Raw genomic sequence first — 71,135 nt, 5'->3', positions numbered from 1 at the left:
AGTCCATTGAACTGATGCTGTAGCTGTGCCAGAGCTGTCTGAGCGTTCTGCGGCTCGGAGAACTCAACTATAGCGTACACACCCTACACAGAACAACAACTCTTACATTAACATCTCAAATTAAAGGATTAGTTCGCTTCAGAATTAAAATTCGGATAATTTACTCATCCACTTGTCATCCAAGATGTTTAGGTCTTTCTATCTTCAGTCGAAAAGAAATTAAGTTTTTTGAGGAAAACATTCCAGGATTTTTCTCCATATAGTGGACTTCAACAGCTACCAATGGGTTGAAGGTACAAATTACAGTTTCAGTGCAGCTTCAAAGGACTCTACACAATCCCAGACGAGGAATAAGGGTCTTATCTAGTGAAACGATCGGTCATTTTCAAAAAAAATTATATACTTTTTGTATCAGATGAGATCAGGCAAAAATTCCACTCACAAAACTGTAATAATTAGTCTCCTCAATTCCCAAATGATTAAAAAATTGTAATTAAAAGTAAAAGTGATGTGACGGTCGTAAACATGCCTCCGTCCCAACTTTTTCAGAGTGTGTTGCGAGCATCAAAATCAAAATCTGTTTGTTGGTCAGTGAAAACATTGGAAATCTTTTCTTTGTACTTTTGTCAGTTAAATAAAGGATTAAGAGAATTAACAAATCACAGCATTTTACTGCATTTTACAAATGTCCCAACTTTTCTGGAAATGTGGTTGTAAATTGGGAATGAATTGCCAGGATGCGTAACGTAAGCAAGACGTAAGCAAGACAAAGACCAGATGATAATCACAAGAGAATTATACCACAGGGTAAAGACAGTGTGTATATTAACCTTGTCCTTGTCCATGATCACATCTGACACAGGCCCAAACTGTGCGAAATACTCCTTCAGATCGGTCTGAGAGGTGTCTGGTTTAAAGCCGCTCACAAACACGCTGTTTTCCTCCTGAGCTTTACGCTGAGCTCGGAGCCGCTGGAGATGCTGGTGCTTCTTCCCTTTGACATGATCTTCCAGGCTCGGCCCTGCACAAAAAACACTTCAGTTAAATGTGAAAGCAACATGGATGTGAATCCAAACCATCAAATGATTGTGAAGATTTTCTTCATTCACATTTTCTTATATATTATTAATTTATGACTTTTTCTCTTTTATTAATTCTATCTTTGAATTGAATATTCACACATTTACACTTAACCTTCTTCATATTGGAGTATTTAGTTATTTCCTTTATTCCACTTGTTTTATATACCTCTTGTATTTACAAGAAATAGAGTTCGTAATACGTATTATGGTATTTAAAATAACTGCTTTACTGTCTTTATTCTGAAGGTTTCAAAACCACACCACGTCTTTCTATTTTTGTGGCTGTATCATTTTGACATGATACTTTGGTGCGTATAATGTTCCTCTATGACTACCATATTCATAATCACAGTACTGACAAAACTCAAAGATGCTGCAAGAAATACCGTAGTATTACCATAGAATATGTTAAAACGTACGTTTGGCTAACAGTGCCCTAAATATAGTGGCAACTCCTGCACCTACATCAAGTTTTGTATAATTATTGTATTATAACAAGTTTGCAACGTCTAGAAACGTGTCTCAATCGTGTTAGCGCTACTGTTTTTAGTTTATGACCGCTTACTGTTGGGTATATTAACATTGCAGAGGCCGCAGTGAAACCCTCTTTGCGTTGTCTGGATGTCTTTATCGAGCTCCATTGAGAGGCTGTGCTGGTAATCTCGAAGAAAAGCGTTCGAGTTCCTACATAAAACAACTCAAATCTCCCTCCATGATGTTCCGCTGCGTCCGTCCCCGCAATTCTTCCAACAGAAACGCTGAGCGGGACATTTCAGTTCCGCCCTTCAGGAGGAGGGCTGCCAGATAATTCCTGCTATTTCTTGTAACTTTAAAGTTGAAGTTATTCCTTTTGAATTAATGCATATTCATTTAGTATATATAATTAAACGTGCAATGAAAATACTGAACACAAATAGAATTTCAAATTAAAGTGTGCTACATTGTATTCTGTTGTGTTGTATGACTTCATTACAGTAATGATCATTTAGGAAATAAATACAGGTTTTACATTTTTAATCCAAACGGAAAAGATTTATATATCAATATTTCCGATATTTAGCTGTGCTGTCAAAAGCGAAGTACACTCATTTTATTTGACAAATTTAATAAATATTGGCTCTACAAAATATGGGAGATTTACTAAAAATGACTCGCAAAACAGGGTTTGATATCAAAATTTTCAGAGGCAGCCCTTCATAATCCTTTGTTACTTCCCAATCTTTACCAGTGGTGAGCTGGGTGAGGGAAACAATAGTTTCAAGGGTCAAAGGTTACCTCTTTCAGAAATGCAACATCTAAGGTGAAAGAGCTCACTTTTCAGCACAAAGCTGCCAGTTTAAATTTAGCTAAAGAACAGATTAATGAATATTGGGGGCACAATCTTTTGTCAGATGAGACTAGGATAAATTTGTTTTGCTCAAATGTGATCCAGGACAATCACTGTAAAAGTGTTGGGAAGATGACATTTATAGATGGCACCATGAATGCATGTGGATATCCCAACATACTGGCTGACACGATGGGTGTGTCTCAATCAGCTCCCTGGTTCAGTAGTCAGGGCACTGATCAGGGAATCAGCCACATTTATTTACATGATATACTGATTCACGACCTAGGGAGCCGATTAAGACGCAGGGATTGACACTCAGTCTCCAGAAGCTTGGAATAAGTGGAATGTTCCAACAACATGATACAATAAGTGACATTTTATTGATATTGTGCTCACTTTTGTTTTATACTGTATGCAGCACAGCCCTGGAAATGTAAAATATGAAAAATATACTTTTAATTCATGTTCTTCGGTTGTGTTCGCTTTATGTCATTTTTAATACATAGGATATTCCAGTTTTCAAAACATTCCATGTTTTATTTTTTTTATGCCTGATTAGTTTTTATTTAGTGACTAGCCTCAACTTCTCGTCTTGAAAATAAACTATATTTTGCATTTTTAATTAAATTTTGTATAAAAATGTCTTAACCTTCACAAATATGTTAAAAATCACAGTTGGTATTACCTCTGGTCCACATGGAACAGTAAGATCAAGCTAAATGCATTGTATTGTGGCATATGGTATCCAACTAACACGCTGCAGCAGTAATTTCCGAGGAGAAATCAAAATGATTCACCATACAATTACACTCTAGAGAATGTACAACAAATGTGAAATTTCTCAAGGACAATTACATTTGATTTTGGTTTGATATATAGTGACTAACAAAGTACTAACATAACATCTGATCTAAATCCTATATAAACCAGACAATTTTTCCAGTCAAATGTTTTATTTAGACAGAGGAAGTCTAACTAAAAATGGCATTTGAAAATGGTACGGTACTCTAAGAACTCATGCAAGCCGTATAAAACTAGCACAATAAACATCACGTTTTGAGATACAACTTTCCAAAACATATTTATTTATTAGTAAACAAACATGTAAATACAGGATAAATACACAAAGTATGATTCTGTCTCCAAAGACAATGCATTTACTCCAACATTACTCCATGGTGCCAGAATCAAACAACATCAGTGAAAAAAAAAATCTAACAGTAAAATTATTTACAAATCAGAACTATTAGACATTACAAGCTGTTTGCTTTCTTTATGAAGTTTTCCACTAGATCCGTCAGCTGTTTCATGTCAGCCTCGTCCTCACGGATGACTTCCTTCATCTTATCAAACCTTTTGAGCTGCTCGTTGCAGTGTTTCTAAAGAGACAAAAAAAAACAAAAAAAAAAAAAAACACATTTTTTTTTTTTTTGGCTTACAGGAAGAAATCTACACGAACCTGGTAGATTGAAGTACAGACATAAAGAATGGTATAGTAGTGTATGAAAGGAATAGTACAGGTTGTGAATTAAACAATTTTAATCCATGACATGGCAGCAAAGAATCTTCCAATAAAATCAAGTAATGCACAGCAGTCATAGATTATCCTGCTTATACCATGACCACTTGCCAGCACTGACAAGTTAAAGCTGTCATTAGTGTTTACAACACAAAATTTGACTGGAAAAGCACCAAAATGGTATTTTGGCTATAGGTCATTTGCTTTAGCAATCTGCCAGATTTAAATCAGAGATAAAGTAGTGCTGCAAGATTGGAAAATGAAGCGTTGACAAATTTCTGTGTGTGTGCTAATGTATCTGTGTACAAGTGCTTTAAGGAAGACAACATAAATAAAGGATTAGTTTACTTCAGAATTAAAATTTCCTGATAATTTACTCACCCCCATGTCATCCAAGATGTTTATGTTTTTCTTCAGTCAAAAAGAAATTAAGGTTTTTGAGGAAAACATTCCAGGATTTTTCTTCATATAGTGGACTTCAACGGCTACCAACGGGTTGAAGGCCCAAATTGCAGTTTCAGTGCAGCTTCAAAGGGCTCTACATGATCCCAGACGAGGAATAAGGGTCTTGTCTAGTCAAACGATTGGTCATTTTGTAAAAAAAATAAATAAATAAAATTTTTATACTTTTTTAGCCACAAATGCTCATCTGGCACTGCTCTGTGATGTGGCGCGCGTTACGTAATCACGTTGGAAAGGTCACGCGTGGCGTAGGTGTAAATTATTGCAGCAGGGCGAAAAGCTCCATCTCATTTTCTCTTCCAACTTCAAAATCGTCCAACATCGTTGTTTTACCTTTTTTTTGGTAAAGGGCGTTTGACTTAGTCTTTGCACGTTCCCAGTAAACACTTGCTCGGTACCTCCACCTATGCCACATGTGACCACGTAATGCGTGCCACATCACAGAGCAGTGCAAGATGAGCATTTGTGGCTAAAAAAAGTATAAAATTTTTATTTATATATATATTTATATATATATATATATATATATATATATATATATATATATATATTTTTTTTTTTTTTTTTATAAGAAAATTACATTGTTTCACTATTCCTCGGCTGGGATTATGTAGAGAGCTTCGAAGCTGCACTGAAACTGCACTTTGGACCTTCAACCCGTTGAACCCTGTTGAAGTCCACTATATGAAGAAAAATCTTGGAATGTTTTCCTCAAAAACCTTAATTTCTTTTTGACTGAAGAAATAAAGACATTAACATCTTGGATGACATGGGGGTGAGTAAATTATCACGAAATTTGAATTCTGCAGTGAACTAATCCTTTAAGGGTTGTTCACACCCAAGGATGTTAACTATAAGAATAGGGAAGTCCAAAGAACAACTGTAACGATCATTGGAATCACTTTTAGAATTATTTTTTCCAGCTGATGAATGATAAAATCATCAACAGCCAATCAGAATCCACCTGACTTTACAGAGCTTGAGCATTTAAAGCAGCAGAACTGCAGCATTGCCCTTCTAATAAACAGATAATTGTGCGTTGATGTGGATGCTAATATAGTTATTCTTAGTGTGAACGGAACTTTAACGAACACCTTCCAGCCAATCAGAATAGAGTATTCAGACAAACCATGGTATAATTCAAATCTAGAAGAAATGTATCTGGATTTCCTTTTAAGTTTCAAAATGTTCCACCTCATGAAGCACATATCAAATCAAGATGTGACTGGTAATTGTAGGAAAAATCATGACATACTTCAACTGCACACAAGTGGTTTACTGCAGAAGTGAAGACATCAGTAAGATTCTTGCACACCATGCGGTTCTCCTCATTAGTCTCCTGCACGACCACGTGATACCTGACGGAGAAGTTTAGAGCACATGTAAAGTGAGATGAACAGGTGACATATATTGAAAAGAATGAAGTGGAAAACAGATGCTCACTGTTGTTGGGCAGCTTTAAGTTCCTCCTCAGCTTCCTCGCATCCCTGCGTCACGTTCTTTTCCAAGCGCTTCTTGTGGGTTTCAGCAGAGTCCACCTCAGCTGCCCACTTCTCCTCCTCTTGCGCCATTTCCTAAACACACCATGACTAGTTCAATAACATGCACTTTAAAGGTGCCCTTGAATGAAAAATTGAATTTATCTTGGCATAGTTAAATAACAAGAGTTCAGTACATGGAAATGACATACAGTGAGATTCAAACTCCATTGTTTCCTCCTTCTTATATAAATCTCATTTGTTTAAAAGACCTCCGAAGAACAGGCGAATCTCAACATAACACCGACTGTTACGTAACAGTCGGGGTGTACGCCCCCAATATTTGCATATGCCAGCCCATGTTCCCAACATTATGAAAGGCATTAGACAAGGGCAGCCAGTAACGTCTGGATATGCACTGGTGAATCAACAGACTAGGTAAGCAAGCAAGAACAATAGCGAAAAATGGCAGATGGAGCAATAATAACTGACATGATCCATGATATTTTTAGTGATATTTGTAAATTGTCTTTCTAAATGTTTCGTTAGCATGTTGCTAATGTACTGTTAAATGTGGTTAAAGTTACCATCGTTTCTTACTGTATTCACGGAGACAAGAGCCGTCGCTATTTTCATTTTTAAACACTTGCAGTCTGTATAATGCATAAACACAACTTCATTCTTTATAAATCTCTCCAACAGTGTAGCATTAGCCCATTAGCCACGGAGCACAGCCTCAAATTCATTCAGAATCAAATGTAAACAATATAACAGTATACAATACTCACATAATCCGACGCATGCATGCTGCATGCATGCCGAACACTTTGTAAAGATCCATTTGAGGGTTATATTAGCTGTGTAAACTTTGTTTATGCACTGTTCAAGGCAAGCGCGAGCTCCGTGGGCGTGGAGCATGAGAATTAAAGGGCCAGTAGCCCTGAATCGGCTCATTTATAATGATGCCCCAAAATAGGCAGTTAAAAAAATGAATTAAAAAAAAATCTATGGGGTATTTTGAGCTGAAACTTCACAGACACATTCAGGGGACACCTTAGACTTACATTACATCTTTTTAAAAAAAGTTCTAGGGCACCTTTAAAATGTGTCACTTCTGAAAATCAATTAAAAAGCCCATGAAATCAATTAACATACTGTATATTAGACTATATTTAGCGGGTTTAAAATCAGAAATCCCCATACTGATGCATTTTACCTGCATGTCATGCTCCAGCTGTTGGTCGACTCTGCGAATCTGTTCCTTTAGCTGCTTGATGTCATTCTCTTTATCAAAGATGTTGGACTTCACCTAACAAACAGAAGGAGTGGTACATACATGAATGACCTCGCTTCAGGCATTGTAAGCACATGCTTTATTCCAAAACCTAGTAAGCTGTCTCACTGTCTAACTTCTATATAGGCAGTTGCCTTTTAAAGGCCAGGGTATACGTCGATTTCCGCATTCTGCTCCATCTCGCGCACGAGCCTATCAAATTATACTCCTTTGGCCTCGAGCGTGGAAAGACGTGTTTGGTGTGCGCACTATGTAGTGGATTTTGTTTCAAGTGCTCAAGTCACTCGCACATACGCTGCTGTGCGCGCGGTCTAAAAAATTGGGCTCTACACGGACGGGGTGTGCAGATGACCACGGACCCCCCAATGACAAAAAGTACATCATGCGGACGGTGCGTGGACAGCCAAAGTATACTTTGGGCTTAAGGCACGATAAATGAAACAGAAACTCATAAATCTGCTTTACATTGGCAGCAACTGCAACAGAGGTATCTGCAGAGTTTTTAAATCAAATTTAAACCTCCACAAATAAAATTAATACTGTATGTTCATATAGAACAAACCCATGCAATCATTAATCTCAGATTCAGGCTGGGGCTCACATTCAACTCCAAGTTTAAAACACTCAAGACAGGTTTTGTACAATATAAACAGTATATATTGCAATTGGTTTATGTACTAATATATCAATCAATACATATGAAGTCAGTCGATACAGGATTTTGCTGATATAATAATGTGTTTACGCAAAGGCAATAAAAAGATTTTTGTGCAGATATAAGTAAAATGTATTAATAAATTAAATTAATATATTGAATGTGTCAAGTTAATGCTCTTGGTCTTGTTCTTAGAGAGAAGCTACTAGCATTTACGTTGAATTAAATGTCAGATTTTTTATTACTACCAGTTTCTCATTCAAAAAGATCAGAGAGATAAAATATGAATTCTTACGACCATCTGCAACATTTTACAAATGTAAACACCATAAAGTAACCATTGTCATAATCCATCAAGAGTAGATCATTAACAATACTCTAAGCAAAAATAATAATAAATTAAAGCTGCAAGCAGCAATGAAAGGGCCCTCGCACCCGGGCTCACCACCACCCGTTGGCCTCAGGAAAACAGCAAACAGTGGGCGACATGCATGTGAGCGAGTAAATACAGGAGAATTATGGCAAAAATCATGTAAAAGTGCCACTCTTCCTGTTGCCAACAGGTGGCGCTATAGCTAACTGAATATTGTCATATAGATGTCTTTAGGCCAGGACTCTTATCACTCATGTGAAGTTTGGGGCAGATCAGACATAGTATGCCTGAGTTACAACAGCTTTCTCTTTCATGGCGAAACATCAGACTTTGTCAGTCCGCCACGGACACGCCCTTCAACGAAAACTCAAGATCTTTGATATTTAACATCTCAAAGGCCTTAAGATTAGACTGGCCATATAAGATGTTGATCTGATTAAAGCTCTAGGAGGAGTTTGTTAAAGTACAACATGTGGAAATGGCAAAAACTGCCAAAATTTTGTAGAGAAATTTCAAAATATCTCACTTCCTGTTGGGTTTACAAACTTTGCACCCAGGGGCTTTTTTGTAGGTATTGGGCTGTTAAATCGGTCTACCGAATTTCATAACTGTACGTGAAACGTAGCATGAAGGGCGCTTAATTGAAATTTTGTAGGTGGCGCTATCGAGCCATTTTGCCACACCTAATTCTGAAACCCATATCAGATGTAAATTTTCACCACTTCTGACGCGTGTGCAAAGTTTCATGAGATTTTGAGAACGTTTAGGCCCTCAAAAATGCAATTCATTTTGGAGAAGAAGAATAATTGGCTGAGCAATTACAATAAGGTCCTCACACCATCGGTGCTCGGGCCCTAAATACATACAAGCAATCACAAATATTTGGTAAAATAATGTTACAATGCAAGTCTTAATTGTACTAAAATAGGCTCTATATTCTTTATGCAAGATAAAATTTCATAACTTTTATCTGTTGATTTGGGAGTAAAATATAAACTGGGCATTTCTTGACAGATTTTGTGAGATAATTACAATCACATGAGTAATGTGATATATTTACCAAGATGGAAAGGTGTTCTTATGCAAGGCATAAAGAGCAAATGAAAAAAAAAGGGTAGAATAAAAGCCTCGTACCTGTTCAACAGTCTCTTCCAAACTCAGCTTCACATTAGTAAGTCTGCTGCATTCATCCTCCACGTCAACCATCATATTCTTCAGAGGGTTCTACCAGAGTTAAGACAAGACCAAAAAAAAAAAAAAAAAAAGTGTAAGTGTAAGAAAAATCTTTAAATAAAAAATAAAAGAAAAAAAAGAAGCCTCTGATGATGGCACCTGTATCTGTGTCTTGTACTGCATGATGGTAGTGGCACTATAATCTGTTCTGATTTCAAAGTCATGACCGCAGGCGTTCTCTGCTGACTGCGGGATGAGCTTCAGCTTACGGCCCAGTTTATTATACTCAGCAACCTTCAACTCCGCCTGCAACAAAAAGTGAAAACTTTCAATCAGTACATACATAAATATGTGTTAATATGGAAGCTAGTTAAGCATGAAGCAACTGATAAATTCATATGATGAATCAAACTGATGGACTGATGGATATATAATATTGCACAGAACACAAACCAATCTCTAATTTGATTGGCTGGCTTCACTTAGTTAAGCATTCCATCACATAATGAGCCAGGCAGATACAATACACATTTGAGGAAGCACTGGATTTACAAGGTTAGTGACATCAAACCTTTGAAAGACATTCATACTATCTGATACTATAAGAAATTCTGCTTTATTTTCTTGAGTCAGAGTTTGGAGTAATGTCAGTGAAATAATTAGTACACTACTTTTGAACAGACAAATATTTTTCCAGTTTATTAATGGGGTATCATCATTTACAGATAAAAATTAACTGTGGTTGGTCACTTTAAATGTCAGTCACATTTAGGGGTGTAACAATACATCGATCTAATGTCTAACGATCCGATGCATCGATGCAATGCGTAACAAATCGATACCTGTGGGCTAATTATAGAGGCACCTTTGTTTTAACACTCTCCACATTTTCACACAATATCAGTCTATGCATTATCGCCAACGCGTGCATTCTCATTTAAACTACCTTTCAGAACTTGTGAAAGACACTTGGGACAGTTGATGGAACTGTCACTGAAAGAATATGGTCAATAAACTGCCACATAGGAGCGTCGCGCGCTGTTACTCTGTGTTGCTTCAAGCGCATCATTCTGCACACGGGATGCGCGCAAGTGCTTTGTGCCGCTCTGTATTAGAGCCTTTATAATAAATTTGCACAATGAAAGAATATTAATAGCCTGTCTTGATTTGTAATATATACCTATAATATGTTGTTGCTTCATTAAAAAACTGCGCTATACATTTAAAAGAAATGTCTTTTAATTATGTGTGTGTGTGTGTGTGTGTGTGTGTATTATTTATTTATCAGTTTTTTGACGTTACACATTTTAGCACAGAACTAAAATACTTTCTTGACTGTTGTCATGTCATAAGCTGCCATTAGATTACTGTGTGAATTTTTTATTTGTAGATGTCCCAATCAGGGTTCAGGATGTGAAATTTTGAAATAAATGTTTGTTATATATTTTGGTTGCAGTTGTGAGTTAATAAAAATTTAACTGGTTGTGTAAAATAGGCTCAAAATATTGAAATATTGATCGAATCGAATCGTATCACAGAACTTTCTGAGGTATCAGAAAATATCGAATCGCTGGCTATGAGAATCGATATTGTATAGAATCGTGATGAACTGTCCGATTTACACCCCTAGTCACATGGCCTCTTCCTCTTTAAAAGGAAGGTTGTTGGTCAAAATAGAATTCAAAGTGGACAAGAGTATGTAATACATTTGATGAGGAACTATTAACATTTAAAATGCCTGTATGTAGTATGCATGTGTGTGGTACAAATACAATCCAGACATACGACATTCACCATGTTGGCACTGTCATGTGACCTACAGTGTCAGGCTCATCACTTTCCTGTCATTTACGAATCCTCTTCTGTCCTGTGGCCTGACGTAGTATGACATCCACAGATTTTCATATAATATATAGTAGGTATAGGGATTCAGGAGGCATATTCAGAAGTTTTGACAGTCTTGCCTACTTCCCTTCTATATTCAGGTAAAAAGTATATGAAAAAAGTAGTATGTCCGAATTCATAGTATTTATAAAGTTTTTATAAATTTCTTCCTGCAAGATTTCAAAGAGCGCATCTGATGGACACTTTACCATCTCATGAGGCCACAGGAGAGGAGTTGTGAATGGCAGTAAAGTGACAAATGACACTGTAAGGCCACATGTCCACCAAAGCATTTTTAGCCAGCGTAAAATGCTAGACGCTCTGCTGAAAACACATATCTGTGTTTTTGCGATTGAGAACGTTTTGGCATCGCAGTTTTTTTTTTTTTCAGATGAGACGCACTGTTGCTATGATACAGAATATCTGTGGCACTGTTTCTTGGAACTGATTCCACAGATAATTTGTTTCAGACTAAAAATGTCAACACAATGTAGAGTACTTGCTATGTATGTTTGGAGACCAGCAATATTAATTTCTCATCCATTTTGTTCTGTCTCTGATTGTTGATGTCCTTGTACAGCAAGAATATTGTGAAAGTTGATCAGTGCTGTATTTGTCCCGAGCAGTAAAAAATGCAGAGCGCTCGGCATTTGAGTGTGAAAAAGACGCTCAGCACCTCGTGTTTAAAAAACGTGGCGCTTCCATTGAAAACAACTGGAAAAGTGTGCTAGCTGCTGGAAAATCCGCTTTGGTGGACACACAACCTAAGTCACATTACAATGGCAGATGTAGTTTGTCCGAATTTCATTCATACTACACACATTAGAACATACTATTTTTACGGTCACAGAGTACTTCTTCAAATGTAGTACCTATTCAGACAGTATGCGATTTTTGGATGCAGCTTTTCAGGTCCGTTCACACAGAATGCATTTTTTCAGTCCAATGCACTACTTTTCGATTGTTTTTCTATGTAAAGATGTTTGACCGCTGTGCTTGCATCTTTTACAATGTCTCATGCATGACAAAGCATTCTAAAAACGTGGCACTCCAGTTCAAAGAAGTTCAGCTTTTATAAAACACATCTCTAGACCTTATGGTTTTACTCGCTCCACTGACCTGCGTCTTGCCTTTTTAACCGCAAAAAACGTGTTCTGTGTGAACTGGACCTTGGTCTGTGAAACAACTCTTAATAGACAGGCTGGGATGTTTGATTGTGGGTAAAATCCTGACCTTCTCTTTGGTTTTGGACAGATTGACCTCCTCATTCCAAACCAGCTGCTCAGCCTCCTCTAGACTCTGGTTTAGGCTGTGAACGGTCTGCTGCAGTTCATTCCTCTCTCGGTTAATACGCTCAATATCAGCTGGAGTGAACTTCTGATGCTCCAGGATGTGCTGCAGCCTCGTCCTCTCCTGCTTCAGACCCTCTAACTGCATCTCTGCACAAAGAACAGGGACATTTACCAATTGAATTCATGTAGAGTGTACAAAGTACAATGAGATTCTTATCGCAGTGCTAAGACAACATACGATGTGTGAAGTGAACAAGGCATGTGTGGCTGCATCTTGTAATCTCTCTTACCAGCAGCCTCGAGTTCCTCAGCCAGTCCAGCAGCTTTATTCTCCAGTCCAGTTTTATGGGCCTCCAGAGTACAACGATAGTTCTGCAGCTTCTGCAGATCAGCCTGTAATCTGAGCTTCTCTGTCCTCTTCCCTGCTAAACGATCCTGTCAATACACGCATACACAAAGCCCCAAAATTGATGAGAACTCTTTTATTTGTATATTTAAGACCTTAATGTCTAGTGTCACATCTACCCTAGTTTTCACAATCCATCTTTTTTTCTGTAATATCAGGAGTCACACATTTTTGGCATTTCATGAGAAAAATGTGTGAAAAGCTGTAAATCAAGTCAAAGGGTGGCAACTTTGTAGAAGCTCAAATACTTTATATATACATTTATGTTATTTCACAGTTTGACTGACTTGACTATTATTTTATGCTATTATTCTAAAATTAGTAGATTCTAGTAAGTAGTAATTCTCATCTGAATTAACCTGATAACTGACAAGTGAAGGAAACACATGCACAGACTCACAGTTTGACTCTCCCTTTCAAGTCTCTCCACGTGCTCCATCAGCATCGCATGTTTTTCTTGCTGGGTGTGTAAAAGTGCCTCATCCACATTGTACAGCTTCTCTGAGAGAATTCAGAAAATTTAGTGACCATAAATATTTTTTTATCAGCCATGAAACCGTATTTTGCATTAGTTTTATTAAAAATATTCAAATAAAATAGATTTTTGTCATTGAAAGACATTTTTCATTTTTCTTATTATTATTTTCATTTTGGTGGCTTAATGTGAGGGATATCCCACATAAACACGGGGTGGCATCAGCAAGGGTTCGACTCTATTAAACGTATTATGTAGTAGTGAATTGTACATTTTGTTGCGGCTGTAATGGTCATCCAAAAGTTTTTAACGGGTTTTCAAAAAGAAATAATGCAATGGATTTTTGATTGGATGTTGCGATGTGGCTGTTGCGCTCAAAAGCGGAAGCAGGTGAACACAAGCTTACAGATGGAGGTTAAGAGGGTAAATGATTGGAGAATTCATGCATACATCACCAGAGGCCCAGGTATGACATTGATTAAACATTACAATGCGAAACCTCTCCCCCAAAAAACAGAAGGTCATATAGAATTTGCCTCCATCAGAATCTTCTCCATTACATCTGCCCACATCCAAATACATCTAATGTACACTTTTCATCATAACACTGTGGTGTAACTTACTTAGTTTATTAAGATAGTCGTCTTCCTCATCCTCAAACGTATCCGCTCCCTGCATGAACTTGTTGTAGGTGTCAGAGCAGTATTCCATAAAGAGCTACAGAGATAACACAACACACATATACACATTTGGCAAATATGTGATGTCTACTCTACAATGCGGTAGAGTGAAATATACAAAATGGCTCCTAACTGCTGAAACTGTCAAAGCAGACGTTTTGTCTGATACGGTACCTTGTTGTACTCGGTCCCTTCCTCTAGATCACACAGCTCATCTGAGAAGTCAGAGAACAGCAGGCCCTGCTCTCTCAGACCACTGAAGAGCTGCGGGGACAAAATCTACATGTCAGGCAAAGCTGCAATAATGTGTCCTTCTACTTTTTAACATGCATGAAAGTCTGTGATAAGGAAAGCTAGATTTTCACATTTTCAAATGAAAATGGTCCTTGCCTGTGCAAAACTCAATGCCACAATGTTTTTAAAAGAAATTAACACTTTTATTCAGCAAGGACACATTAAGGGCGCGTTCACACAGAACGTGTCTAAAAACGCGAGACGCAGCGCTCAGTAATGGTTTTGAAAATTTGTTTTTGGTTTTGAATTCTTTTAACTTGACACGTCGTCTTAAAAACACAGCGCTCATGTGCGAGGCACTGTAACAGTCATACGCATCCTTCTAGCGTGTTTACACAGAAAAACAATGGAAAAGTAGCGCATTGGAATAGAAAAACGCATTCTGTGTGAACGGCCCCTAAGGGTGCGTTTACACTTGTAGTTCAGTTCTCTTGGTTCTTTAGTCCTGGTTCGCTTAGTGTTCACACTGTCATTTTTAAGACCGAACTTAAAAAAAACAAAACAAAACAAAAAACAACGTATTTTGCAACAGAACTTACACACCTTGTTTGGTGCACACCAGGGGCCTGTACCATGAAGCCAGATAGCTGGCTAGCCAGGTAAGTCTCAGATTAGTTTGCGCCAATCCTGGGTTTTAGGTACCATGAAAGTGACTTGGCTTTTAGCAGTGTTCATCACCATAGTAACTTACGCTCCACGGCTAACCTGTTCCGGGGCAGGATATGTTCTGGTTCAGAGATCTCAAACCGAATTTGGGCCAATCAGATGTGAGCAAAGTGACACAGACACATCAAGTCACTCCCCCAGTTTCACTTCCTCCAAATTAAAGGTCACTATAGTAAAAATTAACAATGAAATTGTCTGTCTTTAATGATAATTACTTAGAATGATTGTATGATTTATATATGATTTATACAATAGCCTAATTAAATATTATATATTATTATTAATCCATTACACAAGCGATTTTAGTTTAACAGTTATTATTAATTACTTAGTTTCAATGAATATTAATATATACAGATCATATGCAATATAAATAAGCTGTAAATAAACTTTAAATATGACTACATGTGACCTTACGTGTCTCTATCACCATATATTATCAACTAAATAAACTAACTTCACAAGTTTCACTTGCACTGATAGAGCAAGATAATTTATTTTATTTTCTTCAGCGTAAATGAGTTTAAATTCTTAATATTCTTCAATCTCTTAATCTTCAGCAAAAGAGTTTTAAATCGCGCTGGCTCTCTCGCGAGAAGTGAATCATTGTTTCTCTCTGTTGCAAGGCATGTGATTGGCTGAAAAATGTGCAAAAATGTGCACGCGCTCCACAAACTCAGGATCAAAGCCTGAGTTGACAGAGAAAGTTGATGATCAACATCATGGTACCAACAAAGCCGGATTTTGAGTGGTTTGATTTTGTCAACTCGAAACTAATCCTATACCCCCTGAGTTTGTTCAACTACCATCATGGTACAGGCCCCAGGGTTCAGATGGCTGCGTTCACACTTATTCAAATGAACCGCACTAACAGAGCAATCGCACCAGAGTTCGCTTTAAATTGATCAAGAGTGACAGCAAACTTTACATGTTACAATAGGTTTCTAATAACGCTGTTTCTTTTTTTTGTTTTTTTAAATCTATTCATCATATAATCCTGAAAATAATTTATCACAGATTCCATAAAAATATTAAGCAGCGCAACTGTTTTCAACATTGACAATAATAAATGTTTCTTGAGCAGTAAATCAGCATATTAGAATGATTTCTGAAGGATAATGTGACACTCAAGAATGGACTAATGGCTAAAAATTCAGCTTTGCCATCAAATGATTTAATTACATTTAATTCAAATAGAAAGTAATCCTTTAAAATTGTAATAATATTTCACAATATTACTGTTGCTGTACTTTTTGATCAAAGAAATGCAGCCTTAATGGTGAACATAAGAGACTACTTTTAAAAAAAAACAATAAAAACAATCTTGACTTTTGAATGGTAGCGTACATATATTTATGAAATGTTTGCTTTGTTATGAGCAATAGTCAAAGTAACACTAGCCATAACTGATTAAGAGGTCTCCCTTATATCATAGCTCAAAATGGAAACCAGTAATAGTTTATATCTCTATAGTACAGATTATATCTCACATAAACGTGTTAAAGGTCTGGAGAAAAGTCACCTTGACTGTGTCGATGAGCCAGATAAGAGCTCCGAGAGCCTGAGGCCATGTGTGAGGAGCACCAATGGAGTACATGGAACTTTTTGAGAGCGCAAACGGGTATCTGAAACGAAACGATAATCATCTCTTTGTGATTAGGGCAAAATACAGGGTGGTTAACACAGAGCAAAGTGTTTTTGACATCAGATTACATTTGAAGTGTTTCATACATGGCGTAGTAATAAAGTAATATTGTCATCCTTTGTTTTTTAGATATTGTGATTACCCCAGATCTTTGAGCATTCTTGGGATCTCCTCCTCCACTTTGGCGGTGGGCATCTGAAAGGATGGTTCCAGCAAAGCGTAGATGAATTCGTATATCTTTAAAAACTCTTTTGTGGATGGAGACTGGAGAGCCTTCACTGAGACGCTGCCTGGAAAGCCTCGCTCCCCCAGGAACTAGAAATAATGGGAAAATAAATGAATTGTAAACAGACTTTTGGCCCAATTACTTTCTGACTTTTTAAGTTGCTTATAATTGCAAGAGAAAGCTTTTTAAAAATCATTTTGTAACTGATGAAATATATTTAAAGGGTTGAAATTTTGACTTTATTCAACAAATTCATCTCTCCCCTGTCATTCTCATATGCTATTTATGTCCAGCGTTTCTGTGTTCTACGTCAGAATGCCGGATCAGTATTGGTTGGCTCCTGCATCAGCATCACACACATATCGTGCATGTCGTGCTGCTCACGTGAACAGCTTCGGCCAATAATGAACCAGAGTATGGACGTAAACACAGAAGCACTACAAAGTAAACAGCGCAGGAGAATGACAGGGGAGAGATGAATTTGTTGAATAAAGTCGTTATTTTTGTTTTGTTTTTGCGCACGAAAAGTATTCTCATCGCTTCATAACATTAAGGTTGAAGCACTGCAGTCATGCTGAGTTTTTAGTATTTTTCTTGACTTTGAAAGTGGTAATTCCTTTGTTTTCTATGGAGAATAAAAAAAACTCTCGGTTTTCATCAAAAATATCTTAAATTGTGTTGCGAAGATGAACGAAGGTTTTACAGATGTGGAACGACATGAGGGTGAGTAATTACTGACAGAATTTCATGTTTGGGTGAACTAACCCTTTAAAGCTGACCAGAACTAGAAAAATCTATGTTCACTATAGAAAACCCATGGATGGTGAAAACATCCATGAATCTTCTAATGAAATGTTGTTTTCCACAAGGAATCTGACACATGGAGGCTTGCCCACAGCTTACAATATCTCTATTAGAACCTATAAATTATGGTTAAAGAAATATTTCAGGATTTGCTCAATTGAAGCTCTTGTGGCCTAAAGTTGCTTACCACAAAAAATAATTTCACCAAGTTCTTTCAACAATTTCACTGCTCCAAAAGCATAGCCACAAGACATAAACAATATGTGTTAAAATGATTTTAGTGTGGACAAATATGCTAAAAGTAAATTTATTTTAAATTTTATAGCTTAAAACAGTCACAATTACAAGAAAAACAGAAGTTCCAACCGAAGAAATGCTTTCATAAAATTTCAAGATTCAGATTTTTACTTTTACATTTTCAAAAAAACATTTTTTGTCCAATTCACGTAACCTTTTTTTTAAATAGAGGGATGAGTCTAAATTATTTTTTGTGCTTATTAACATTATGGCTTAAAGAGTTCACCCAAAAATCTAAATTCTGTCATCATTTACTGCCCCCCTCAAGTTGTTCTAAACCTGTATGAGTTTCTTTGTTCTGTTGAACACAAAAGAAGATATCTTTAAAGGTGCCATAGAACATCTTTTTAAAAGATGTAATATAAGTCTAAGGTGTCCCCTGAATGTGTCTGTGAAGTTTCAGCAGTTTAACTGCCTATTTTGGGGCATCATTAAATATGCGCCAATTCAAGCTGCGCGGCCCCTTTAAATTCTCATGCTCCCCGCCCCCGGAGCTTGCGCTTGCCTTAACCAGCATAAACAAAGTTCACACAGCTAATATAACCCTCAAAATGGATCTTTACAAAGTGTTCGTCATGCAGCATGTCTAATCACGTAAGTATGGTATTTATTTGGATGTTTACATTTGATTCTGAATGAGTTTGATGGTGCTCCGTGGCTAAAGCTAACATTACACACTGTTGGAGAGATTTATAAAGAATGAGCTACGCAATATCGCGTTCATTATCGAAGGCGATTCATCTGCGATAATGAACGCGATATTGCGTAGCTTATCAGTGAACTACGGCTCTGTCTATTAAATGCCGCTCCATTTGAAAGCAGGTGATGGTGATTTAGCGGTAATCAGGGAACCGGCTTTACTGACGAAATGCGCGTGAGAATCGCATGCGATATATCGCCCAGCCCTAGTTGTGTTTATGAACAGACTGCAAGTGTTTAAAAAATGAAAATAACGACAGTCTTGTCTCCGTGAATACAGTAAGAAATGATGGTAACTTTAACCACGTTTAACAGTACATTAGCAACATGCTAACGAAACATTTAGAAAGGCAATCTACAAATATCACTAAAAATATCATATCATCATGGATCATGTCAGTTATTATTGCTCCATCTGCCATTTTTCGCTATTGTCCTTGCTTGCTTACCTAGTCTGATGATTCAGCTGTACACAGATTCAGACATCCTGCCCTTGTCTAATGCCTTGAACATGAGCTGGTATATGCAAATATTGGGGTCATACATATTAATGATCCCGACTGTTACTTAACAGTCGAAGTTATGTTGAGATTTGCCTGTTCTTCGGAGGTCTTTTAAATATATGAGATTTATATAAGAAGGAGGAAACAACGGTGTTTGAGACTCACTGTATGTAATTTCCATGTACTGAACTCTTGTTATTTAACTATGCCAAGGTAAATTCAATTTTTAATTCTAGGGCACCTTTAAGAACGTTGGTAACCAGACAGTTGCTGGTCTCCATTGATTTCCATAGTATAAAAAGAAATTACAGCAAATGTCTGATTACCAACATTCTTCAAAATATTTTCTTTTGTGTTCAACAGAACAAAGAAACTCATACAGGTTTTGAACAACTTGAGCGTGAGTAAATGATGACAGAATTATTATTTTTTGTGTGAACTATCCCTTCAACTTTTCATCAACGCTTACTATTCCTTTCACGTAGAGATGACATCAAAACTAATCATACTTCACAAAGCTGTTTGATACACTGTTGGACAAAAGCTTTGTCATGTAGCGGTCTGGGGTCCTTCATCTTCTCAGGGCCCCCATATGCCCCAAACATGCTGTTCCTCTGGCCACCTGCCCCGATGCCTCTGTGGAGAAAGGTGAGGACACTGTTATACATTGTTGTACTATAGTATATGATTAATTAAAACTGGGGTTTAATAAATCTTTGTATGGCATGATCAAGGATTACAATACACAATCACAAGTTACAAAATTATAATTTACAACAACATTTGCTTATCACCACTGATTCACTGCCAGACTCACTTTCCAAAAAAGCTTGTTCGTCTCTCAGATGTGGTAGACTGAGGTTTAGGTATGTTCAGCTTGCCAAAGACATTGTCCTTGCTGTAATGAAATTCAAGTTAACATATCATATCATATATATTGAAGTAACTCATGTAACTGGCCAATAAAACCACTTAAAAGTGTACTCAGATACATCTGCAGTAATATAATATAAAAGAAGAGACAGATGGGTTGTACTTTTGAGGGGTGGCATTGATCAGACTCATCCTGCTGTCTGTCACACGCATGGGCATCTCAGAATATCTGCTGCTGGGTCGCCGACTCATCTTGACCTTTATAAACACACCCTTCACATGTAGGACAGATAAAAGATGCAGTTATTACCATAGTAAAAGTAGAGATCAAGTCCAGCATAAAACAGCTTGGATTAGATTAATGTTTTCAGGCACTGTTTTAATGACTGTAAATACTACTAATAAAGAATGCGTTGGTGTAGTAGGTGTGTAATGTAAATAAACCAGAGGTATTGTACTGTAGTATGAATGCGTAAAAACAAAGTACGCAGATTTATTCAGTACTTTGAATCGTACAACTATGCAACGCTTTAGTTAAATATTATCAATATGAACGTGTCGCTTGTTTTGACGTGAAGAACATACGCTTTAAAAACACCGAAACACATGAACCAAAAGTATTGAGAAATAAACTATTTCTTACGAAACTGCACTACATTAAATGGCGCTAACTGAATAACGAATAAAATACATATGTTAGTAACGTAATAAATGAGAATTATGCACAGAACAATACCTCCGATATAAACTTCAGCTGGAGGACGATTCTCAGTTAATAAGCACTATACTCCAGATATGTATATCAGCATACCAGATATATTAGGTATACTCGAAAAAATATATTTATACTTCACTATGCTCAAGTATATTCTTCCGTCGATACTTCGGTTGAATTTCAAAAATTTCCGCGAATGCTGTTCAACGGATCACTCTGATGACGTCAACGTCTCTGTTTGAGCTGCTGTGCGCCGTACTGCCACCTGCTGGTGTGGCGGAGAATGCGCTGCGCATTAAAGGGATAGTTTAACCAAAAATGAAAATTCTGTTATCATTTACTCACCCTCAAGGTGTTCTAAACCTGTATGGATTTCTTTTTTTCTGCTGAACACAAACGAAGTTATTTTGAAGAATGTCAGTAACCAAACAGTTGATGGATCCCATTGACTTCCATAGTACTTCCCCCCACACTATCTATCAACTGTTTATTCTTCAAAATATCTTCTTTTGTTCAGCAGAAGAAATAAATTCATAATGGTTTGGAACAACTTGAGTTTGAGTAGATGACAGAATTTTCCATTTTTTGGGTGAACTATCCCTTTAAGGCAGGGGTCTTTAAACTCAGTCCTGGAGGGCCACTGTCCTGCTTTAAGTTCTGTAAAATGATTTATTAATTAATAATATATTACTAATTTTACACTACAGTACCTCACTACTGAATTATTAAATAACTCAATGATAATAATGATTAAATTAAACAATAAAAACATCAGTAGCTACATGCCTTTGGGACCTTCTGTGTCTTTAACTTTCCACTTTAATAAAAAATTTGTTACCATACAAATCTAAATGAATTACTGTGTCCACAAACCACCATTAACAAATAGCCCTAAAACTTTTAATATTCAACATAAATGCACAAGTCACTATTATCAAATGATAAAAATTATATTAAGTGGTCTGATAAAAAAAACTCATATTTATTTAGATGAAAACTCAAGATTAATAAAAGCAGAGCCAAACAGTAAATAAGTTGTGATGAAATTTATTCACCACAATTCTATAGTTCACCCAAAAATGAAAATTTGATGTTTATCTGCTTACCCCCAGGGCATCCAAGATGTAGGTGACTTTTTCTTCAGTAGAACACAAATGATGATTTTTAACTCCAACCATTGCAGTCAGTCAGTCGCATAATGCACGTCAATGGGAACACAATCTATAAGAGTCAAGAAAACATGCACAGACCAATCCAAATTAAACCCCGCGGCTTGTGACGACACATTGATGTCCTAAGACATGAAACGATCGGTTTGTGCAAGAAACCGAACAGTATTTATATAATTTTTTTTTACCTCTAATACACCACTATGTCCAACTGCCTTGCGCACGGCATCCGGTGCGTGAGGTGTGTACGCACTCTGGCGTAGTTTAAACCAAGGTAAAAAAATGATATACTGTTCGGTTTCTCGCACAAACCGTGTCTTAGGACATCAGTGTGTCGTCATGAGCCGCAGGGTTTCATTTGGATTTATCTGTGCGTGTTTTTTTGACTCTTATAGATGGAGTTCCCATTGCCATGCATTATACGACTGACAGACGGCAACGGTTGGAGTTAAAAATCATCATTTGTGTTCTACTGAAGAATCAAAGTCACCTACATCTTGGATGCCCTTGGGGTAAGCAGATAAACATCAGATTTTCATTTTTGGGTGAACTATCCCTTTAACAGAATGTACAGAATATTTCACTAATTTTTTTCTTCCTCTATTCTTTTCCATAGACGTCTTTGAGTTTTTATAGGTGTCAATATGGACCTCATTTAAGCTAGTGGTGCTGCCCTGCTGTCCAGAGAAGAATGAAGTTAAAGTGTCAGATTTTCAAACTGCTTGGGCCACCTCAGAAATGACACTTTACATTTCCTGTATCAATCTGGACATTAACCATGATAACACCAAGTATATGGCGTACCATGTAAAAACACAATTAGCTAATTATCTAACTGTATTTCTATCGAAGGACCATGTTATTAACATTTTATACAATCATCAAACCATCATAATATACTTGTTGTAAAAGTAGTACATTGGATATACACCATTGACCTTTTTTTTTTTGGTTGCACTGAAGGCTGTTCTCTGGCACACCTACATTAACATACAATGAATAGATGAATAGACAAAACATCTGCAGGCGGAACTGATTTTTTAATTAGAAAAACCTTACTTAAAAAAAACAAAACAAACAAGAATCAAACATGAGGTTACAAACATCTTTTTAATGAAAACTTTCAAGCATGTCACACCACTAAGCCACATTACACGCAAATTGTAACCGCTTAAGCCTGGTTTTGTACCCTCACTTATTTTATTCTTTTAATACATTTCTAAAAAAAATAAAAATAAAAGCATGAAGGGAATATGGAAGATAAATGTTTCTGAGGGATGTTTAAATGTAGAAAATGGTCTTAACTTTTTGTTGAATTAAAACATTTGATAAGTGTACACAAACAGTTTTACCTAAAGATAAAAGCTAAAATTACACTGGGCATGTTATAGAAAAATGTCATAATGAAATAGTACAGACATATAAAACTAAAACTTTTTTTTTCCCAGAGATTACACAGATTTGAAGATTAAGACCACTCTGTAAGATCAGTGCTTTACTTCCTCCTGGTTCGCCTGACGGGAGCTGCCTCAGTAGAGATGTCCACTTCCTCTACTTTTTTCACACCTCTTCCTCTTCGAGTGGTGGTCCCTGTGCGAATACATAAAAGTGTTACCTTTTCACTCTCAACAGGTGAATAAATTATACAGCACAATCTTTGTTTATTACAGAGGTGGGGAGTGTGCGTTTTCTAGATGTGGGCATTACAGAAAGTCATTTGCTGTGCTTGCATGCATCACGTATGACATATATGATTAATGAATTATTAAATGAAAGATATCAATAAAACCCAATTTAAATAAACTTCGAGTTTAAAGAAGTAGCTGTTTATAATAAACCCACATAAGTGAGCAGAGACAAGTATCTTCTTCTAGACAAGTATCTTACGGACACTGAAATTAAAATGGACAGTCTTTGCAATTTCTACAATTTGGCTTTATTTATTCAGTTATAATTGTATTGTTTGTTTGAAAACCATCCATATTTGAAATTAAATGAAAGCAAAGCATGCCAAAAATTGGGGTGTACACGGTAGCTCAAATAACACATGAGAAGCATTAGAATAATACAAAAGTATTCAAAACAAAAACATTCGGAGGGGATTAGATTTCTCAGAGGACAGTTGGGTTTGCTGAAAAACAGTAGGTAATTTGCCCTGGAATTTTTACTGAGGTTGTGAGAGAAAAACAGAAACATGGCAGATTCGGACAGGATCAAAATCACAAAGTATGCCTGTGAAACACAAATTTCTCTAACGTCCTCCATTAAGACTAGTCCCATCCGAATAGGGCTGAGTACTGATGTGACAAATAGAATTCATTGAAAAATAAGGCTACATCTAAAAAGACCCTTACCCACCAGCCTACATAAAACATTTTATAGTCACAAGTTGCACAACCAGGTTAATTTAACACCCATGTATTACTAAACCCAAATGTAAAGTTGTCTTGTACTCTGAAATACACTGAGGACAGCATTTACAGTATGCTTACCTGAAACGGACTCCTGAGCAGGTGCTGGATCTGGTTCCTGGGCTGTCTTTTTCTGTCCTCTTACAGCTCTATTACTAGCCTTCTTGGGAGTAGCCTCAGCCTTCTCTGGTTCAGCATCAGGTGTTTTCTCTTTGCTGGAGACCTCAGTTGCAGCTTTAGTGCTGATGGCTACTCTGCCCCTTTTCTTTGGCAAAGGTTCCTTATTTGATGACTCGTCAGTTACCTCCAATACATCATTCCTTTTCCTTTTGAGGGGAGTTGATGCCTTACCATCACTGGGGTCTGATTTAGGTGCAGCAGAGCCCACTGCCTTTCCTCTCCTTAATGGCTTGACTTTTATCTGAACTTCTTCAACAGGATGTTCCTCTTCTTTTTTGGCTCCTCTGCGGCCTCTGGGTGGCAAATCAGTTGACTGATTTGATGTGGAGGACGTCTCAGCTGGTATTTTGCCTAACCTTTTAGATTTCTTCAGCTGTTGTTCTTCTACATCAGTAGAAGGTTCAACCTCTTCAATGTTTTTAGAGATGACCACATTTTTTGAGGGTTTAATTTCACTAGCTTCCTCATCTTTAGAAATTTCTTTGATTGGTTTGGAAGGGATGGCCTTAGTTGAATCCTTCAGTTTTCTGCCACGGCTTCCTCTTTCCACCTTCTCCAGTGCCACAATTGCTGCATTCTCAGCAGCAACTGATTCAGAATCTGCCTGTGTCATAGGATTTTCTTCTTTCTTTGATTCAGGTGCTTTTGCTGTTCGCCTGGTGTGTTTAACAGGCTTAGCTGGCTCTTCTGATGAAGCTACATCCTCAGTAACCTCCAACTCTACCTTGGCAACTGCTTTACGTCCACGGCTGGACACCACAGCAACTGGTGGTGCAGGTTCTGCAACAGCACGGCGACCTCTTTTGACAGAAACTTCTGCCTCGACTTCTGCTGTTTCTTTTGCAATAACAGCCCTTTTTCGACCAGATTTCACAACAGGAGTCTCTGCTTGTTCAACAAGGTTGACAATGTTCTCCTCAGTCTCAACTGAAAAAGTCACCTTTGACTGCTTTGTCTTCCTACTACCCCTCACAGATTTCACCTCTGTTTCAGTGTGTTCCTCAGTCACAGGTACATGTGTGCTGGCATCTACAGCTGGTTGATGGTCAACCTCTTCAGCCATCTGTGGAACCTCTTCAGCCATCTGTGGAACCTCTTCAGCCATCTGTGGAACCTCTTCAGCCATCTGTGGAACCTCTTCAGCCATCTGTGGTTTCTGCTGTTTGGCCTTCCGCCCTCTGCCGGACTTGACCACAGGTGCTTCAGGTTCATCTTTATGGTCAACATTCACCTCTGCCACGGTTTGGGAAACCACCATGGCATCATCATCCAAGAGTTGCTCTTTGACAATTTCTTTTTTAGCCTTCCTTCCTCGCCCTGACTTTGCTGCAGGTGTCATAGGCTTCTCAGCCACTACAACAGCATGAGTGCTGGTAATTTCACTTTCCAAAGTAGGGGTTGGCTCAGTTTTCACGAGTTCCTTCTTTGCTGGCCTTCCCCTCCTAGCTCTAGTTGCAGAAACAGTCTCCGTAACTAGTGAAGTCACCAATTTGACACTTTCTGGTACAACAGCGTTTTCCTCACAAACAATTTCAGGTGTTTTCTGTTCAAGTTCTTCTGAAGGATGGCTAGCTGTTTTATCCAATTTCTTTCTCCTCCCAGGCTTTACAACAGGGGCTTGGACCAGCTCTTCATTTGCAGGTGCGTCAGGACACTGTGGGTCACCAGCATTTATATCATCAACGGGCTCAATTGCAGCTTCATCATCTTGTTTAGGTTTTCTTCCTCTCCTGGTTTTGGTAACTACAGGAAGGCATTCTGATATTTTAGTTTTCATGGAGTCTACAGAAACTTGGGAAGCCTCAGTGTTCTTTGCCTCTTCATCCACAAAGCGGTGCTTGGGAATTCTTCCACGAGCAGATTTTCTGACTGGGCTGGCAGCGACTTCTGGAACTTCGAGAAGTTTCTTGCCTCTCCTTGCCCTGGGTGTGCTAGAGGGAAGCGAACCATTCAAATTTTCCTCTTCAGTTACCGATAACACAGCAGGGACTTTGGCCTTGTCATTATTAGCATTTTTGGATTTCTGTGCTGCTTTTCCTCGAATGCCCCGCTGAATTTTTTTGGGAAGTGAAGGCTTGATCATCTCACTCTCATCTTCCTCAGCAGTGGATGAAGTTGGGGTAGTTTCAACTGTTGCATTGCTATTATCAGAGGTACACACAGTTTCTTCAGAATGCTCTTCGGATTTCTCATCTGTTCCAGAAAAACAGACATCAATAGCTTCAACTGAAACAGACTCCTCTTCAATCTTGTCAGGGTGTTTTTCCTGGGGGATTACAGCATCAGTCTCTACATCACTGTGCGTAGAATCAATGACTTCAGTGGTGCACTGAGAATCCACTTCAGTCTCCATGGTTTCAACAGGACAGACATTTTCTTTGTCACATTCCTCATCAAAACCTACAAGATAAGTCAAGACAGCATGAGTTTAGCTCAATCTAAGTAGTCAACAGTTATGCCCCTCCTGTTCAAGATTAAACAAAACATACTTAATTTCCCAAATTTTAGGACAGAGAAAAACAAAATAGAGAATGTGCACTTCCCAATTTTAACTCACCTTTAGCTGGCATGAATGCAGAACCACTTTCAACTGCTACAACAGGCCCTTGTATCTAAATATTAAATATGAAAATCAATTATATGTTATATTTGATTTTATTTAAGAAAAACAAAAAACAAACTCTAGACTACAGTTAAAACAAAGAATGACCTGAACATTACAGAATGTTTAAGTAAAGCATTTATCAAAATAACACTTACATATCTACACTAAGTGAGCAGTGTGACAAAACTTCCATTGTAATCAACTGAAGTATTTACTGTATTGACATGGTGTGCATATTTACCTCAGTAGGTTCAGTCACATCATTTTCTGTTGTCAGGGTAGAATTATTCTCTGGTTCTTCAGGTTCTTTAAAGCCAGTGATATCTTCCTCTGCCATCGCTTCTCCATTGCTGAAAGGTTCTCCTTTTTGCTTGGGGGTCTGCAAATCCTCTGCAGGTTCAACCTTCTCTTTGGGAGTCTGCATCAGCCTTTGTATACCCATTTGATCTTCAACTGGTTCTCCTTTGTGTTTAGGGGTCTTCATCAGTTGTTGAACACCAGTTAGGTCCTCTTCAACTTGATTCCTCTTCCGTTTAGGTGTTTTCACCAATCTTTTCAGCCCAAACTGATTCTCCTCCAGGTCTCCCTTTAATTTCGGTGTTTGCATCAGTTCTTGCACACCAGTGAGTTCTTCGTGTTGCTCAGACTTTTCTTTGGGCGTTTTCATAAGCCTCTGAAGACCCGCTGCACACAGTACAGGCTTGCTTTTTACTTTAGGGGTCTGCATCACTCTTTTCACTCCAACCATGTCTTCTACTGGAGCTCCCCTGTATTTGGGAGTCTTTAGGAGTTCCTTAATGCCTTCCAAACTTTCTTCCTGGGGAGGTTTATGTTCCTTGGGGGTCTTGAGCAGCTTTCCTCTTAAATCCTCAATTGGTTCAGCCCTCTGTTTGGGTGTCTTCATGAGTCGCTTTACTCCAGTGAGGCACAAGGCTGGCGCTGCTTTCTGTTTTGGGGTTTCGACTACCGTTTCAGGGGCAGCCTCCTCTTCCACTGTTTGGTCATTGGGGGGCATCTCTTGATCTGGAATGATGTCATGGCCACTTGCCTCAATTGAGTTGTCAGTGAGTTGAGAAAGACCTTCATCTTCCAATAAACTACCATCCTTGTTGTCTAAAAGAAGTCGTGTGACTGCTTCATTGTTGTACTGTCCACATTTTGCAGTGGAGATCACACTTAGTGGAGAGACAACCATTTCACCTGTGTGAGCAGTGGAAAAACAAGGGCATGAAATCAGTGATATCAAAAAAGAAAATACAAAGTAGATAACTTGTGACAAGTCCAAAACAGTAACCTGATTCTTCTGGTGTTTTCATGACTGAAATCTCATCCAAAGGCATCTCTGGACATTCATTATTTATGGGAACCTTATTCTTAGACCTGCTGTTGGCTGGTGTTTTGAAAATGTCTGCAACACCTAACAATACAAATATAACATTTAAAATCTGAACTAACAATTCCACAGAACATTTATTACATACACTGTTTTCTACAATACTCAGCAAACCTGTAAAGTCCTCGTCCATTTTCATGTCCTTCTTGAATAGTGCTATGTTGGGGACTATTTTAGGTGCAGCACCACAAGACTGGTTAGTCCTCATATGGGCTTTGCCAACAACGATGGTGACTGGAGATGCTGCATGCCCAGTGCTGATATCATCCTTCAGCCTCCGTGCAGGTGTCTGCATAAGTAATTAAATGTCATTTCTTTGTAATCAAGTCATAGATTAAATCAGCCATTCAATGAGCTAAAACCATGAACAGAAATTAGAATAATGAATCAGAACAAAAACACTTATGAAGAACATTTTTGATACTAAAGAATCTTTTGCATTTTACCTTGGATTTTGGCACTGCCATTTTTTTGACTATGCTGCTCTTTGTAGGTTTTTTCTTAGTTGCAACTTCTGTTTGAGGTTTGGTCTGACCAAACTTCACAATATCAGCCCAAGAGGTCAACACTTCAAACAGAGGAACAAACATACATTTTAAATAAACATTTAAACCATTTATATAAATTAAAAATTGTCTTCAAAACAAAAAAAAACATGAATATAACCAGTTTAAATCTTTCACCTTTTAGATTAGCCCGTGAGGCTCCACTGCGTCTTGAACGAATTACATCAAGTGCACTTTTAATTGCACTCTTAGGAGTTTTTCTCGCAGAAGACTTCATGCTCTTCCTCCTTAAGGGTATCTTTGGAGTCACACACTTCTGAGGCATGTCTTCTACAATGGTCGACTGTACTTCAGGCTGCTCCCCCTGGTCCTGGACAGGCGACGGAGTACTGATCCGAGAGACTGAAAACCTCCCCTGCACCCTAGGTGTCTCAGTTAAAGACATGCCACCCGCAGCCTCAACTGCTGAAGTTGATGCTCTTCTAGCAGATGCAGGTGTCTTGGGTGTGGCAGGAGTAGAGGATGGTGTAGATACCTTGGGTGAAGCAGATGGTGACTTTTGACGTTTTGGTGATGGCGTTTTAGCCTTGGTACTCGGTGACCTTTTGGCAGGTGATGGAGTCTTCGCTGCAGATGCTGCCCGTTTGGGTGAAGCTTTCTTTGGAGAACTATTTTGAACACGTGGAACTGTTTCTTCAAGTCGAAGAGCCTAAAAAAAATTAGGAAACATTAAAAACCTTCAAAAGTTTTAAAAAGATAAAATGTTATTGTCCATAAAAATCAGTTTTAAGCATTACCAAAAGACCAATGGTGGATGCTCGTCGTAGGAGAGATTGAGGTTTCTGGGAAGGTCCCAAACTGCGCCGTGGGGTTGCTCCACGGCGGAGGGGGGAATTGGGGGGCAGGCGTTTGTCAAATAGCTCTGGGCTCAACTGTCCACCAAAGGATACTCGCTTTCTCTTTGCTTTTGGAACTGTTACTTCAGTGTGAGATTTGTTGCCTTTGCACAGATCATTAACTGAAGTGCCATCTGCAGGACAAACAAAAGTATGATTAAATATATTTAAATAACTGCAGATGTTTGCGACATTTACCTAATTGCCAAATGGCGTGTACATGACAAGAAGACATTTCTAAGGTTTCAAAAATAGTTGTGTTTATAAGGAGGGAAAAAAAAAAAAAAAAAAAAAGCAGTTTCACCTTTGTTCTTAGAAGCTGATGTTGTAGCCTTAACATCATGCAGAACATCTTGGACTTGAAACCTTTTTCCAGCATTTGATCTTGGGGATGTTCTTGGTGACATTTTCACTTCAGTGTTCTTACCTATCAGGCCTGGAGTCTGAGGCTGGCCCGAAAGCATTTGGAGAGCAAGGCTCTGATCCTGTGATCCACCACTTCTCCTTCCTTTTGGGGATTTAGGCGTTTTCTCCTCAGACTGTGGCTCTAAGAGAATTTGCTGGACAACCTCACCAGCACTGAACTTCTGAGGTGTTTTCAAGGGTGTCCTCTTCTTCTGGGAGACAGGAGTTACACTTTTCTCTGTCAGCGAGGGGGTGATGGACCCTACAGATGGCATATCATCAGCAGGTTTCTCTTCCTGATTTGCATTAAATGAGCTCTGAGCAATAGCTGGTCCAGTCATATCATCAGAACTGGATTTTGAGGATCTTCGCTTCTTGGTAGATGGAGTCGTGACCGGTTTAGGACTACTTTTAACATCTGCAGTGGGAGCTTCCTTGTGATCAACCTGTGGTCTTGCAAGAGGTGTTTTTGGTAGCTCAGATTTCCATGGTGATTTAGCAGCAAGGTCCTGTTTGACCATTTGGTAGAGCTCACAAAAAGGTGACATACTGTCCTTTTTAATTTTGCCATCTTCTGGTTCAGTCTCAACAGATTGTTCCACAGATGCTGGTAAATTTGACCCATCTTTTAAACAAGTGTCTGTAAGTAGAGCACACATGACAATCACTGATATGAAATTGAATAGTAACAGAATTAGCAAACCTAGAAAAACAAACATTGCAAAAATGAAATTTATAGAATATTACAGAAACCATTTTCATGATCACTAACCAAACGAATGCTCGGACTTCCTCTTCTCTGCGTGAATGGGTGTGCTTTTTTCCTGCTGGTCTTGCAAAGGCTACAGGACAAAAGAACCAAAATTTAACAAAGAAATAAATTAACAAAAAAAAAATACTCATCTGTCTCAAGACAGACTACACACCTGAACCGTTTTGTCTTTTCCAGCCGTGGACAGCCTCTTCTTCTTCGGTGTCTTAGGAGGTGGGTACTCAAACCTAACATTATGACAAGATTAAACCACACAAAACAAATTATTCTCAGAACAAGGATTCTCCAATAAATAAAACTTTAATGTCCCCCCCCATAATAATTCTAATAATAAAAATCAGACTCACCTGAAAGAACGATCAATGATTGTGATGAGATCACCATGCTTTAACCGTTCAGATTGATTAAAAACTTGTCCATTAATACGTGTGGGGTTCACAGAGCTCAAATTGGTCAAAATGAGCTTAAACGAGAGAAATGATAAATGAACAGTATGCCATGTGTTATGTGCAAAGAAACAGTTCAAGGAAACAAAAGACAAATTCAAACATATAGTGTAATACCACAATATAATTCTTACCTCCTTGTTCTCATTCAGCTCAATTTTACAGTGCTCTTTAGACACCTGCGGCAGCTGAATACGAATGTCACAATCCAGCTTCCTAAAAAGGTAAAGACTCCACATTAAACAGCTATTCCCATTTGCATTTACGGTGAATGAGAAATATTTATTTATGTAATGCCACATCAGCAGCAATGGCTATATTCACAGCAAAGTCATCAGTATTTCAATTTATTTTAAGATATAATTACAATAATCATTCCAATACATTGTTTAGCATGCGGTGCACATTGATATTCAAAATATGTATGAATCCATCTTCCATTTATTGGATATTTCTAGTGTCACCATTAATTATTCAAATAGATTCAAGTATTCTTGCTTTAGTGCCTTTTTGCAGGCAACATTCTGTTTTAGTTCATTGAGGTCTATTAAAGGGTTAGATCACCCACAAATGAAAATAATGTCATTAAATTACTCACCCTCATGTCATTCTACACCCCCAAGACCTTCGTTCATCTTCGGAACACAAATTAAGATATTTTTGATGAAATCCGATGGCTCACTGCAGCATAGACAGCAATGATACTTCCTCTCTCAATATCAAAAACATATTTAAATCAGTTCTTGTGAGTTCAGTGGTTCTACCTTAATATTATTAAGTGATGAGAATATTTTTTGTGTGCCAAAAAACAAAAAATAATTTAAAATCTAGTGATGGCTGATTTCATAACACTGCTTCTTGAAGCTTCTGAGCTTTACGAATCAAATCAGTGGATCGGAGCGCCAAAGTCACGTGATTTCAGCAGTTTGGCACTAGATATTGTTAAAAAGTCGTTTTTGGGGTTTCTTTGCCCACAAAAAAACATTCTCGTCGCTTTATAATATTAAGATAGAACCACCAAACACACATGAAGTAATTTAAATATGTTTTTAGTACCTTTATGGATCTTGAAAGAGGAAGTACCATTGCTGACTATGCAGGCTTCACTGAGCCATCGTATTTTATCAAAAATATTATATAACATATAATATTATATAAATACTATATAATATAATATAACAACATGAAGGTGAGTAATAAATTACATTATTTTCATTTTTGGGTGAACTAACCCTTTAACATTTCAATTTTTTTTTCTCTAAGTAACAGCATGACAAACAATATGCACCACTCATTCAAGTATATATTATTCAATTGTTGTTCAAGATTTCCTTTTAATTATACACATTAAACATGCATATTTAAACATTTTAGTTTCATTTGTCTCCATTCACTCTTGCCCACTTTCATAAACCACTATCATCAACAGACAAAACTTAGATAAGTGAATTTTTGCAAAACATAACTGTAAATATAATAAACAAAGTAGTTATAACTTGTCCCTTGATCTATAAAATGAGCACGAATACATATACTTCAAGCCTAGTCTATATGCTTCACGCCGTTAAGTAATAACGCATTCTGATTGGCTGGAGAGATCGTCTACGTCAATTTTGACATCAACGAAGCCCGCCTGGCATCAAAAGAGAACAGCACATGTAACACAAAGAGCTGTAAATGTTTGGTACTTGCCATTTATCTGATATTTTAAACCAAATGTACTTCGGTTCTACTTGCAATGATAGTGTGTGTATGTGTAATAGTAGTAGTTTTATCCATTGTTTTTGTTTTTTCACGTGCCTCACTGTATATACTTGGCAGCATTATAGTTGGAAACATTCAGCCATGTAAAGTTAAACCATAATTATAAAATGTGTTACTGACCTTCCGAACAGACAGGATGCTGTGAGGGGAAATTCAGTGCCATCTCCTCCATTTCTTTTGATCACCACTATCTTCCCCAGCAAAGGCATTTTAAAAACAACTTACCTTGTTTAACAAATACAAAAGACAAAATTAAAAAAAAATAACCTCGGTGACTTGTAAATTATTGCATTTACGTCGAAAAAAATGTACATAGTATCGTTTCATGGATCTCTAATCTAAGATCAGCACATGGCCAAAGACATTTAAAACATTACATAACAGGTATAAATCTACATTGAACTTATTAGTTATATGCGACCGACTGGAATCACATTCACTGAAAATAAAGCTACCGATTTGTTTTGATTGCTAACTGAAATACGCATCTGTCGCTAGCATACTATGTAAATAATGTTTAAACAGTTTCTTTGTAACCGTGAAATGAAAACGACTCCGTCTTTAAGTTACCTGAAGTTCCGTAAATCAAAACGTCAAAGTATATTCCATCGATGTAAAGCCCTGGCTTTAATTAAAATCAGATTAATCCAGCATTAGGATTATTGTCCTCGTCGCTCCTGCCGTTACTAGCACAAACTACTGGCACCAATATTAACACTGTCGACACAGGTAGCGCGTGTTGCCGTCTTCACTGGGGGAATATATCCCTCCGCAAAAATAAAATAAAATAACTAACAATTATTTACTAGATACAAACAAAATATTACATAATGGATGAAAATAAATAATCGGAGACTTATTCAAAGATTCATATAACATATAATACATTATAAAAGCGAGGGACTACTTTCTTTGTCAATCTGCGGAAGGATATAAGGCGGATAACTACTATTGTTTGAAAACTATTCAAAATTCCGCGCGAAGGCTTTTGGTTGGCCAGTAGAAATGCTTGCTAATTGACACAGCCAATAGGATTTAGCGTTGACGTAACGCGACAGTAAAGGTGGCCAATTAAATCATGTTAAATGTGCAACCGCTCTTTTAAACTAGACACGACCCGCCCTAGACTGTTAAAGAGTGCGGAAGCACAAATAGGCGAGTTTATATGCACACTAGGGGTGGTTTCACAGACAAAGCTTATACTTATATTAAGCCAGGCAAATTAGGACATTTAAGTAGCTTTAATAAACGTGCTTTAGAGGAAAACATTAGTGGTGTGCGTCCGGAGACAAAACAATGACGCATTTTAAGATATGTCAGTGCAAGTTGCTTAGTTAAAACAACTCAAACATGCATTTTAGTTTGGGACTAGGCTTAAGCTTTGTCTGTGAAACCATACAGTAATGTATTAACCACCAAATTTTAAAATTAAAATTATGGTCACTGAAATTGTCGATATGCTAATAAAATGTATGTGTTCTTTTCGTGTTACTTGTTTTTAATTGTAGAGAACAAATCTAATATTGTTGTACAAATGTATTTATCGAAATAAATCACTTACCTGTAGAAACATGGATACATTCAGATAAATGACATTATTTCAAATATAGAAAAACAAACAAGAGTAGCCTATTGATTATTTTTGTAGCTCAACCAGTACAGCATGGCGCTAGCAACACTAAAGTCTTGGGTTCAAATCCCAGGGAATGCATATAATGGTATACTGTGCATGCAACTTAAGTTGTTTTGGATGAAAGCTTCTGCCAAAAGCATTAATGTTGATGCTGTTGTAATTATCAATATTATATTAAGTATTTAGGGATAAGTGATTTTATGGTACTAACGAGGGTAACAGGCTCTTTTATTTTGTCTGATTAAGGGATAATAGTTTCTGTGTCAGTAATAACAATACATTTCCATTTAAATATGATACACAAGTAATCATCAAATAAAATAATTAGTATTCTAAGAATTGTACCTGAAATTAAAAAGGAGCAATGAATGCTGATAAAATGTATAAATAATGGCAATAAATAAATACTACAACTGTCTATATAAGAAATGACATTATGTTGCACAAATTATGCTGGCATTTTTATATAACTCCAGACAGAGTGATCAGAATCTTAAACCATTATACTAATGTACCATTAAATTATGATACATTATAATAATTTATAACTGCTTATTTCTCACACTTTAAATTACTATAATTATTTCTGAGTTTATCTTTGAGCTGTGCAGTAAAGAGCTCGAGCTGCTGCTGGATGTCCTTGCCTGAAATTCCATCTTATATCACATACTTTATTATTTCCTACCATTAATTTATCTGCAGTGACATCTTGGTATGAATCTAAAAGACAACAGAACATATTTCTGGCTAGTTAAACAGGCATATGTGAAACGAGACGTACTTTTTAAAAATGATTTTATTATTATTATTTAATCTAATAATCATTAAAAAACAGCAAAAAAGGATCACACACACTGGTACACTCCTTCATTATGGTGAATTTTGAAAGTTGTTTTTGACAGGATCAATGCAAAACAGGTTAAAACTAACCCGATCTCACGGCAAGTTTTTTGCTAAAACGTTTTTTACGAGTTAACAAATTCCAATGAATTCATACGAATGACCTACCCCAAACCCCACCCCTAAATCTACCCGTCACTGGGGTTTAGACAAATCATACGAATTTGTACGAGTAAGGTCTATGAATTCATACGAATTAGCCACCTCATAAAATACGTACGAATTTGTCATGAGATTGCGTTGGTTAAAACTTAGCAATAACTTTTCATGCTTAAAATCCTTACATGTCAGATTTAATAATACAAGTAAATGAATTTTACAGAACTATGTCAAATCATCAGTGATGTCCTTTTTTAACAGTCACAATAGGTTTATTAAGAAAACATCCAGTTAGCTTTTTAGAAAAAAGAATGAAATCACTGGCAGGTAATGCACATATCCCAAATTCCCATGAAACAGGCAGAACAGGCTGCAGACACTGTCCCAACTATTCTTAATGAAAAATTAACCAAGAGAGTATGCGTATGTAGCACCTGAGTATATCACTGATCTAGAATCAGCGTATGCCCTTGTCACATTCATTAGAAAACAGATCCAAGATCAACATTATCAAGTCAAATGGACCATTGAAAACAGCATGTAAACAGGAGCTGGGTGCAAAATATGAAGCATTTATGTTTTTTTTGATGTTTTTTGCAAATCAGTACTTTCATTCTTCCATCATAGCCCATGCTTCCTCTGCTTTCATGTAGTACTGATTGGCCAGTCTGCCCTTCATGGCCTCCATAGCTGCATCAGCTGCCTCGGTGAAAAGATCGCCTACGAAATATGAAGACATCATAACTCTTACATGCATACAACTCCAATTTACAACATTACAGCAAATTCACGACACATTTAGAGACCAAAATCTTCTATGGTAATATTTTCCGATGTTAAATCTGGAGTACTGAACCACTGTGGCCTGAGATACACTCACCTGCTCTTTGGGGGTCTGCATCCAAGCTGAACCCTCCCTCCTGGTACATCTCAGCCAATCGTGCCAACAGAAGGTAGCGCGGCTCGTCCTGTATCCCATCAAACTCTCCGCCCTCGTCATAGTCCATCATCTTAAGGGCAGAGTCGTACCAGTGCACGGCTTGTGTCCAGTTCATAGACCTGCATTTTCAAAAAAAAAAAAAGTTCCAGTTCTAAACTGGGTTCCTACAGATTTTCTTTTTAAAATTCCATACTTTTCCTGAATTCTCTGTAGATTTTTTTTAATGATATTAGTAGTCAGAATGTTGTATTTTGAAACCATTTGTCACATGTTTGGGTTAGTTCACCCAAAAATAAAAATTCTGTCATTAATCACTCACCCTCATGTCGTTCCAAACCCGTAAGACCTTCATTCATCTTTTGATGAAATTCGAGAGCTCTCTGACTCCTCCATAGACAGCAATTTAATTACTACTGTCAAGGTCCAGAAAGGTACTAAAGACATCGTTAAAATAGTCCACGTGACTGCAGTGGTTCAACCTAAATTTTATGAAGCAATGAGAATACTGAGAATACGGATGTAAACACTGAAGAGCTGCTCTGTGTTTACTACGTCAACTGCTTAGGAGACTGACATGGAAGAGAAGAGATTGTAGAATAAAGTTGTTATTTTTGTTTTGTTTTTGCGCACAAAAAGTATTCTGGTCGCTTCATAAAATTAAGGTTGAACCACTGCAGTCACGTGGACTATTTTAACAATGTCTTTAGTTCCTTTTTTTAGATTTCATCAAAAATATCTTAATTTGTGTTCCGAATATGAATGAAGATCTTACGGGTTTGGAACGACATGAAGGTGAGTGATTAATGACAGAATTTTCTCAGTTTAATTGCTCAGAATTAACCCTTTAATTATGTTTAGCAAATGGGTCATTTTAATAAATTCAGCTATTCTTTTGAATCTTATGGATTATATTGTAAATATCTTTTATGCCGGAATATCTTATTCAGGACAGTACTAACAAAAATGAATAAACCCCATGTGCAGCATTGAATGTGTATTTAAATCTCTCTTATTTTGTTACAATTAATAATAAGCACATTTTCACAGATAATCTGCAAGTGGTTCACATACAGAGTTTTTATATATATATATATATATATATATATATATATATATTTTTTTTTTTTTTTTTTTTTTTTTGGGGAAAATCTTATTTTCAAAATAATGGCAGGATGTGTTATCCAGTATAATACCAGTATAATACTGTTTGCTATACTATAAATTTACTGATGAAATAATTTAATTATCAGGCATTATTACTCTAACTCTAAATCTAAATTATCTAACTTTCACATTATTTTCAGATTTATATTCAGTATATAGTACAGTAATCTGTAAATATGATTTTTTTATGATGTTCACCAAATGCATTGGTTTTCTTAAATTGATAACATGAATACGTAAAGGGAAGAAACCTAAAACACCTTAACCTGCATATATTTACCTCTGAAATATCAGTTTGATAATATAATCATGGTTTCTTGCTGCATGATCACCAAAAAACAAAGTACAGTGTGATTTAAATAATTGCACAATCCCTTTATCTGTTGCTGTTTTTTGAATGCTCAGTCATTTAGTGAAGATCAAAAGAGACTCACTTATGGTAAAGACAAACAGTTTTGCGTAATGTAAATATGCATGTAATATAATTTATTGAGTTGTGTGAAACTGTCACGATTCCTGTCACTTCCCAGACTCCAATTCCCATAATCCTCCCTGCCAGTCACCTGCACACACTCCACACTAATCACCACACCCAGCTGCAGCACATTAACCGGACTATAAAAGACTCTCATTCACCACACATCATTGCGAAGTCTTGTTTCACCCTTGTGTACAATTCTGCCTGTCTGTTATCCGTTACAATTCTCTGCTGCATACCTTTGGACTGTATCTTGTTACCTGGACTGTGAATGATATCTGCCTGCCCCGATCTACTGCCTGTACTGTGACCACGACTCTGCCTATTCCTTGCTGTTCCTGTCTGCCCCTGTTTTGACCTGGCCTATACTACTACGCTCTCATTTAATAAAGCTTGCATTTGGTTTCAAACCTGTTTCCTGCTCCATTCATTTATCTGCAGTCAGTGACATCTTGGTATGAATATGAATATGAAAAACACTCTGCTTGTTTGATCAAATTATTTTTAGAAATTCTCAAATTTATATTTTAGACAACTAAATAGGGACAACAGTCTGGAAACATAATCTTAATGGAAAAATAATCTTTTTTCATATTCTGACTTGTCCAGACCTGGAAATGGATAAAATCAAATTCCAAACATTTCCCTCCTGCCTAGGATCTCCTGTCTAAACACATTTTTGTCTATACAGATAAAATGTAATTAAAGCATTTCTCACCTATCAGAAGGGAGCTTCAGACCCGTGTCGAATGCTCGTGCCACTAGAATCATACTCTGCCGGTCTCCTGCCTCGGCGGCCTGCAGCAGGAAGTGGAAGCCCTTCTTGCTGTTTTCCTCAGACGCCTGAGATGAAACAACACAGACATGACAGAGAAGTATAAGCACGGCAGAGAGATAAAACAATATGTTACCAACCATGAGACCATTTGAAAGCACCTCTAATTCTATCTCTTGTAGAATGTGATGTGGCAGCTGAAGATAACACTGGCCAAGGGCAACTATAGCCTCGAGCTCCCCACACATGGCGGCCCTCTCCAGATGATACATTGCAGAAATCTCGTCCCACGGGGCATCTTTCTCACAGAAGCGCCCGGCCTCATGGTAGCGGACCATGGCCAGATGAACCTTAAAGGGATAGTTCACACAAAAATGAAAATTCTGTCGTCATCTATTCACCCTTATCTCCTTCAAAACCCTCAAGACTTTTGTTCATCTTCAAAACAGAAACAAAAGGTTTCTGTCCCTCCACTGAAAGTCCACACATACAAAACACTCCAAAAAGGTCATAAATGTGTCGTAAAACTAATCCATATATTCACACATAAACGATAATGACAAACATACATAGAGGAAGTCAAATATGGTAAACACAGAAGCTCAAAAGTGCATGCGCCTCATGAAAATCCAGTGAGGTTTGTTCTACTGTCCAACCCTCTACAATGCAAGTAAATCAGTCACATATGTAACCAAATTTCACGAGAGGTGACTAAAAATGTATTTTATTAGCCAATGGCTAGTAAATTGTACGATTTCAGTTAGGATGTAACTGACTTGGAGATTGGCTGAGAGCACCCTCTGTTTCTTTCTCTCACACAAGCGCACTCAACGTGAAATAAAGAGAGAACACATGCAGGGCACATTGATAGAACTGTCACTGTCCCGATTGGACCAGTGTTGTGTCGTCATGAAAGTTTATCATTTGGACATGTTTTTAAGCCTTGCCGATTTAAACATTCAAGAGCAAAAAGATGCAAGAAGACCCACATCCGAAGCGCACCCAGAAAGCCATGTCTGACAGCATGCGAATACTGAATGGAGCTCTCTTTCACGTCTTGCACTTAAACAATTTCACGCAAAATTAGGTCAAAAAGTCTTTATGTCTTAAGTGAACAGTTGAGAAAGTAAACATGTGTGTAACAGTATATTGGATCAGTGCATTAGTCTTAAAGTGACAGCAACCTAATGAACCTGCTGCTGTCTGTGTATTTAAAGGTGCCATAGAATTGAAAATTGAATTTACCTCGGCATAGTTGAATAACAAGAGTTCAGTACATGGAAATGACATACAGTGAGTCTCAAACACCATTGTTTCCTCCTTCTTATATAAATCTCATTTGTTTAAAAGACCTCAGAAGAACAGGTGAATCTCAACATAACACCGACTGTTACGTAACAGTCGGGATCATTAATATGTACGCCCCCAATATTTGCATATGCCAGCCCATGTTCAAGGCATTAGACAAGGCAGAATTAACGTCTGGATCTGCACAGCTGAATCAGACTAGGTAAGCAAGCAAGGACAATAGCGAAAAATGGCAGATGGAGCAATAATAACTGACATGATCCATGATATCATGATATTTTTAGTGATATTTGTAAACTGTCTTTCTAAATGTTTCGTTAGCATGTTGCTAATGTACTGTTAAATGTGGTTAAAGTTACCATCGTTTATTACTGTATTCACAGAGACAAGAGCCGTCACTATTTTCATTTTTAAACACTTGCAGTCTGTATAATTCATAAACAACTTCATTCTTTATAAATCTCTCCAACAGTGTGTAACGTTAGCTTTAGCCACGGAGCATAGCCTCAAACTCATTCAGAATCAAATGTAAACATCCAAATAAATACTATACTTACATGAACTGTTGCATGCATGCAGCATGCATGACGAACATTTTGTGAAGATCCATTTTGAGGGTAATATTAGCTGTGTGAACTTTGTTTATGCAATGTATTAGAGTTGCGAGCTCGGGGACAGGGAACGCGAGGATTTAAAGGGGAAGCAGCCTTAATCGGCGCATATTTAATGATGCCCCAAAATAGGCAGTTACAAAAATTAATTAAAAAAAATCTATGGGGTACTTTGAGCTGAAACTTCACAAACACATTCAGTGGACACCATAGACTTATATTACATCTTGTGAAAAAGCATTCTAGGGCACCTTTAATGTTAATCAAACAGACTCACTGCAAAAAAACACTGAATAACTTGTATAACTTTAATAAGGATTCATCTATATTTAATTTATACAGTGAAGACTATGCAGTGCTATTTTACATTAGATTACTTTATTCAATTTCTGCACCTAATCTACATCTAGCTCTTTAAGTTGTTTACCTTAATTATTATTGTAATGTTATATGGTTTGAGACTTCAGGTAATATAATGCCGTCTCTAGTGACGCTTCACAGACTCTGCTCTGCTGTACTTGTTCATGTGTTTCAGAGGAGGCGTCGCTTTAGAAAGTGCTGTGGCGGGGGAGGGTGGGATCTTATGCTTTCAAAGTTAGCTTGCTAGCCTCTCTGAAATTGCCTACCCTAGCTTTCAAGGCTGAAATGATGCCTTTAAGTCAGAAAAAGTAAGAAAAATTTGTGAGTTTCAGGACCAGGTTTGTAAACACATTGCACAGTTTCTTACCTTGCCAAGGATGGATTTGCCAATTTTCCTTTCAATAAGCAAAGCATTAAGTCTCTCCACCTCCATTGCCACACACGATGGTCTGTGTATGTGGGAGCGAGATGAATGGTAAAAACTCCATTTTTCTTCTGTCAGCTGAGAGGCACAACAAAAAAACATATTATCCATAAAATAATAACTGAGCCAAGAAATGACAACATAATTGACTTCATGAATTGTCCCATGCCCAAATTTTAAATATATCCACACTTTTTTATCCATTACTGGCCAAGACCAAGGTCAGAAATAGACCTTGTATAGGGACAACATATAGCTTAGAGCGCTGGTCTGTGATATCAAATACAGCGCATTGCTGATTTGTGAAGTGTTCCTTTATTGTAAACAAAAACGGTTGTCATTTGACAAACTAAAAAGTTTTTAGATGTAACTGCTTTCACTTTTTTTAATATATGACATTCCCTGAATCCTTACATATGGATAACAGAAGTATCTGTGAGACTTAGAAAACCACAAAAAATAAACACTTAAAATCTTCAAATATTTAAAAAAGCAATGCATGCAGGAAATCACATGCAGGGTTCCCACATATTTTGGCTTCCATGACTTCTCCAGTCATTCCAGAATGTTTTTTATTTTATTTATTTTATTATAATTATTTTATGTATTGTTTTAATAGAATTCACTCACAAACAGCAACTGCTAGTCAATGAAGCACAACAAGAGAAATTTCCATGACTTTTACATGCCATTCAAAAATCACAATTTTAAAATTCCCTGACAGTGACAGGTTTTCCATGATTGTGGGAACCCAGCATATGCGTTTATAGTACGGAAAAGGAGAGCTTTCCACTTGTGAGGAGGTTAAAAGTAAGATGAGATAAAGGAGTTAAGATTGAAGAATAATGAGATGAAAAGGTTTAGAGTTTAGATAAAAGGTGGATTACAAGACAGCACCACTTTAAATCAACATTCTATGAGAAGGAACAGATTAGGAATCAATGGGAGATGGGTGACTATCATGATTAGATACAGGGACTTTATCAACAGTTTTGTAGTTACCCGACGAACACTGTCCTCATCCGATTCTGAGAAATGTCTGTTGTAGAAGGGACGTCCCTAAATAATGATGAATGAATTAAAAACCTACTATCACATATCTTAGGAACCCAAAATTTATTACTGCTGCGTTTTATGTTGCACGTAAGCACAGCACATAACAGGTTTATAATGCAATAGAAAGGAAACTTTGTTGGGGAGTAACAAAGAAAACAAGCAAGAATTTTAAAGAAAAAAAGCTTCTAATTTCAGCTTTTTCTAATTTCTCAGTTGCATGGAACTAAAATATATATTTTTTAAATATCTATATTATCAACAGATCTATCTATATAATATCTATATCTAAAAAACAAAAACAAAACAACAGTTGTAAATTATTTTATTTTCAATTTAATTCTGTATTTGTTCAGGTTTAATGCTGACAATAATCCAAAACCCTCATTGCTTTTGTGCCGGATAAAAAAACTGTTGTGATTAATACAATATAATAGTGTTGTCATGATACTGGAATTTCCAACTTCGATACGATACCATGAAAAATTTCAATACTCGATACCATTTTTCGAAACCACAGGGAAAACTGCCATATATACCACCATTTACATATAATTTGTTATTATCATCTCATCATTTTTTGATAATTTGGGTAATTTTGTTGTAATAGCTCACAAAAAAAAAAGTTACAAAAGTTAATCAGTCAAGAGCAGCAAGTAATTTTCCCTTTGTCTTTTGTTCTGACAGACAGCAGCAGGTTTATCAGGCTGCTGTCACTTTAAGAGCTTATGCACGGATCTAATATACTGTTACATGACATGCGTTTTCTCTATTTACATTCCAAAACTGACAGTGTTCACCTGAATACTCTCCAAGAAGATATTTTGACATAATTTTGTATGTATTTCACCGTTTAAGCGGAAAAGAACTCAATTTGGTACTCACAAGCTGTTTGAGAGGTGGCAATATGAGAGCGGATAGATCGGTGGTCTGAGCCTGAAACCTGCAGGAATGACTAAAATCATGCACAATTATGCATTATTCGACCGGAGCAAATGAGACGAGTGAGTGACAGGAGGCGGGTGTGTGCCAATTTGCCATCAGAGAGAAGAGAATGAGGACTCGCAGCTGGTATCGGTGTATCGATACTGCAGAAAAGGTGTATTGGAACCACTTCAGATGTTTCAGTATCGATACATATTGAAATATCAGTATATTTGACAACACTAATATATAATATAATATAATATAATATAATATAAGATTCTGAATTTGCATTGTCTTGCCAGCTGATAATCAGTACCTGGCTATGATGTTCCACTAAGTCTCCTTCACTGCGCTTCTCACTAGGGTAACCACTGTCTCCTCCATTCTCTGAGTCCTGTGAATGCAAGTACAGTTTAATCAGTTTAGAAATAGTATAAATCAGCTTTGCAACTTAAATCAAATAAGTTTCCACAAAATATCACTGAATTTAATAGCACTGTCAACAGTGGATATATATTCTTCTTCACAAACTGACCTTATGATCTGTGTTAGCTCGATGTGTCTCATTCATTTCATTCATAAATGACCAGCCTGTTATGAAACATAAATCGAGAGACATAATAGTGGTGGTGAAATTACTAAAAATTAGTGTACATTTGTCCCAAAATAAAAAATTCAGTGCTAAGGCTGTACAGAACGCACCTGACATACTATAGAGCATTTTACATTTTTGAGCTAGAATGTCTTGATATCTTGCAGTTTTATTTGTGCAGATAAACTGAAGAAAACCTTAAACAAACTGTTTTAATATGTAGTGGTACCAATCAAGGTACAAACCACTTTTGTCGATACTTTTTCAATCATAATGTTAAATTGTCAACATTACAGTTGTGTATACTCAACTAAAGCCTTATATATGTAAAGTAGGATATATGTGCTTATAATATTCATCAAAACAATAAAAGGTCAGTGCAAACTGGCCCAAGAAGGTTACTTAGCAACATCAGCACCAGGCTAATTGATATTCATGAGCTAAGCCATAGAGACAGTCTGCAGTGCATCATTCTCTAGGGGGAACATAATTTAGCATTAGAGAAAACAAACCCTAACTACCATAGTTACCCATTCATTGTCATTTCTGTAGGGAAATTTCTGATAAATGTGGCTATATTTAGATAAGTCACACTGCTGCAGACATACACATTTAGAGCATCGCATATTTTTATAGCAGTTTTCTTTTATCCATACTGCTGTCAAAATAAAGATGGTTATGTGTTTTTGCTTTGTAAGTGTCAAACACAATAACTTTTAGACATTTAAAAAGTTTAAACTTTTCTCTCTAAAAATAGCTAAATCCACTAAGTATTTTCTTGTTTTCCCATAGAAACGAACTGGTAATTATAGTAACATCACAACCAGACAGTCAAAGGCCCACTTCAGTTCTCGGCCAGCTGACAACAAGTGAAGACACTTCTAGTACTTTAAATACATGTATTTAAAAAAAAAAAGTGTTTCCAGGTGGTTGCAACATACTGACAGCTGATAAATTTTGATTGCATGAGGTACTTCAAAAAACGCCTAGAAATGCAAGGATTTATTCCTTGTTATGTCTGTTGTCTTCAGTTGAGGGCAACTGTAACACACTGAAAGTATCTTAACTAACAGTATTGGATATTTCAGTTTTTCTCCATTCAAGTAGTTGCAACTAAACGCTTGTTACCTACATAGAAAATATGCTGACTTGTCTTAAGGGGGATTTGCTAATAATCAGATGGGCTACTTAAGTGCAGTCACACATAGTACTGGGTTAGTAGTATTACCCATGGGTGATCGGCCTGCAGAAACACCCATACTAAGTGGAGAACAGGGAATCGAGTCGGTTTCGCTGTTTTCATCAACTGAGGAAGTCTCAGAGAGCCGGGACAGGAGAACAGGCATGTGGCCGAGAGAGGTTGTCCGCACCCTGGGCGAACCACACTGCTCTTCACATCCGCGGAGGACAGTCTGGGCTGAATTCTGCTTAGAAAAATAAATGAATTCATTTAGAAAACTTTCAGAAATGTGTGTTTAAATGTTCCAAATGCATAACCAATTGCAACAGTTTGTGAATTCCAGACTAAGTGATAAGAATTTTATTTATATATGATGATATTTTCACTGGCCACACCACAAAAACACCCACATTTTTAAGTTAACTATCAGAACCAAAGTATAATATTTTAGTATAGCATGTTTCATTAAACATGGAAAACCTATGAGGTTTTTGTCGAGGGAACCAGGCTGATGCTACTTCCAGGATGGCCTACAAAAATACGTCATCACTGCAGCATATAAATATAGCACCGTCCATATTGGAAGGTCCCATCAACTGGTCCAAACTTCTCGCACTAACCCCAGGCAATCCAACTGTTGAACCCAGGTTACGTTTATAGCTTACAGAAGGATCTTGTACAAACCAGCAATTTGTTGGTGCAGTCCAGTTGTGCATATTCAGAAGGGGACAGGTCAAAGCGAGTGAGGTTCATACTCCTGCAGATCTTATTACACAGGTGAGAGTGGAAGAAAAGAGCCATGCCACGCACACCTGGAACACACACACACATACACATATGGCAACAATTACTAGTGATGCAAAGAAACCATTTTTTTACAGAAAGCTAAAAACCATAATATTTAAAATGCACAGATTAAAAAAGCAGTTTTATATTGATTTTTAATAATATAAATAATGTTTCTACTCCAATTCTTTGTTGAAAAAAAAAACATTGTTTTGATGAGAGATTAACATTAAATAATGAAGGCACAGGTTAAGTAAAAATATAATGAATGTCCAATATAGTGCATATATTTAGCAAAATGCTTCTCTTCAGTTATTTTCTTAATGTTGAGAATTAGTTTTTTATATAAAAAGTAAAAAAGCACAAAGCTTATTTTGATTACTGGATGGTAGGTGCACTACAAATAATGATTTGTGTATTTAAAACAGCATAGACTAAAAGATCTCAGTTCATCAAAGTGAAGATCGATTAAAAACGAGAAATCGATACTGTCAAAAAGGGGTGGACGATATGACCAAATTTTTAATTTACGATAACGATATATATCACAAAATAGTTATTTTGTGTTATTTTATCTAATTTCTGTAGCAAATTGTCTGTAGCAAATGTCAGGAAATTACAAACAATAAGACAAATACAATAATATAACAAAAATATGAATTAAACAAATTAAGTTTTTCAGGTACAATAGGTTTACTTAATATGTAGTTAGAATTAGAACAGAAATTGAATAAATCAAATGTAAAAAATAAAATATTACATAGTTTTCACTATATGAATTAAATATAAATTTATTCTTATTAAAGCTAAAAAAAACATTATTCAGTCAAGAGCAGTACGTTACTTTCACTTTTTGCATTTACATGAATAATCCATTTTTGACATATTGCTGTGTGTCAGTCAGCACGTGCACCGCATTGAATTCTTTTACACTGCTTATTGTTTTTAATAACACATTTTAACATCGACCACATCCCAAATTCGCGATCGCCTTCTTAGAGAGCCAGCTTTTCTGTGAGCCCACTTTGCAATGTGCCAGTCAGCACGAGCATTGAAAGTTCCTTTTCAGGATATATGCACAATGCCGGCTCAACATCATGTCAACAACATTTCAGTACAGTACATCACTAAAATGTTCCTCATGCTTACACTACTCATGCTTAAGACAAATCAAATTTATAAGAAGTCTTCAAGTTTATAAGGAGAAAAAATGCAGGATATTGATAAATACCCAGGTTGCCATCTCCAAAGTCAGTCCCCTTCTCAGTGTGGATCTGAGGATCTGTATAAAGGTCCCCAACACCCTGAATGTCCACCACTATCAGCTGGTGTCCAGAGCGCTCAAATGTGAAATGACTAAATGCCTAAAGCCACAAAAACATCATTGCCAATAAATAATCACACATCATTTCACTGGGACAACAGATTCAGATTTGATACATCCTTGACAATATACCTGGGGTGTAAGCCGTATGTTATCGTCCCTCACAAAACCAGAGTTGGAGTTGTATTTTGTATACTTCCCCTCAATGAAGTGTTCCAGGTGAAACAAAGGGCTCCCAGGGCGACTAGTCATTTCCACAACACACATCTGCATGATGTCAACCTAATAATGATAAGATACGTTAAAGAAGCACATAAAACCCGTTTTGAGTGATCAAACCTGGTTTGCACAAAAATGTGGCCATGTTTTATGATCATAATAAACTACATCCATCAAAGAAGTACCTGTTTGGGAGGCCTGTGGCGATTGAACTCCTCGCCCCATAATTTAGCCTCCATTTGTAACCTCACATCCTCAAAGTAAACCTCTCTGTCCACAGTCTCCATGTAGCGCTTAGCCACGTAGTTTGAGGCTGATTTCCAGTTGTGGCTGTGGGAAAAGTTTGATAACTTCTTCCTGTAAATGAAAGGGAATAGAAAGCTACAGGTCAACAAAAATCCATTTTAAAACAAGAGATGAGAGTATTAAATTTAGGGCTGCCCCCTGAATAAAGAATTTACTTTACGTTCATTTAAGTCGATTACACGGGGGAGAAATACTAAACCATAATAATGAGCATTTAAAATATAAATTAAGTGCTCAAGCTTGCGCATAAAGTGTGCTGCAGCAACAATAACTTTTCTGAGATCAGAACACAAACAAAATAAATAACCTATAATATAAATAACTACCTTATTTTAAAAAGAAACAAAATTTAAAGGCACAATATGTAATTTTTGCCACTAGAGGTTGCTTATTCAAAACAAAGGCGTAGCTTGATGACGCCATGAATGAGCGTGGAATCATGGGAGTTGTCATCTTCACCTCCATGGAAAGCAATCTAACAGACTCGGGCAGAAATCATGTTTATGGATGAGCTAATGTATTACATCTATTAATGATAAATAATGACAAATAATTTATTACATTAACAAGATGGCCCATTGAATTTATTTTGAGAGCGACAGCCGATTGTATTTTTAGTAAAATGTCTGTATATAAGATAAATATTGGCAAAGTTTAGACTCTCATATATGTGAATCAACTTACTTTGTTGTGTATTTTCAATTTGAAAAATAACTGTAATGTTGATGGATTAATTGCATTTTGAAAAAAAAAGTGTCATGGATTTATTGCATTTTGGGGAAAAAAATACGTTTTTATAATAAACTTTTTAAAATCAAAATGTAGATTTGAATTTTAATGTTTTTTTAACCACAAGATGCTATGTGAAAGTTTGAAACAGAAAATAGTGGTTTTCAGCTTGCCACTTTCTTGGTAAAGAAAACACCTTTTTACTCAAATTAATCAAAATGGAGTTATTGCGTTTTGGAACCAAACTCTTCATATGGTATGATGGAAAAAGTTCTCTCTGATCATGCTATGTTAGCCACTTGACAAAATAGTGTTGTCTCTGAGGCATGGTAAAAACATGGTACTTGTAGTAAATCAAGAAAAAAAGTGTTTCAAACAATAAGACTAACCATGCTGAGCTATTTAACAATGATTAGTTTGCTCACCTGTCTAATAAAACACATTATATATTAAAGCGTCTTTGGTTTCTACTAAAGTAAAACTGGAAATTTAGGGGTTTTTTTCTATTTTCCTAATCCTTTTAATATAATAATGTGCCGTTTTTATGGCAGCAATTAAGCAATTACATGGAATATTCATACTTTTAAAAAATTATAAAAACTTTATTATAAACATTAACTGCAAAAAGGCTAAAAGATGAATAAAACCTAAAGAACACTTTGACTTCTGTTCCAATATTCATTAATAAAACAGTAATATTTACCTAGTCTAGGGTATATATATTCAATATATTTGCTTGACTCACGATCTGAAGCATTCTCTCATGGCTCCTTTTCCAAATGGCTGTAAAAGAAATATATCCCAATTAATAATCCAAGAGAATACATAATAATCAGTATTAGCAAAATATTTATGTTGCAGAACTGCAACTTCAAGATCATACAGAAAACAAGTGTATGATGGTGCCAAAGTACCTGAGAGGAGATCTTGATAAATATGTCATCTTTTGCCCATTCACCAGTAACCGCATTGTATCTAAAGAGCAAGAATACAAGTTTACACCAGTTTAGACCAATGTAAATCACATTAAATTTAGCTTTAGATACCCTTTCCCTTCAAACTACGTGACTAAGAGCTACTTGGAGGTGTAAATGTAAATGCATTTTACAATAAAAAAAATGTATCTTCTATATTATGAGGATAATAAGTGATTTTCTTCTTCTTAGGGACAGTTAGTGAAAGAGTTAATACAGCAAATACTGCATGATAAGCACAGTCCTAAATGCAAACACCCAGTATTTACGCAAGTAAATGTGTGCTGTTTTTTTCTGTGGACCAGAACACTCTGTATCATGTAGACCAACCCATCAGAACAGTTGTTTAATAACACACAACCATTGGCTGGAGGTCAAGGGATATTTTAGAGGTGTGAAGTTACAAATGTTTAAAATTAGAGCTTGAGTCTGCGTCTATCTGACCTTACTTACAGTGCTCTTATTTAACATGCAATGGCAAATGTCATGAAATCTTCTGAGACTGATTTAGACTTGCGTCAGGGGTCTGTGGTGTGGCACAGTGGTAAACTCAGACTGGGAGCAGGAGGAAACCGAAGGTTCAGTGATGATGGGGCACAAGGGTCAATCTCATGTGGAGTGTTGGGGAATCACTCATTAAAAATAGAGATGTTATGAACTTTTTTTAGTAGCATGAGTGTAGTTCAGGTGTTTTCAAAATAAGTTTTTGGTGTATTTTGTGTCTCTATAACTGAAACTGTTAATTTATTAAAGGTGCTCTAAGCGTTGTCACGCGTTTTTGACTTGACATTTGATATTCAACAGTATTCTTGACATTTATTCAACAGTGCTTTTGATCTGCCTGCATTGACACTATTCTTTAAGTATTCTTCAAATTATATACCAGTTATCAATGTAAAGCTGCTTTGACACAATCTGCATTGTAAAAAGCGCTATATAAATAAAGGTGACTTGACTTGACTTGACTTTTAGGCCAAAACATTTTTTGTCACATACAGCAAACATCTCCTCACTATCCGCTAGCTGCCTGTCCCCTGAACACACTGTAAAAAAAAAACGCGGTCTCTGTAGTCGCCACAAGCTCCAAAAATGGCAACAAAAACTACCTGGTGCAGCCTGGACCACGAAACATAATAATCATGCTCCAGCCAATAACCGACAAGAATGATTTTAAATGCGCGTTCATGACTGTTTCAGGAAGCACGGAGGGGAGGAGGGAGGGTCTAGCTAGCCTCTGTTTTGTTTGACAATACTTCGAACGTCAAAAGGAAGTTACTCCACCCAGGATCGCTTAGAGCACCTTTAAGGACTACTGTTTAAGGACTACAAAAAAAGACTACAACAAACGGCAGGTAGGGACTACAACAAACTTCTTCTCGGGGTAGTGACATCACTGCCCCCGAAAATTTACATAAACCTTACCCTGCCCCCAGGAACACCCAATAAGGGGGCGAGCCCATGTTGGGCTGCATTAGAGAAGAGGAAGAGTTGTTGTAGTAGAGTGCTGTTGCCATGCCGTCATTTTACGCCGGACTGCTTCACAGACAATTCAATGCTGGATTTGCACAAAAGATTAACATGACAGCACATGCTAGTCGATGAGTTGAATCAACTCCACAGCAACAACATAAATAAATCCACTACCATAAAAGAGTCTCTCCATCAGAGTCAGACTCTGGTTTGAACAATGTAAGCCTGAACAATGTTACTGACAATTGTCATTTTGGCTGCGTGAGATTCTCCAGCTTTGTTGTTGTTGAGCAACTGAAGCGCGAGCTGTTAAAGCTCCGCCCTCTGAAAGTGGGCCTGGAGCAGCAGCTCATTTGCATTTAAAGGGACACCAAAAACTGCACATTTTTGCTCACACCCACATAGAGGCAAATTTGACAAGCTACAATAAATGATCTGTGGGGTATTTTGAGCTGAAACTTCACAGACACATTCTGGGGACACCAGAGACTTATATTACATTCTGTAAAAGAGGCATTATAGGTTCCCTTTAAAAAAAATTACATTTATTTCATATGTATTTACATAGTAGTTGAAAAATTTAACAAGATTTACCTTCAAAACAGGAATGAATATAAACATACTTGCAAGTATGATTGAACATTTACCATATTTGAAGTGCTCTATGGATGTCTGTTAATCAATGTTTATATGTGGGGGGAAAAGCCTAAATTAAATCTGTTCATCATTTAAAGCTATCGTGTCTCTTCAAAAGACTTGGATTAAATCGTTTGATTTATATGGAATACTTTAACAATCTCCTTATAAACTTTTCAACCCTCAAAGTTTTGGTTGCATGGACTTTTAATGGATCAATATTAATACCTTCATTTGTGTTTTGAAGATGAACAAAAGTCTTAAGGGTTTGGAATGTTTTAACCCTTTCAGTAGCTTCATTCAATTACATTAATTTTTCGAAGAATTCAATTTTCTGTAGCTTGGCTGTCTACAGATTCCAACCAGCTTCCCCAACACTGCTCATGTGTTGCCTTTTGTTGGATTCAAACCTCCACTCTTTGAACAGTAGGTTAACCATTCAAAGGGCCTCAAAATCACTCACCTGTATCGAGTACAGCGCTCTGTCTCGATTTCCTCCAGATGGAACTCAGCCCAAGGATCTGGCATGGCTTTGGCTTTCTGAATAGCATGTTTCCACGTAGCCTGAGTAAGAGAAATTGAAGATGTATGAAATGCTTCCACACCTAGCTGTATGGATTGAATGCTGAAGATCCACTCTATATATTATGGATGTGTGCAAGCACAAAACAGTGATCGAGAGAAGAAGGTAAGTACAGGAGGAAAAGAGGTATGCTACAATAAAGGACATGAAGGAATAAAAAGACAAAGAAAAATTTGAATCAGTGCTGAAAATGTAATGTAGTAGGCATTAGGTAGGGGATCCTAGTAATACCATCAGAAAATCATTTTAAATGACATCTTGAGGGAATCAGAATTGTTACATTCCTTGATACTCCGATAAAGAGTCGCTGTTCTGTGATCCCACAAAGCATTTGTCAGGAGTAGACACCAGGCTTGGTTATTTTATAACTTGTGCTTTGTAAATTCTGAGTAACAACTGTAAGAGAGCTAGCATATTGTACTACTATATAGTAAAAGTCTCAACGTGATCCTAATGTCATCATCAGTGAAGTAAACCCTCCATGTGTCAGACACACAATATCCCAAAATAGCCAGTAAACCTAGAACATGTGGCCGAATATATTCAACCCATTATTTATTTCGTTTGAAAGGTCACAGTGAGACAGTGAGTACAAATATACATCAGACACTAGGAACATGTGGGCTCTTCATTAGAGGGAACCCCTTAAGTATGGAAACGTTACCCATGTGTCACAAGACATCACGAAGACATAGACATCTCCTAAAGAGTACAGGACTACCACTGATAACTAACCTTACATACTATATCTAAGTTGGAATTCAATAGCATCATGAACAAATAACTTTAACTGTTTATTAACATTGCTGTGTTTTTAAATTGCAACAGTGTGATATTTGAAGCTGATAATTTATATTAAATTTTCAATACTTTTCAATACTGAAGTCTTATACTATACTAGAATAAATGAGCACTAAAAAGTGCCATCTCTGCTATACATTATAAACAGTTTTATGCCTGTAAAATTCTAAACGGGAGCTTAAAGTTTTGATAAAATGGAAGTAGCAACAGATCTTTGTTTACCTAACAGTGATGTACTTCCGAGTGTAACAATTATTGAAAAGAAAAAATTTACGCTTGGTTCTATGTATCATTTGTTGATTCGATTTTGAGATATGGATGTTGGACTCAAAAATGGTGAAAGCAAAAAAATATTATTGTCTGTATAAGACAAGCATTCTTTGCATCCCTAACACTAACAGATATCATTCTTTTTAGTAGGAGTATAAAGGAAAAAGGCGATAGGAGAAATATGGGAAAAGCATGCATTCCAGGCTTGGTGCCAGGCTAGATGAGGGAAAGAAACAGAAAATGTGAAGGGTAGAAATAGAAACTTGTATTTAACATACCCGGCCTTTCTCAGTTAAAGAGCCAAACCTGACGTCCTGCTCATTGTCATTTTTGTTCTAAATTGGAGGAATAGACAAACCCACTCGTTTAAACACAAAAAATATTAGTATTTACAAATGATTTACAGTACATGAGAAGGAGGAAGTTACCAAGTGCTTACTATGAGCTCAAGAGAGCTCAAACTCCATATATGGAAGTGAGTGTGTCACAGAGATAGAGGAAACAGTTTTTGCATACTGTACATTACTTTATTACTACTGGTGACAACACAATTTTTGTTCACCAGTGGTACAGGCAATCTCTTCTATCATTATAGAAAGATAATGATAGAAGGACAAGATAAGAATGTTCTTGGAGTACCCCCAAAATACCCATAGAAAATGGATAGTTCAAGTTCTGGATAATGATAGGTCAATAGGTCAATACGGGATTACAGTCATACACAATGATGTAGTAACAGCAGCTATGATGTAAACTGTGTACATCACTGCACAGGACCCACTGAAACAATGTGAAACAGCATGCATTATGCAATGATGAATGCTTCTAACATAAGTATGCTACAATGATGTCACATGACCGTATTGCTTACTAACATGTAATTCATAAATAAAAACAAGTATTATAAAAGTTTGATATAATTTTATGTGTAAAACTACTACTTGTGGGACACAGTGCATGCTCTATACTGCACATTTTTGCAAAAAAGTAGAAGATTATGCAGGTATCATGTACTCACTGTAAACTAGGTGAACGTTATTTGAGCAAGTACAACAAGTACACAACTTTGTTGATCCTGGAACAACATTCCAATCAACCAATCAGATTTGAAGGACAAGTTTACATTTTGTGTCAAGTTTTGGCTTACAACCAGGGTTAGGTGCTTCTACATCAGTGTTATTCTTAGGTTTAGGGATATGACTAAATTTTCAGACAGGAATGTTGTTCCAGGATCAACAAAATATGTCTTACTTGGCAAAATCACAGTGTCCATGTAAACTACACAAAAGGTATAAATAGTATGGCAGCTATGCTGTTCCAAAAATAGCATTTGTTTACATGCCAACATTATTTTTCTAGGAAAGATTCTACTTAATGAATTTGCTTAATAAAATTAGGTTGTAATTAAAGTTTGTGCCCTTAATATTTGTATTATGCAGTAACAGTTTAATAAAAGTAAGACATTTAAAGTTGTGCTGTATTGTATATATAACTGTATTTAAAGTCAAGTATAGCCTCTTAGAATGTATTGTTTAAAAGTGTTACAACTGCATATTAACTGAATAAGACTCACCTTGTATGTAAACGAGTTTTTGGGCAATGAATTAGAAAGCTGCTGGTTGCGAACTAGGTTCTTTGGGTAGTCACAGAAGCCTTTGGTTGGACTTATAGGGTCGTCAGTGATGGGGCAGATGCGGAGGTCATCTTCATCATCGTCATCACTGGCATTGGAATCTTTAAAACATACTCTGTTCTTATTACATCCATTCCTAGGTCCATCCAGGGGGCTGCCCACCTCCTCCATGCTAAACATGAGCTCCTCCTCAGCCATGATGTCCCACTGTGTTGTGCACCAAAACTACAAACAAGCACGTTAGTGTTAAATACTACATTACCAGATGCATTTAAAGTGTTTCAAAATGCAAACACTTTTTAAATGAGCTGAGAAACGAATGACCAAGAACAAGTTGATAGATGAAGGTATTCGCTAAACTCAGTCTGAGATAAACCTGTTCCTGCTCATGCATTCCAATGACCCGTCAAACAATGACAGACGCATTTTAAAACCTTCAACTTACCACGTCATTTAAAGCTATAATAAATTAATTTGTTGCATAATAACTAAGTAATAGCAACAAAACATAACCTAACAGCACTAAGGTAGTACCACCACTAAATTACAGAGCACAAGAATAAGCAAAAGTGCATATCACATACCTTACGTTAGAATGAATAAAGCCTCTAGATTGAAGACATAACGAAATCAGGAAACAGATATTATTAAGAAATTATCGCGAATAGTCTTCACACCCTTTCGGAAAAGGAAGCCAACTCAACAGTGAATTGCGTCTCAGCTGCGGTTGTGTCTCGAGCACACTGACTGGACAGTGACAGGTTTACTGTGCCTCTGCAGAAATGTGTACTACGTGTCTTGGCCTGCGAGCAAATGTTCCCTTGTTGATTCCTCCAACCCCGCATAACTCAGGACAACGGCAGAGCCGCATATTTAGCCCTCTAGTGGGCTTTAACAAAAATACATTCATGTTGTTATAAATTCATTTCAATTCAGAGAAATGTTAGCTGTTTAAATGTATATAAACTAAACAAATATACATTTAAAAACATAAAACAGTTTGCATAAAGAAAAATAATTCCGTATGACAGTCAATCACATTCCGTATGACAGTCAATCACATGGCCTTTTATGGGGAGCACATGTTGTTAATCGACCGATGTGGCATATTTCGAATTCTACTAAGACAAAGGCAAAGCTCATGAATATTAATTTACTCATGCTAATGCATCCTGGACACGTAAAGTAAATTTAATATTCATAAGCCAAGCCTTCAAGCGGCCACATTCCAGAATCAAATCAAGTAGGCGTATTTGGCGAACGCCGCGTTACGTAATTAATATTAATGAGAGAACTCTTCGCCGTAGTAGAATCGTACATCCGCGAGGGAGGGCAAGCCTCCACACTGGTGAGGACTAGCTGCACGTAGCCACTGTGAAAAGAACAGAACTGCCCATCCAAGTCAAGTGGTGTGCGAACCGAGCGGATATTTTCGTGTTCTTGGGTTTCTTTTTATTGCCTGTGTCAGCATCGTCCGAAGTGACACTAACAGTTGTTCCAAGACTTCAATATTTTGAAAAGTTGAACATGATTTATTCGGTTTAACAAATAAAAATAATCAACGACTGGCCTGTATTTGTTAAAAGCGAGTCGACATTTTCTCTGACCCGTTCTGTTTAATAACACCTGTATCAAACTGCATTTATTTTATTATGATGTTCAGGTATGTTAGTTGACGCTAAAGTAGTTACCAAAACAAGCAGTTTATTTGTTGTTGTTATCATAATCATCATAATTAGACTTATATATGTAATCTGTCCACCATATTGTCTCGTGGTAGCGTGGCCGAGTGGTCTAAGGCGCTGGATTTAGGCTCCAGTCATTTCGATGGCGTGGGTTCGAATCCCACCGCTGCCAAACATTGTTTTGCATCTCCATGTAATTAATCGGAAAACCATAGCTATAACCGTATATATGAAGAACTGAACATTGGTCAACTAAACTAAATTCTATGGACTACTAAACTAAAATATCATGGACATCATGTAATAATTTTTATTATCATAGTAATCATACAAACATGTTGTTTCCCAACTTAATGTTTTCCTTTTCAAAAATGTGTTACAAATGCATATTTTTATATATATATAAAATTGTATAATGCTAATTTGCCTATGGTATTAATTTCCACCGCAGTGCTTCTCACAGACGAATATCAATTTAAAATTTTAAAACTTTAAGTAAAATACAATAAATAAAATATAAAGAGCTCCAGTGATGTGCACTAGAGAGAACGAAAAATCAGGTTTTATATAAAAGTTCAATTTATGAAGATCAAAAAGCTGTTCATGATTGGCAAGGTTTCCAGAACTTTTACATTTTCAGTACAACTTTCATAATTTATAACTTCATAAAACATTTATGAAAAATTAAATGTCAAATTATTAAAGGGTTAGTTCACCCAAAATGAAAATTCTGTCATTTATTATTTACCCTCATGTCGTTCCACACCGGTAAGACCTTCGTAAATCTTCGGAACACAAATTAAGATATTTTAGTTGAAATCCGATGGCTCCGTGAGGCCTCCATAGGGAGCAATGACACTTCCCTTCTCAAGATCCATAAAGGTACTAAAACACATCTAAATCAGTCCATGTGAGTAAAGTGGTTCAATATTAATATTATAAAGCGACAAGAATATTTTTGGTGCACCAAAAAAACAAAATAACGACTTATATAGTGATGGCCGATTTCAAAACACTGCGTCAGGAAGCATCGGAGCATTATGAATCAGTATTGACAGCAACATAGTCTCAGGCCAGATCCGGCCCACATCTGGTCCGCGTGTAATCCACATGTACCAGATGTGGGCCGGATCTGGGCCACACTATGCTGCTGTCTGTGTATCGAATCTGCTGTTCAGCAGAGCGCCAAAGTCACATGATTTCAGCAGTTTTCCCTGAGTTTGCCGGTTTGACGCGTGATCCGAATCATGATTCGATACACTGATTCATTTGTGCTCCGAAGCTTCCTGAAGCTGTGTTTTGAAATCGGCCATCACTATAAGTCGTTATTTTGTTTTTTTGGCGCACCAAATATATCCTCGTTGCTTTATAATATTAATATTGAACCGCTGTACTCAAATGAACTGATTTAAATATGTTTTTAGTACCTTTATGGATCTTGAGAGAGGAAATGTCATTATGGAGGCCTCACAGACCCATCGGATTTCAGACTAAAATATCTTAATTTGTGTTCCCAAGATTAACGAAGGTCTTACGGGTGTAGAACGGCATGAGGGTGAGTAATAAATGACAGAATTTTCATTTTTGGGTGAACTAACCCTTTAAGCATCAAATCTGGAACACAGACTAACGTGGTCTGAAGATCTAAAACTTTAAAATGTATTTATGCTACACAGCTCTTAGAAATACTTAGTCAAATGCGCCATCCAGCGGTCTGAACTCTTAATATTCACCATCGCCCATGGAAACGCGGTATATCAAGCCGTTTGTCCAGGTGATCAAGACATGATATTTTTTGCAGTATTAATCTTGTTGTGATACAGGGTAATACGCTTTATGGAAGTTTTAAAGCTGCATTCAGTGGGCTAGTTCTTAAGCTATCTAACGTTAGCATCGCTGTTCTTAGCGTTGGCGTTCTTTAGAACTTCCGCATTAATATAAGCCAGCTCGATAACTTCCGGTGAGATGTCATTTGCTGGTGTGTTGAGCATCAGTAGTGTAATACTTAGTTTATAATCAGAATATAGTCACTTAAATAGTCAGGCGCATAGCATTAATTTAGTTATTCAAACGTAAGACAGCTTAGAAAATAAATAAATAAAGACGTACCTCAATGTTCCTCCTCGGCTAAATTCAATTCGACCATTAGTTTTCACACTTTTATGTGAAAAAAAGCTTCAAAAATTAAATATTTATTGTGCACTTTAGTTAGATTAATTGAATAAAATGTGTGTTTTCACAAGTTTGCTGAAATCATTGATCTTGCGCTGCACTGACTGACATCTGCTGTGATTACAAAGGGAGAGCGCGGTGCTCGCTTTCTGTGTAATTAATTCACAATAAAAGTTATTGTTTTTCATAAGATTTTGTGAATATTTCATACTTCACATTGACAAAATGTTTTTCAAACCTAGTTATTTTATAATGTTTCATATTTAGTCAAAAACGAAGTGAAAAACGTTTAGAGGAAATGGCTGATATGTGCGCAAATAAATGCTACTTTGCCGCCACCTGCTGGTTAAAGTGCCAATTACTGTCTTTTTTATTTTTAAATAAGTGTTTTTTATCAAATGTTAAATTTCCTACATTTTTAAACGTTCGGTTTTACAATGGGGACAATCTCAGAAGGATGAACAAATTATGTTTGTGGTCATCGCATTAAAAATAACATTTAAAGTGCTGGGGAAAAAAATTGTGTGTGTGTCTAATTACAGACACGCATTTTTAAACAGTCCCAATAGCTTCGTCTTTATTGCAATCAATAAAACTGGTTTATTGCCAAATTAGGTAAATGTAATAACTGCATTAAAATATAAATACAACATTAAAAAGTCAACCATAGATGGTTTTGTGTCGATGTACAACGACTACAGAATGAACAGCTAACAGTTCACCGGAAGTGCCCGAGCTGGCTTAACGACAACCAGGAAGTAACCCGTGCATATACAAACGCCAACGAACAAGTTGGCCGTTGGATTTAGAATTCTATGAGAAAAAACTGTCATGTTCACACCGCCCCAACAAACACCGACAAACGAGTGACGTCTGACTGGGAAAATTCCACAACTACATAATGTAACCATGTTAACAATATTGTCAGGCAAGTTTATTATATTAATAATATAGTATCATATATATTTTCATTGTATTAAAGTATTGAGGCAAAACAAAAATACACCGGTTTTTAAACTTTTTTTTTTTTTTTTATTAACGAGACCCATAAGCATATACAACCATGTAGCTAAACAAGCCAAAACGAATTATTAAAAACGTAACTGAAGGTAAACCTGCGTTGCTCTCATAGTGGTTAAATTACCTCTCTCTTTCGGTGAAGTGGAGCAGCTGCTCTTGCTGAATGGCACGGATTGCACTATGGACTATTGTACCTTTTGTATATTTTTATTTTTTTAACTGTATTTTATTTTTTATAACGAACAAGCTGCGATGTCACATTTCCAGTACTTTGTTGTGTGTGAGGCGCGGGCGCGATCAAACAGCTGTCTTTGCAGGGGACTTGCCTCATCATCATGGCAACGGTTCGTAGCCAGGTCAGATTACGTCAGAGTTTGTTGCCGTTTGTTGGAAAACTGTTCACACCGCGCAGACATTCCACAACCCGACAAACGCCGATTAAACATGTTCAGTCGGGTGAAAACCGACTCCGACCAACGCCAACAAACGCCAACAGGGGTTTCACACCGATCCAACAAACTCCAACAGACGAGTTTGTTGGCGTTTGTTGGCTGTTGTCGGTGCGGTTTGAATTGGCCTTTATGTAAATTACACTGATATTAGTTTTAGAATTTTAAAAAGCAGTCTACGCAATAAGTAATTTGCCTTACCCGTCCAGCAAAAAAAAAAAAAAAAAAAAAAAAAAGCTAGCTTGGACATCACTACTCGGGATTTTCTCCGTCATCAAATCTTTCCATCTGGTGCATGTCTCCTACCGATGTTTTTTGTTTTTGTCGGTCTTCTGGCTTCATATCTTTTCTCCTTTTTCGGCAGTACAGGTACCGATTTTCCCGTAGTCTCAGCTGGTAAAGCGCTATAAAACAACACGTGTGTTCCATAGTGATGGCCGATTTCGAAACACTGCTTCATGAAGCTCCGAAGCTTCATGAATCTTTTTGTTTCGAATCAGTGATTCGGAGCGTGTATCAAACTGCCAAAGTCACGTGATTTTAGTAAACGAGGCTTCATTACGTCATCACTGTTTCGAAACAGTTCGAAATTTCAATGGTTCACCGATAGAGGGCGATGATAAAGTGAGCCCATGAATCATGCAGATTCACTGAGAACTATTGAACAAGTGTCTAGGGCTTTACCCTATGGTTGTACCTGATCTCCGATCAGTTTTATACAGTTGTAGATGTTTTAATTATACATTAGAATAATTAAAATGAATAATGGTAGTTATTAATCTCTTATTGGCCTGTTTAGCTTGAGCCATGGAACAGATAAACAAGCCTTTAAAATTGATAAAAGAACACAAATTATACAGACACTCTATATTTAATCTTATTAGATGATTAGTTAATTCCATTTAATTGATTTTACTTTAAATCAAACTTTTGAAATTCATTTGCACTGCTCTGCCCACTAGGGGTCACCGTGGAGACGGGTGTCAGATTGTTTCGAAGCCTCGAATCATTACGGCACATTTGATTCAGCTGCTTCAGTGTTTCATGAAGCCTCGATCTGCCCATCACTAGTGTTCCATCGTCTACTTTTCGCTCTTTGCATCACCAAACAACACTACTCTACTAGCGTATGATATCAACAGAGGCGGCGACCAACGAGTGAGGTTTCTCTCCGTCGTATAAGTGGGTCACTTCATTTCATCATGTCCAAACACATGTCTGGCACCATACATCATTGAAACACATTTTATAGAAAACTAGTACAGTCTTGATATTATGTGTGAGTAATGTGTAGAACTTAGAAGTTACACTATGTAACTTTTGGCTCTTTAGCGGTTAAAAAAAAACATAATACATTTTGTGGAAGAACTACATTTATGGCTGTGCGGATGAATGGTTCTTTCTCAGAACTAAAAAAATTACTAAAAACATATTTAAATCAGTTCATGTGAGTACAGTGGTTCAATATTAATATTATAAAGCGACAAGAATATTTTTGGAGTGCCAAAAAAACAAAATAACGACTTATATAGTGATGGCCGATTTCAAACCACTGCTTCATGAAGCATCGGAGCATAAATTAATCAGTGTATCGAATCATGACTCAGATCGCGTGTCAAACTGCCAACGGCTGAAATCATGTGACTTTGATGCTCCGAACAGCTGATTCGATACACTGATTCATTTGTGCTCCGATGCTTCCTGAAGCAGTGTTTTGAAATCGGCCATCACTAAATAAGTCGTTATTTTATTTTGTTTTTTTGGCGCACCAAAAATATTCTCATTGCTTTATAATATTAATATTGAACCACTGTACTCACATGAACTGATTTAAATATGTTTTTAGTACCTTTATGGATCTTGAGAGAGGAAATGTCATTGCTCCCTATGGAGGCCTCACAGAGCCATCGGATTTCAACTAAAATATCTTCATTTGTGTTCCGAAGATTAACGAAGGTCTTACGGGTGTGGAACGACATGAGGGTAAGCAGTGGGTGAACTAACCCTTTAAAGTAATATACATGGTACAGTTTTATAAATCATTTCAACTCAAATTAATGTTTCATGTCCGTTTATTTATTTGGTGAGTAGCCATGTTATCAGCAGGATAATGTACAGTCAGCTAGTCATTATAGTAAAATAAATCCTCACAGGGTGATACAAAGATGATTTATGTAGTGTTAACGACTGGCTGACTGTACATTATTATAAATATGACCAAAATATTGACCACATTCTAATAAAAGCTCCACTGCGAAAAGGCCCTTTTGTGAAAATGAGTAATCCATGTGAAGTTGACCTATTTGTTTGTCATCAGCTGAACCACACTGGCATTGAAAAAGCCAGGTAGTTCAAATATTTAGCATAAAAAAATCTCAAAACCAGAGGAACTGTCAGCCAGGCAGACAGACTTTACCAGCAAAAAGAAGTCCAACTATTGTGAAAAATATTGATAAAACAAACAGTACATATGAGGACCCAACAACAGTATTATTGGGTAATTTGTAAGGCTGTCCTCCGACTTGATTGATGTAAAATCCAACTGGAAATATGAGGGCAGCCATGCAGAAGAGGACCACTACAAAAAGCAAACAAAATAACATAGGGTTATTAAAACCAGTCAACAGATTTGGATTATTTGTGCATATTAAATTTCCCTTTAGGTAACCTACTTCCCATGAAAGCAATCCAGCGGGCATACTTTGTTGCCTCTCGTCCGCCAATGTGAGATCACAAGCAGGACACATGTGATAGAGAGCGAAATGATGCCCAAGATAATGAAGAACAGGGTGGTGACCCATTCTGGAGGAAGGTTCGGGGAGATACATATCCTGTTTCGACCATGGATGGTCTGGCATTGCTTGACTAGACCCACAGTAAGAGCTCCTACATGAAGAACACATGAAAACATCATGACTGTAAAGAGTAAAACAAGTCTTTGTGTAACACATCAACTAGAAGAAGATAAAACAGCCTACAGGAATGACATAAGGGTGAGTAAATTATGTCATGTTCTTTTAAGTACTTTACAAAAGGGCATAATGATGATTTCACTATATGATATTGATTAAAATAACTGTTTTTGAAAACTTTGTGACATCAGAAAATCCTTTGAAAGACATAGCCTGTAACTTGCAGTTACTGAAAATTCTGATATAAGATGTCACTCTATATCTCCCAATAATATGTCTTAAAGGGTTAGTTCACTCAAAAATGTCATTTATTACTCATCCTGATGTCATTCCACACCTGTAAGACCTTCATTCATCTTCGGAGCACAAATGAAGATATTTTTGATGAAATCTGAGGGTTTCTGAACCACACATAGGCAGCAATGTCAATGCACCTTTTGAGGTCCAGAAAGGTAGTAAAGACATCATTAAAATAGTCCACGTGACTGCAGTGGTTCAACCTTAATTTGTGTCCCGAAGATGAACGAGGGTGAGTAATTAATGACAGAATTTTTATTTTTGGGTAAACTAACCCTTTAAGATGATATTTAAATGCTTAGTTTTATGATCAAACCTCTGTTTTAAAGGTGCCCTAGAATTAAAAATTGAATTTATCTTGGCATAGTTGAATAACAAGAGTTCAGTACATGGAAATGACATACAGTGAGTCTCAAACACCATTGTTTCCTCCTTCTTATATAAATCTCAATTGTTTAAAAGACCTCCGAAGAACAGGCGAATCTCAACATAACACCGACTGTTACGTAACAGTCGGGATCATTAATATGTATGACCCCAATATTTGCATATGCCAGCTCATGATCGAGGCATTACACAAGGGCAGGACGTCTGGATCTGTGCACAGCTGAATCATCAGACTAGGTAAGCAAGCAAGAACAATAGCGAAAAATGGCAGATGGAACGATAATAACTGACATGATCCATGATATCATGATATTTTTAGTGATATTTGTAAATTGTCTTTCTAAATGTTTCGTTAGCATGTTGCTAATGTACTGTTAAATGTGGTTAAAGTTACCATCGTTTCTTACTTTATTCACGGAGACAAGAGAGCCGTCGTTATTTTCATTTTTAAACACTTGCAGTCTGTATAATGCATAAACACAACTTCATTCTTTATAAATCTCTCCAACAGTGTAGCATTAGCCGTTAGCCACAGAGCACTATCAAACTCATTCAGAATCAAATGTAAACATCCAAATAAATACCATACTTACACGATTAGACATGCTACATGACGAAAACTTTGTAAAGATCCATTTTGAGGGTTATATTAGCTGTGTGAACTTTGTTTATGCAATGATAGAGTCAAGAGCTCTGGAGGGGGTGAAGAGCACAAGCAATTAAAGGGGCCGCAGCCTGAATCGGCGCATTTCTAATTATGCCTCAAAATAGGCAGTTAAAAAAATTAATTAAAAAAAATCTATGGGGTATTTTAAGCTGCAACTTCACAGATACGTTAAGGGGACACCTTAGACTTATATTACATCTTGTAAAAAAACATTCGATGGCACCTTTAATTGCGGGGGTCAAAAAACATATAATACAATGATGATTGAGAGATTTACAAATAAAAATTCCTCAAAATCCTGATGCATCATATTTGATACTCACATGTTAACATAATTTATGAAAAATGATTTATGAATAATCAAGCAAACCTAAAGTGCTTCACTCCAGTAAGTGCTCATCTTGAAATAATATTACTAACAATATCCGAGAGGCTTTTTATCCTTCATTGAAAGCAAGGAAATGACCACGTTCAAGGTCCAGAAAAGTAGTAAAGACATCGTTAAATAGTCAACGTGACTACAGTGGTTCAACCTTAATGTTATGAAGTGATGAGATAGGGCTGGGCGATATATCGCATGCGATTGTCACGCGCATTTCATCAGTAAAGCCGGTTCCCTGATTGCCGCTAAATCACCATCACCTGCTTTCAAATGGAGCGGCTTTTAATAGACAGAGCCGTAGATCACTGACAAGCTACGCAATATCGCGTTCATTATCGAATGCGATTCATCTGCGATATGAACGTGATATTGTGTGGCTTGTCAGTGAACTACGGCTCTGTCTATTAAATGCCGCTCCATTTGAAAGCAGGTGATGGCGATTTAGCAGCAATCAGGGAACCGGCTTTACTGATGAAATGCGCGTGACAATCGCATGCGATATATCGCCCAGCCCTATGATGAGAATACTTTTTGTGTGCAAAAACAAAATAAAAATAACTTTATTCAACAAATTCGTCTCTCCCCTATGGGCTACACTATTTACGTTGCAGAGCTTCCGTGTTTACGTCCGAACGCCAGCTCAGTATTGGCTGATACTAAATGTGATACTGTAGTTTCGTTTTTTTTAATGGAGGATAAAAAACCTCTCTGATTTCATTAAAATATCTTAATTTGTGTTCCAAAGATGAACGAAGGTCTTACAGGTGTGGAACGACATGAGGGTGAGTGATTAATGACATTATTTTCATTTTTGGGTGAATTAACCCTTTAATATTATACTTACTTTATAAAAATCAGTAAAGATTTCAAAGCAAAAAGACACATGGACATTTTTACTTGCTAAAAAGTATAAACAATAAATCAGTAGACAGAAAGCATGTAGTAGTTTGTGTATAACAGTTTTTTTAGTTTTGAATATGTTGATAATTTACTGGCTTTAGACATTTGCGTATAAATGATACAGTAGGCTTTATAGAGTTAGGCTGTATTTGAGCTACATAAAAGACTAATGTAAAAATCTACTGTCAGTATCTTTCTTTAATAGAGGTCTTCTGGACACCAACTCTTCAAAAAATGTGAGTAACTGGTTGAAAAATTGCCAAATCCAGCTTTACCGTGGGAAACTCCATTTAAAGTCATTGCACAGGATATCCTGTTCTTTCCCTACACATCTTTATAGTGAGGCCATAAGAGCAGTTAGGATTTTATCTCATCTTTACCCCCTTGACTTACAATCTACCATCAGCTTTGTTAATGTAGTGCACACGTCTTCGAAATATATATATATATATATATATATATATATATATATATATATATATATATATATTTGTACAATCTGAATAAATGTTATGTAAAGTAAGTGGTTTTCATTGTCACTATCATTAAATTATAAATGTGTGTATTGGTTGCCTGGGAGAACGGTCAATTATGTCTTATAATCTTATATCTTATTTTTAACCTGAGAGTGGGCTGTACAATATGGCTAGTTATGCTGCTTATTGTTGCAAACTGGTATTTCTTACCATATTATTTTAATGTATTGTCATCATTATGAACATACTGGTTTGTAGCACAAATAGTTTTTGCTGTTTACTCCACATTGCCATTCTTAGTTCTTTACCTTATGAATTGAAAGCCTTGCTCATTCACAGAAAGTAGCTTAATTCCACATATCAAAATTAAGTGTACGAGTCATTGACGAATAAGGTCTTTAAAAATGCAAAAAAAATGGAGATATAATTAATTTTGAAGTTTTATTAAGTGTTAACAATGAGATTATGTGGTTTTTAATAATCAATTAACACTGTTTTTGTCATTTTTTATAAGATGGACAAAATTTGTCACCAAAAAAGTCATTCATTTAACCAAAATTTCGGTTTTACCAAATGACACTTTTGGTTATGCCGAATGACGATATTTTCAAACAATGCTAACAGGCTGATATCTAGCTAGCTAGTTAGCAAAAGGACAATCAAACATTTTAGATTTAGTACAAATGTTTTTAAATATTACAACATTTTTCATGTTTTATTGCGGTTGTACCAAATGACCTCATGTTTCGGGACATGTGTATGAGCAAGTGAAAACATGAATTTTTCAAACAGTTAAGAGAGAATTAGTTATTTTGCTTTATGACTTTGCAGGTGTCTGAATGATGTCACATCCTGTCACATGATACTGACCACATGACTTGATCCAAAATGGTCCCTTTATATTGGTTACTCCAAATGACATCAATGAAATTCATTTTTCCGGACATTCTCTCATAACAAAGCAACGACTACTCTACACATAATTTTAATACCATTTTGCACTATGTTGATATATGATATTATAAAATCATGCCAGAATAAAAAAATGGACATTTTAATCACAAATGAAATGGCTGTATTGGCATTTGGACGGTTAAACCGAATTACCTTTTGACACTTCAAAATCTTTAAAATACCTTTATATGTAGCAAAATATAATTAAAACCTTTTGGATTCAATAAAAGGTAGTTGTACTACCTTACATACTTTGGATGTCATATCTTTGTTTTTGTTTTTATTATTGGACAAAAAAAAAAAGACCCCTCACGTCATCGACCCGTCCCGTATTCAGTTTAGCATCATTATGCAAAAGCTTTTATGAAAATGTCATGGACGGATGTACAGATGGATGGATGAATAGATAATTCATTATTTCTTCAGTAAGATCGCACGGTGAATGTTTTCAGCATTCAGTGAGCATTGTACTTTTTGTTCTCTGCTACATCTCTATGGGACAAAAAAAAAAAAAAACGGCTGGTGAACAGCTGTTTTGTGACATATTCATCTAGGAGGGTATCTCTTCATAATAATTTGTGAAATAAATAAAAAAAATGCTCTTCTTCAACAAAACTAATGTCTGCAGACCCTGCTGGGGCCCATAATGTGTTAAAGGTCAGAAAAGTTTAATGAAGATTTTTATCTTATTTGAGGGTTAAAGTGGAGTGGAAAATGTGAGGATCCGCTGTAAGATCATTTGCAGCAACAACATTCTATTAATATTATTCCCACGTTTGCATAACAGAACAATTTTCCAACTAATTAACTGCTGGGTAGATCTCATCTCTGTGGAAGGCAAATCCCAACAGACTTCATTAATACAGCAACAAACACACGGAGTAATCAACAACACATTTCCCTTAAAAGCGTTCTTCTGCACATCTCACTAATGCAAAACATTTAATCACTGGCTTTTAACAGCTAATGCCAGATGCTTTATATATTTATATGTTCTACCCAGAAAGGAAAATCATATGATAATGTCCTTTCTTGACCTGTCCAACTACAGCAGAGAAAAAAGGGTGCTTGTTTAATGCTCAATAGTTATAAAAACATTGCACATGCAGATACACGTGTGCTCTACCTAAAGAGTTACCATGGTATTTGACTGAACATTAAGTTTCTTACCCTCTTGGCCACCTGTATTGATCCAATCTGGATTTGCAATACTTGCAATTGCAAAGATATCTGCTGCGAGAAAGAGACATCCTGAAATAATGGTGAGTTTATCCATTTTCATACTAGTCAGTGAACTACATGAGTTGAGTTCTGTTTGATGTTTGGGATCGTATGAGATGGAGGCAACTTTCACTCCCTCTTTTCAGAGGGAAGCAGAGATGCTCTCAGTTCATCACAGTAGTATCCAGAAGATAGCATCAGTTGAGGGATTATGATGCAAACAGCAGTATGGCATTCAACACTGCACATCATCCCATTATGAAGTATTGCCCCTCGCGTTCTCCAGTGCTGACCACTAACAACAGCCTATACTTGAGCATCGCTGTGTGGAAAATCAGCAGTATTCCGATGCTACATCCGTGCTGGATCTTCCCTCTTGATTTATGGACATCATTGAAAAAGGGAAAAGATTCCACACAGCGCACGAGCCTGTTTCTCGCAGTCAGTATGCTGGCAAATGTCGTGCTTTACCGATAAACACAGTTGTCCTTCTCGTCTTGTATTCTTCCGCGTTTCAGTTTAAACTAATATACCGTAAAACAGCGTCCGCGAAGCTTTCAAAACAAAATCCTGCTCGCGAGATGTTTTCCCTTTGTAAGGAATAACGGAGGGGGCAGGAGAACATGACGCAACACATGACGTCACCAGCCTGATTTGACAGTTGTGTTCTCATTGGAAATACCAATGAACAAAATAGGAGTTTCTGCTATCCTCCTGAGACCCAGAAATAGACTTTTGTCATCTGTAGTGGATATTTTATTTTTAGTGAATTTGTCTGACAACATACATCATGTCACCGTTTTAATGTAAAAAGCTCATTCAGGGCTTTTCAGAGATGTTTCACATTGATAACTGCCTCTTCTTGGTCTTAAAAAAATAGCTGACATTAATTTAGTTATCAAATTTAACACTCTTATTTCGTAATTATCGTTTAAATCTGACTAATTTTCAAATTGTTTGTCATAAATCAACACCTCGGGAAAATGTTATGGGGTTTCAAATCAAAATATGAATTTCTGTTACGAAACAGGACAACGATTTCATTCATGTTAACTGTAGAAAACACCAGTAAGCATGTTTATTAGGCATTTTGGGAGACACAAGTGAATAAGGAAAGATATTAAATATATATATTTCAATATTCCTATGAAATATTAGATATTATTATGAAAATCTTGCTAATTATCAGTCCATTTATTACACTTCTTTTTTTTCATTACATGTTGCCCCAAGAACAATATGCAAATTAGAAACTGTGTATAGATGTATATAATGGGAAAACTCTCTTATGGCCTTTTTTTAATTAAAAAAAAAAAAAAAAAAAAACATATTGCATAAAGCAAAATGGTATATAAAATCATTCTGTTATTTCTTTCATAATATAGTTGAGAATAATCTTTATACAAAGTTTGGTATAAAAACAACAAAAAATTGATTGGTGATTTAAAAAAAATCCCACTGATTTTGCCTATTCATGTCTATTCATGTCTTAAAAAAAAAAAAAAAAAAAAAACGGCCAGTTGCATTAAACCACTTAGACTAGTCTTAAAAGTTAAGACACTAAGTCTGTTACTTAAAAAGGTAGACTGATGTAATTTGAATTGGAAGAATAACATTGATTACCCCTTGGTTAACTGTAAGTTGGTCAAACTAGTTCTTAAGACACAGTCTTAATATAGTGACTAATTTATGCAGCTGGCCCCTGGTGTCCACTACAGAGGACATAGCATAACATATGAATAAAATATAATTTTTCAAAAATGTTATTTATGATGTTATTTATTATGCTCTAAACAATAATGACATGAAAAAATACTAAATTCACAAAACTTTTTTTTTTTGGTTCTCAGAGTGTGTGTATATATATATATATATATATATATATATATATATGTATTTTAAAGATAATTATGTAAAATTCAAAGAAGCTTTACATATCTTTATCGGAAAGAGTTTTAACAATGTTTTTCATGCTCGTTCAATAAACCATAAACAATTATTGCACCTGTGAGTCCTTAAGACACTAACATTTTACAGGTGGTACGGTAAACAATTAAGGTCACAGT

General features: G+C 36.6%; 5 protein-coding genes and 1 non-coding gene across 15 annotated transcripts in view; 1 reads left to right on the top strand and 5 right to left on the bottom strand.

The window, feature by feature from the left end:
• The window catches only part of tut1 (terminal uridylyl transferase 1, U6 snRNA-specific), a 10,530-nt gene extending 8,649 nt beyond the window's left edge, over positions 1-1,881 (bottom strand). The window contains 3 exon segments of the mRNA XM_048170791.1: positions 1-83; positions 831-1,021; positions 1,648-1,881. The exon segment at positions 1-83 is cut by the window's left edge and continues 7 nt beyond it. Coding sequence (XP_048026748.1) covers positions 1-83; positions 831-1,021; positions 1,648-1,723 — 350 coding nt within the window. The 5' untranslated portion in view covers positions 1,724-1,881.
• A 1,599-nt stretch (positions 1,882-3,480) lies between these two features.
• ndc80 (NDC80 kinetochore complex component) lies at positions 3,481-21,108 on the bottom strand. Of its 3 annotated transcripts, none has more exons than XM_048171223.1 (17): positions 20,960-21,108; positions 20,274-20,383; positions 20,055-20,135; positions 19,747-19,873; positions 16,851-17,023; positions 16,586-16,688; positions 14,278-14,367; positions 14,047-14,140; positions 13,349-13,449; positions 12,833-12,977; positions 12,484-12,689; positions 9,526-9,672; positions 9,328-9,417; positions 7,088-7,180; positions 5,837-5,967; positions 5,649-5,751; positions 3,481-3,791 (listed from the first exon to the last, which is right to left on the bottom strand). In XM_048171223.1, the coding sequence occupies exons 2-17, from the start codon at positions 20,360-20,362 to the stop codon at positions 3,666-3,668; spliced, it is 1,899 nt and encodes a 632-aa protein (XP_048027180.1). In that variant the 5' UTR covers positions 20,363-20,383; positions 20,960-21,108; the 3' UTR covers positions 3,481-3,665. The 3 variants fall into 3 exon arrangements, with proteins under 3 accessions (XP_048027180.1, XP_048027182.1, XP_048027179.1); XM_048171225.1 differs by having other exon boundaries at positions 20,965-21,088; XM_048171222.1 differs by having other exon boundaries at positions 20,847-21,064.
• Positions 21,109-23,085: 1,977 nt separating this feature from the next.
• mki67 (marker of proliferation Ki-67) lies at positions 23,086-34,265 on the bottom strand. 4 transcript variants are annotated; one of them, XM_048170919.1, is made up of 17 exons: positions 33,943-34,265; positions 33,493-33,597; positions 31,743-31,824; positions 31,510-31,625; positions 31,317-31,389; positions 31,163-31,232; positions 30,290-31,030; positions 29,887-30,119; positions 29,267-29,798; positions 29,030-29,151; positions 28,698-28,872; positions 28,485-28,607; positions 27,432-28,390; positions 27,143-27,197; positions 25,721-26,985; positions 24,487-25,657; positions 23,086-23,584 (listed from the first exon to the last, which is right to left on the bottom strand). In XM_048170919.1, the coding sequence occupies exons 2-17, from the start codon at positions 33,579-33,581 to the stop codon at positions 23,490-23,492; spliced, it is 5,901 nt and encodes a 1,966-aa protein (XP_048026876.1). In that variant the 5' UTR covers positions 33,582-33,597; positions 33,943-34,265; the 3' UTR covers positions 23,086-23,489. The 4 variants fall into 4 exon arrangements, with proteins under 4 accessions (XP_048026876.1, XP_048026875.1, XP_048026874.1 ...); XM_048170918.1 differs by having other exon boundaries at positions 24,487-25,678; positions 33,943-34,260; XM_048170917.1 differs by having other exon boundaries at positions 24,487-26,985.
• Positions 34,266-36,592: 2,327 nt separating this feature from the next.
• On the bottom strand, positions 36,593-61,336 carry eef2k (eukaryotic elongation factor 2 kinase). Of its 5 annotated transcripts, none has more exons than XM_048170922.1 (19): positions 61,180-61,336; positions 55,488-55,772; positions 54,193-54,249; positions 52,724-52,824; positions 50,095-50,155; positions 49,926-49,963; positions 48,331-48,502; positions 48,059-48,208; positions 47,834-47,966; positions 46,501-46,628; positions 45,865-46,060; positions 44,580-44,635; positions 44,361-44,438; positions 43,067-43,123; positions 42,008-42,142; positions 39,523-39,711; positions 39,305-39,429; positions 36,885-37,063; positions 36,593-36,724 (listed from the first exon to the last, which is right to left on the bottom strand). In XM_048170922.1, the coding sequence occupies exons 1-19, from the start codon at positions 61,300-61,302 to the stop codon at positions 36,615-36,617; spliced, it is 2,373 nt and encodes a 790-aa protein (XP_048026879.1). In that variant the 5' UTR covers positions 61,303-61,336; the 3' UTR covers positions 36,593-36,614. The 5 variants fall into 5 exon arrangements, with proteins under 5 accessions (XP_048026879.1, XP_048026883.1, XP_048026881.1 ...); XM_048170926.1 differs by lacking the exon at positions 61,180-61,336 and adding an exon at positions 56,132-56,397; XM_048170924.1 differs by lacking the exon at positions 43,067-43,123.
• Positions 57,323-57,404, top strand: trnal-uag. Its single transcript has one exon. It is a non-coding gene; the product is annotated as a tRNA-Leu (tRNA).
• Positions 61,337-62,927: 1,591 nt separating the features above from the next.
• On the bottom strand, positions 62,928-69,771 carry mosmob (modulator of smoothened b). The gene is given in 4 exon segments (XM_048171343.1): positions 62,928-63,451; positions 63,546-63,588; positions 63,590-63,759; positions 69,019-69,771. Coding segments are annotated over 4 exon segments (510 nt in total). The 5' UTR covers positions 69,131-69,771; the 3' UTR covers positions 62,928-63,266.
• Positions 69,772-71,135: the final 1,364 nt, after the last annotated feature.

This window comes from Megalobrama amblycephala, linkage group LG20 (genome assembly GCF_018812025.1).
Source record: "Megalobrama amblycephala isolate DHTTF-2021 linkage group LG20, ASM1881202v1, whole genome shotgun sequence".
NCBI classification, from domain to species: Eukaryota; Metazoa; Chordata; class Actinopteri; order Cypriniformes; family Xenocyprididae; genus Megalobrama; species Megalobrama amblycephala.
Note: the sequence above shows the minus strand (reverse complement) of the source record. Positions and strands in the feature narration are given on the sequence as shown.

Bases quoted from the DNA above. Each gene is read 5' to 3' on its own strand.
- mki67 (XM_048170917.1), bottom strand. From the start codon at position 33,581: ATGCCTTTGCTGGGGAAGATAGTGGTGATCAAAAGAAATGGAGGAGAT. The intron at 31,825-33,492 runs GTCAGTAACACA...TTACCTTTTTAG, and splicing joins GCATCCTGTCTGTTCGGAAG to GAAGCTGGATTGTGACATTC. The intron at 31,233-31,316 runs GTGTGTAGTCTG...TTTGTCCTGTAG, and splicing joins GAAAAGACAAAACGGTTCAG to CCTTTGCAAGACCAGCAGGA.
- ndc80 (XM_048171223.1), bottom strand. From the start codon at position 20,362: ATGAGTCGGCGACCCAGCAGCAGATATTCTGAGATGCCCATGCGTGTG. The intron at 12,978-13,348 runs GTGAGTCTGTGC...GTGTATTGACAG, and splicing joins TTGAAAGGGAGAGTCAAACT to GATCGTTTAGCAGGGAAGAG. The intron at 5,968-7,087 runs GTAAAATGCATC...TGGTGTGTTTAG, and splicing joins AGCTGGAGCATGACATGCAG to GAAATGGCGCAAGAGGAGGA.
- eef2k (XM_048170922.1), bottom strand. From the start codon at position 61,302: ATGGAACACACGTGTTGTTTTATAGCGCTTTACCAGCTGAGACTACGG. The intron at 46,629-47,833 runs GTATTTATCAAT...TGTGTGTTCCAG, and splicing joins CTTTGGAGATGGCAACCTGG to GTGTGCGTGGCATGGCTCTT. The intron at 44,636-45,864 runs GTAATACTACTA...GTTTCATAACAG, and splicing joins TGCAGGCCGATCACCCATGG to GCTGGTCATTTATGAATGAA.